Source organism: Dasypus novemcinctus, chromosome 19 (assembly GCF_030445035.2).
Source record: "Dasypus novemcinctus isolate mDasNov1 chromosome 19, mDasNov1.1.hap2, whole genome shotgun sequence".
NCBI lineage: Eukaryota > Metazoa > Chordata > Mammalia > Cingulata > Dasypodidae > Dasypus > Dasypus novemcinctus.
The window spans coordinates 57,243,106-57,315,194 of NC_080691.1; the positions used below are offsets into that span (position 1 = coordinate 57,243,106).

Below are 72,089 nucleotides of genomic sequence, written 5' to 3' on the forward strand. Positions count from 1 at the left end.
TGAGGAATTGGGTGTCTACATGATGGCGGGTGAGTGCTATTTAGTTAGGGGACTCTCTACAAGATGAGTTAATTTGAGATATTTAACTTGACAGAGATGGTAAATACAAGATTTTTTTTTTTTTAGCTTTCAAGCATATTCAGAATACAGAGACAAATTACCAAAATATGCTTGTGTTTATTTAAAAATATAGGTAGCAACAATGAAAATAGAAAGTTGTTCTGTGTTTGAATATTTGATATAGCATAGCACGACTTAGAAAAGATTCAATAGCAGTTCTCTGGAGTTTAATTGCTGGGAACAAAGAAGAGAGAACCCTGATGATTGTTTATATTTTCAATTATTAAATATACAAAATAAAGTTAAAACATAAACATAAAAAAGTTAAAAAAGAAGGAATTCCAGGCAAAACCAGGAAACTCCTGCAGCCCATCCCTGCACCTGCCCCTGGTTTGGGCCCTGCTCGCCCCCTAGTGGTCATGAGAGCTCTTGAATCCCAAACCCATCCAGTACTTTTTTTAAAAATATATTTTATTTTTAAAAAAATTTTTTTATTCAATTTTAAAAAATATTACATTCAAAAAATATGAGGTCCCATTCGACCCCACCGCCCCCACCCCACCACTTCCCCCACAGCAGCACTCTCCCCTCATCTTGACATATCCATTGCATTTGGTAAATATATCTCTGGGCATCGCTGCACCTCATGGTCAATGGTCCACATCATAGCCCATACTCTCCCACGTTCCACCCAGTGGGCCCTGGGAGGATCGACAATGTCCGGTAATTGTCCCTGAAGTACCACCCAGGACAACTCCAAGTCCCGAAAACGCCTCCACATCTCATCTCTTCCTCCCATTCCCTGCACCCAGCAGCCTCCATGGCCACTTTTCCCACACCAATGCCACATTTTCTCTGTGGACATTGGATTGGTTGTGTCCACTGCACATCTATGTCAAGAGGGGGCTTAGATTCCACATGGATACTGGATACAATCCTCCTGCTTTCAGTTGTAGGCACTCTAGGCTCCATGGTGTGGTGGTTGACATTCTTCAACTCCATGTTAGCTGAGTGGCGTAAGTCCAATAAATCAGAGTGTAGGAGTTGAAGTCTGTTGAGGCTCAGGGCCTGGCTATCATATTGTCAGTCCAGAGATTCAAATCCCCAAGATATATCTTAAACCCCATCACCAACTACAATTCCAGTAAAGTAGCATGAAAGTCATCTGAAAAGAGATCCCATCTGTGTCCAGCTCCATCACGCAGAAACACCAGCTCCAAAGAAGGGCCAACTGACATGGCAGTGAACCCCATCTGCCATGACCATAGAACCTGTGGGTCTCTTTAGCCCTGAAAAGAACCAAAACCTGGGGTTGTATCTACTTTATCTGTCTCTGAGACTCTGCTCAGGTGTGCATAAGGGCAATCCTTCTGACATCCTCCAGACTCTTTTTTAGAGACTCATAGCCATATAAACTCATTTCTTCTTTCCATTTCCCCCTTACATTAGGTCAAACAGCATTTTAAACTCCTGTTATTATATGTAGACAGGGATATTCTGCTGGTCCACGTTGAACCTTTAATTCAAGGTCATTTTCTAGTTGCATCACCAGCTGGTACTTGGTAGTGATCCCTCAGTGCCAGGGAGGCTCATCCCTGGGTGTCATGTCCCACACTGAGGGGAAGGCATTGCATTTACATTCTGAGTTTAGCTTCGAGACTGGCCACATTTGAGTAACATGAAGGCTGTCAGGAGGAAACTCCCAGGCACAGTGCTGCTCTAGGCCTTGTTCTTATTGCAGGCGTATAGGCTCACAAGCATAGTCATTAGTATCAGGGCTCACTGTTGGACCCTCATTCATCCCTTGTCCTTACCGTTGCACCTGGGGGACTGCCGCTGCTCCCCTAGGGACCACGACAGAGCACTCCCGGCCAGGAACCCAGTACCCCCCCAGCTGTTGTTTTTAATTGTCTCCACTATGAGTATATCCAAACATTTCCATGCACTCTGGACACATGCCCTGTATAACTCCCTGTCAACCATATATCACCTGTCAATAACATCCTATACCAGTATTCCTCTGCTGCCATTGTTGAACCACTCTGTGATCCAAAACTTCCTGAAAAGTGAAGCCCAATATAATGTCAGGTTCCCTTACTGGTAAAATGGAATATAGCGATGAGTTTAAAGGTTAGATATAGAATACATATTGATTTGGAAAAATTCTACATCCTATCTTTTTCTTTTCTTTTTTCCTAATTATTGAGCTTCTCTTCACAAGAGTCTTAGATCACAGTAATTCATATATACAATATACAGTACTCCCACACATCCACCATAAAACCTTTTCCCTTCCACAGCAATAATCTTTTAACTTATTCATATCATATTTATTGAAACTGATGTACAGACCCCGAGACAATAGCTTTCAAACAAGGTGACATCTGTGCTTACATTGTGGTCCATACTTTAGGATATACTGTTTTGTAAATTTTTAGTTATTCTATGTTTTACATTATGGTTTACATTATTAGTCTGTCATCCCCTATATGTTTATGGTGTAATATTACATGTTTTATATCCATCCTTATGTACTCTCGCGAAGCTCCTCTCTTTCCCCCACATTTACCTTGGTTCCATCCATTTAACATCCATTTTCCCCTCCCCTTGGGGCCCACAGTGACAGCCAACCTCCTGTACTTTTGAGGGTAGATCTGTGTCTGGGTTAAGCCTGACTTCCCTTCACTGTATGTCTTGCACAGCAACACATATCTGTGTCTTCAAAACTTAAGCTCCTCAGGGTTAAAAAATTTTCATTCTTGGAGATGGCCTTAGTGATGTCAAGTCGGGACTGAAGATTTGGTTATATGATTACTAGCTATCTCACCAACACACTCCAGCCCTATTAAATGAGCCTGTTGGGTCTATCTCATACCATTTCTAGTTAAAGAGAATCCAGAGGCAGTGCAGGTGAGGGATAGGGTCTGTAAGGGTTTCACCAGGCCAGGCCACTACACTTTCAGCTAAACCTGTAACAGGGCACCTGAGGAAAAAGAAAACCACAGAGAGTCATGTGCTCAGATGATTAATCTCCATTACTTTCTTATCTGAATCCCTATGAAACTCACATTTGGGAGCTGTCAGCAGAAAGAGAAAAAATGAAAATGGCTTCTTGTTCTTGTGAATGAGGTGCATCATGCCCACGAAATATTTCAGACTGAGAAGGGATGTGAAGTTAAGTAAATTTTTGTTGTGCTTTCATCTATCTCCTCATATGGTGATTGCTTTTGGGAAGTAACTATGTAAAATGAAAAGTGATGAGCTATGGTCATTGGGTTAGACACCCTAGAGGAGGATACTGGCTGAGCCCTTGGTGAATATGATCTTCTCCTAGGGTTCTCCCTCACCAAGTACATTTTCCCCACTTACAGGCAGGCCATGAGATAAATGAGTGGATATTGGTGCCTGATGTGGTGAAGAATAAAGTGTATTTTTGGGAATATGTTCATTGTACTACTACTCTTGTGAATTATATATGGTTATGTGTGTTTGTACATATATGGATTAAATGTATGAAATATACAGTATGTATATATTGAACAGATCTTGTTGTTTTACAAAGTTTCACTGGAGGGAAGAGTGTTCGGCTTTACCTTTTCCACTTTGCTGATTTCATTTCTTAGGAGTAAGTTCCTGTGTTTGTAATTTTAGTAAGTTGTAAGTGTTGTTTGATATTTTCATTGCTATTGTTATTGGTATTTTTCCCATGGTTACCAGAAAGGATCTGATGTGCCCTCACTTCTGACCACCATGATTGCCTGAGAAACAAGTGTCCTGGTGCTGCTCCTGACATGCCACCCCTGTGCAACTGGGACATGTTACACCAATCAGCCTCGGTGGCCTCACCTGAATGATGACTCATTCCCTCATCTGTGAATATCTCTTTCTAATTTATAAAATCATTAACAGAACTTAAATGGAGCATATTGCAATGGAGCAATTCAATAATATTAGTTTAAGATTGAATAATAAATATGGGTTAAGATATTCATGTTTAGCCTGGTTCCAAGGGGGTGAGACAGCAAAGCGAGGTGAAAAGGACTTGGCTTGGACACTAAATTCATCAATGATTATGGTAGAATTTGTGGATAATATCATAAGGTAAGTTCTAAGTTTAAGACCTAATGCATGAAGCATTTAGATCATCCATTGGGGGAGGAGGTCTGGGGCACTTGCAGGCAGGAAAATCAAATCCACAGTTAGAGTAAATTTTGTTAGTGTGAGAAACAGTGTAGAAGATAAAAATGCATTCTTACTTTGTGATATATTTCACAACACCTTGTTTTACAAATTCATTGTGAAGTTGGCATTTGTTTATGTTAATTCAGGTGTCTGAACCTCTATATATATTGTTTCAAAAAATATAAAAAATTAAAAAAACAAATTATAGCTTTTATTTATAAATGATATTGCCTAAATAGCTATGATTTAATGACATTCCAGGAACCCCATCCCAAGCCAAACAGTGGAATCAAGACTAAGCCTACACTGAGCCTTCCTACAGTGATATAAAAAATAACTCATGTAAAGAAAACACAGATGGTGAAAAGAAGCTCCCATATATTTCCTGTGAACCTTCCTTGATCCTGAATTCTTGGATCATTGGTCCTAAGTTCCCGCTGCACCTGTCCCTCATGTGATCCTCAGGCTATGTGGTCCTGAGATCCTTGGGCAGACCCCTTTTGATATCTTTGAACAGAGAAGTCAAGCAATATTTTCATAGAATAAAAATTAGCAATACAGTGGAAATGTTTGATTAAGATGTATTTTCATTAGAGAAATTTGAGTGTTAACAAAGGAATCAATAATTTACTGACTGTCCCTTTTGGTGTTTCTGCTAAAAAATTTAAGATATTATTTTTATTACTTATAATATTTTAGTTATCATTAACAATTTTCTTGCCCATTATGAACTGGATCCTGTCCTAGAAATGAAGAGGTAGAGGAGAGGAGGAAGTGGAGGAGGAGGATACCTATGCTGGTATCAAGCATGGGAATAGACATGGTAAGCTGGCTAGTTAGACTACCTGCATAGGTGTTTTTAAAACATTTATTAGAACCATCACAAGATTGTGGAACTGGGTACATACTAAGAATATTGAATCACTGGGAGTGTCAAGACTTTAACACCTCCCACCTCCTAATAGCAACACTTTTCCTTCAAACAACTGTCACGTTTACCAAGAGTCTCATAAAGTAAAATGGAAAATAACTTATGCTGATATTATTGAAATAAATTTGCCTGTCCATGAAGAAATCTTTGAGCTGTAAAAATGTAGTGAGACAAATGAAGATAAACATCTATGTTTTAGCAAATGAATATTAAAATATATGGAGAATTGGTATTTGAATTACTAAGACTTGTGAAGTTCTTTGTTAAACAACTGTACATCTAATGAAATAATATAATGTCAATTCTCAGTTCCTGGAGTGTATGTATAAGTAAGTAAATAATATTTTGCACTAGAAAGTAGTAAGTAGGAGGAAAAGCACTTGTCTTTACATCTCAGAAACCTTAAAAAATGTGGACTAAAAAAAACACTATTGCTGGTAAATGTTAATATTAAATATATCTATCTGGTTTACTGTTGAACGAGGGGCTCATTGGGGTAAGGAAAACGGAGATAGACTCACTCTGGAGGCGGGTTCATGATGCACGTCTGTTTTATTCAGGAAGTTGCAGTGTTTATATCGCGGTTTGGCATACAGGGCATAGCTGATAGGTGGAGGATTTATGGGAGGAGGGTGAGACGTGTCTGGAGACATTTGGCTCAGTGCTGGTGTGCCATCTTTTGGGTGTGCCCAAAAGCGTGTGGACTAGAAAGTGTGCTCATCTAGTCGCCTGCAACACAGCCAGACTGAATATCTCTGGCGCTCTACCTACAACTCCCCCCTTGTTATTAATTAGAGCCAATTGTATTAATTTTAGTTCTTTAGTTTTTTGGGATAAAGCTTGAAAGCTTTTGTTGATACATTGATAGACAATACATATGACAACAATTAAGATTCTTATTATAAGCCATAGCAGAATGTTGGGAGGTGATCGGAGGGACCGTACACACTCTAGCATTGCAGCTAGTAAAGAGGTGTCTACTTCAGAGGCTCGGGTGTTGTTAATCGATAAGATTTGGAATGTTAATAGCTGAGTGAGGTTGAGGAACTGTTGATTCCAAGGGCCAAGTAGGTGGGTTTTGAGTTGCTGCCGAGCTAGCGAAGTGTTAGTTATGGGAATTGGGGTAACGCATATGGAGGGGAATCGCTGGTCACAATGGGTATGAATAAGTTGCCAAAGCATATATGTTTCTTCTTCTAAGAGATCTATTTGTTGTTGGAGGTTAAGTAAGGCGCCGTGGATATGACTATTAATGAGAGACTGTGTGTCAAATGTGGTGGCTGTTTCTTCAGCCAGCTGGTTTAGTGTGGTTGCAGTGTGATTGGTTTGGATGAAGGCTGCCACGCCTGTGCCTATGCTGACTAGGCTGGTGATGATGGCTATAATTACAGCGATTATAAAGCCAATGGCTCTTTTGGAGTGGATTTGTTTATGAGTTATGATATTAAAGGGACCTTCCCAGTTAGTAGCGTTTATAGGCACCCACAGTAATGTGGGGATGCACTCGGGGATGGCATAGGGGAAAGCTGAGCTGTTCCAACAGTTGGTGATATTGCAGCTGGAGGAGTTATAGCACTGGAAGGACTCATTGGTGCTAACAGTAAACAGAAAAGGTAGGGTGAAGCATATTAGCATAGTATAATGCGAGGGCTTATGGCTAATTATGTTAGGATTTCCCTCTCAAGTCCCATTCAATGTCTTATTTAATGTTCTCCATGTTCTGTTGGTTAAGGTAGAGTTTATAGTGATGAAAGGATGCAAGTCCATGCAGGCATTTTCACCACAAAGTGTCCATCATCCAAAAATTGTTCTTAGTATAAGTCGAGGGTCGTGACTCGTGTAGGGTAGCATGTCTTTTTCTATGTCTGGGCCTGTGGCCCAAAGAGTTGGTGTAATCTTGCCGGTGGCCCAAAGAGTTGGTGTAATCTTGCCATTTGGAGGTTTCGTGGGGATGCAATTGGCCCAGGGGGAAGCTCAGATACTTTGGTGGAAGGAATTATGAGGAACTGGTACGGCCAATGTACCCAAGGCGGGCTGAGTGGCCTTGACGTGTTGGAACGGCGGTCGGTCCAGTTGATATTGGTGACAGGAAAATGACTGGTGAGACCGATAAAAGAGCCATTTTATTATTATAGCTTCTTTTACTATTTTTATTTCCTACGAAATCCCCAAGAATGATGGATAGAAGTTGAACCCAGTCTTTATCTTTTTCGGTGGTTCTGTTCTGCACAGTAAACTTGAGGATATGTTCTAACGAGCTGTTCAGTGATCTGTTCCATTTTTTCGATATCATAGGTTCGTTGAGACATGGCAAGTCGAGGGTACAGTCAGTGGCAAATGCGGCTGGGAACTGTGGAGCATCTGTGTCCATGGGCATAAGAAGAGGCGGATGCCTTACCTCAGTCCAAAGTTGCTGTCTGTGAGCAGAGTTCACTGTGAGGATCGAGCAGATGAGGAGGAAGAGGGTTTCAGGTGTTGCAGGGGCAGCTGCCATACGTTGTGCTTCTGTGCATAATGATTTGATGTCTCCCCATATGATGCAATGCGTGGGACGGGCAGGAGTACAGCATTGACGGCGTCATCTTACAGGGCCTCCTCCTTCTTGCCTTTCTTCCAGGGACAGGTTATGTATTTCACCTGTGAGTTGAGTGATTGTCTAGGGGGTCATCTTCGGCGGCAGAGGATCGGCCATCTCATTTTTTGGTGGGCATGGCAGGCCATAGCAATCTGCTGGGAACCCAGATGGGCTGGTCTGCATTTTCTGGAAAGACACAAGCAAACCCTCACCCCTGTGTTAGTAGGGGATGTGGCCCGTTCCATCATTGTGTTAGAGGGTCTTTCCAGTGCACCAAAGGCACTGGTGTGGGTATAGAGCGGAGTCCTCCCCAGTGCTTGTTGGTAGGAGAGAGACCTTCAGAATTGAAAGAAAAGTAATTTAGTGTAATTAGGGCTTTTGGTATGATGTTTTTGGGTATATCCCTAGGGTTTACCTTTTAAGGGATTGAGGGAAAATATAAGAGGGTATTAAGTGAGCATGGTGGAAGTAAAGGCAGAGGTTTCTTGGACAGATTTTCATGTGGGGTTTGTTACATTATGCACCAGTTATTCCGTTCCCAGTGTGTTTTGGTCATCCTTTTGGAGCTACAAGGACATGGCTCACAGAGAAATTGTCACTGTCTTCCAGAGCTCATAGCCCACTGGTGGTCATCAGGATCTTTCCCTAAATCCATAGTTCATGGAGGTTATGGTGGGACAATTTGATCAGCACAAGAAAGCAATTATATATTATAAGCATTATCTGCTTGGTTATGAATGGCCAATTGCAGTTCAAAATGAGTCCAGACCCAGAGGTGAGAGGGGATGATTCCAGTCAATGGTGAGTGAGGAAGTTCCCTCAACCTTGCACAGGTGCCTGCAGGAGCCTGAGGCTGAGCCATGAACTGACTTCTAGATAAATTGCCTGAGACCTGGGATTTAGACCAGAGAAATCACATTAACTCTTGACAAGGAGACAATGGTGTGAAGAGAGATTAAGAATATAAACTAAGGATTAAGAAAATGGTTTAGTAAAAAAAAGAGACAATCACATTACAGTGAGTTAGATGCATGCACTTTTTGAGTGATAAATGAGACATTAGATGTGAAAACCTTCAGTTTCTATAAGTAACTTATGTCCTTGGCATAGACAATGACTTAGTTCTAATTTGAATCCCAAAGAGTATACAATCTGGGATGTCCCAAAGAGATCTAACTGGAAATGGTAAGAGAACTTACTGAGAACTCTTATGATGATGAACATTGACAAAATCATTTCTGCCTCAAAAAGTGAAATTGTTTTTTTTTTTTTTGGTAGTTGACTGTGAAAAATGTATAATCAGAGGTCCCTGAGGGAATCTGCTATTGGAGAGGAAGTAAAATCCCTAAGAGACATCCAGCTCTTACTCTCAAATTGGTACCTACTCTTGACATTGGGCTAAGTGCCCACCACAGCCCAAAACCCTCCTTCTCCGTTCAAGGGTACTTTTGTGTCATGACTCAAAACTTCATCCCCTCACTAGGTCACTTCCACAGTAACAGAATTCCAAATCTTCAGCTCTTAAGCTGTCCATCTGCAGAAATGTCATGTTCATTGTGTTTCAGATGTAGTGCTGAATCAGATTTTAATTGAGTCTTTGATGTATGTAGCACTGGAATATGAGAGGCATATGCTGCACCTCTGTGCCTGTATGAGTTACCTCTATGCCTTTATGGAGGAAACACAAGAGGCAAACACAGCATCCCAATGTGACTGTGACTGTATCTGTTACCTCTATTACTATATGTCAGGTGCTCTCCTCTCTCTCCCTCTCTCTCTCTCTCTTTCTCTCACTCTCTCTCTCACACACACACACATACACACACATAAAATACATGCAGATGTCAGAGGAGCCTAAGGAAGTTAGTGGAAACTGCTGTCATTCAATGACCTTCATTTTACATAATAGTTCAGGGTTCTTTAGCAGTGGTTTGAAAAATATCCAAATTATTTACCTCCCACATCTGCCCCATTGCCCTTTGCATTATGAATTTGCAGGTTTTCCATCTAAAGGTGGAAACAATGTCTCTTCTCCTTGGACCTGGTCTGTCTTAGGTTGAATCAATGTCTCTTCTCCTTGGACATAGTCTGTCTTAGTATTTGCATTGGCCAACAGAATGCAGTTGAGTTGAGGCTACCGGTTTCAAGACTGGGCTCAAAACTATTTGTGCCTCCATTCCCAGGCATGATATCAGGAGAACCACCTACATGATGCTGAGAAAGAGCAAGTACCTATCCTCCTACTTGTGACATATTAGAGCTGGACATGTGACTGCAATATAAGTCCCACTTATATTCACAGCATCTAGACCATAATTGGTTATTGTCAGTCATTGAGTTTGGGATGGTTTGTTAGTCATTGATTGTTTACTGATGTAGACACCTGGTATTCTAAAGAAAATGGCCTGTATTCCTCAATATTTTTAATTTTTTTGCAACTTCTCTTACCTTTTTGCAAACACATAAACAAAAATGGACCATATTTATTCATATCTTGCCTTTCTGTCTGACTTTCCCTGGTGTCCATTTTTAAACTAAGCCCAATTTTATTTAAGGTTACAACAGAGGTCAAATTATTCCTGAGTATGAAGACAGCAGCTGAAAATACGGGAGACTTTGGCAGGATTACACACATATAAGGAAGCCATCCAGGGAGGTGTTTTCAACATTATTACTAAACAAGTAACAGAGAATGAAGTTATACATCTTAGGATTTTGGACATGTTCTACAGCAACAGAATATTTTCCCCAATTATTTGTGAAGAGATTTGATTTGGAAGTTTTAATTTTACTTTCATAGGTAAAAGTGAACATATATGACATTGGGTTATAAATAATTAAGTCAATAGGGGAGGGCTCATATTATTTATTGACTTAAAACTTAAACCCTAGAGCTCAACTCATCCAAATATTTCTTGCCCAGTTAACTTTGGGGAAATATCTAATTTGTGATCTCATCTCCATTAGGTGACAACGAACTATGACCAAATAGACATACACAAGGTCCTGAAGTAAATGGAACTGGGCCGGAGAAAATTAGGGCTAGCAGAGAGACAGAATATTATGACTATACTTACACCATCCATGTCTCATTTCTCAATCTCAAAGAGGTGAAAAGGAAAGTAAGTATCCATTATATACCGAAGGACCAGCAACTTTCTGTTTCGCCTTAAAGGTGTCTATCCTCTGGAAATTCTTTTGCTGGGACAACTTTTTCATTTTTAAAAATTTATATCATTACCTTTTTAAAAGATATAGACATCACACAAAATGTTACATTAAAATTATAAGAGGTTCCCATATATCCCCACTCCCCACACCCACACTCCTCCCACATCAACAACCTATTTCATCAGAGTGGCACATTCATTGCATTTGATGAATACATTTTGTAGCAATGTATTATAGTTTACATCATACTTTACACTATCACCCAGACCATTCAGTGGGTTATGGCAGTATATATAATGTCCTGCATCTGTCCCTGCAATATCATTGAGAACAACTCCAAGTCCCAAAAATGTCCCCCACATCACATCTCTTCTTCCCTCTCCCTTCCCTCAGCAACTACTATGGCCACTTTCTCCACATCAGTACTACAGTTTCTTCCATTCTTTGTCACAATAGAACAATTACACCAAATTTAATTCACAAATCAGGGACATCAAAGATCTTATCCTCACCATTATTAAATTAATAAAATATACGCGAGGAAGAGTGCTTCTTTGCTTCTTCACCTCTCCCTAGTTTCTGGTAGAGTCTGGCAATAATTGGTGACCCATGGCTTGTACTTGCATAAATCCAGTTTCTGCCTCCATTTCACATGGCCTGCTCCCCTTGTGTCTGTGATTGCTCTTCTCTTTCTATAAGGACAGCAGTCATGTGGGATTAGGGAGTTTGGGGAGGGGATTATATATCTATCTCTCCATCAATGTACACTTCTAACAAAGGAAACATTTCTTGTTTCTGGAGTAGTCTAATTTTATTTCTCTTCTCCAGTAGAGTTTCTGCAAACACTGTTGTGATTTTTTTTTTCTTGTTTCCTTCTTAAAGTCTTAGTCAACAGTGTTGAAATTTCAGATGAATACTTATTGCATTATTGTCTTTAAAGTTTTTTCATTTAATTCTAATATCATTCAATAATTACTCACTTAATAAATATTTAAAACTCTCTTTCAAAAATCCTATCACCTGTCTTACTGGAGTAAATCCTGATAAAATCTTAGTCAAGTTCTTTCTTATATCCCTCCAACACACTCCCCTCACAACTCCCTTTCCATTCCCACCTCCCCCTGACACACACACATGATCTACCCTACAAGGAAACATTTTCTGTTTTAGATGCTGTTACAATTAGAAACATGATTCATTTCTGATTCTTCATCAGAGTTCTTTTCTGGTTAATTCCATGAGTTGGCAACTATGTTGATTTAGACACACATTGTAAGATGAATGATAATACAAAATTATTTTGTTTTATAAGTTTTGGAATACAACATTGTAATAGATAACATCATTCTCCCTTCTAATTGCTGTTCTTTCTCATTTACTAGGTGTCTATTGACAAGTTGGGCAACTGCTTCACGCAGGCATTCACCAATATGATTTTTGGCAACTTTCTCTGTTTCATTAAAAAATATGATGATGTTAAAATAAAGTGACTGATGTTAAGCTAAACAACTGTGCTTGGAGCTTGGACTCCTGGGCTTGAATCCAGCTCTGAGTATTGAGTAGCTGTTCTCAAAAGAGATATACAAATTGCCAATAAGCTCATAAAAAGATGCCCATCTTCATGAGGTAGCAAGAAAATAAGGAGATGCCACTTAAGCCCATGAAGATTGCTTATTTAAAAATATAAAATAAACAGTGAAATCAGCGTGAATGTGAATGAATTGGAATGCCCATACATTGCTGGAAGGAATGTAAAATGGAGCAGCCACTGTGGGAAACATTTTGACAGGCCCTCAAAAATTAAACATAGAATTTCCATTTGATCAGAATTCAAACTATGTTAAAGATTTGAAAATAGGAACCCAAACCAATATTTCTAAATCAATATTCTTAGAAGTGTTGGTCACAATAGCCAAAATTTCAAAACCACCTCAGTGTCCATCAACAGTTGAATGTTTTTTTGTTTTTTGTTTTTTGTTTGTTTTTAATGCGATATATTCAGCCATGGAAACAAATGAAGTTCTAATATATGCTACTGTATGCACAGAACTTAGAACCATTTTGTTGAATGAAATGAACCAAATATAAAAGGACAAATATAAAAGGAGCTGGGGAAAAGGGATATGGGGTTAATAATTAATGGATGCTGAGGCTAATGGAGGAGTTTTTGGAATAATTGTTGATGATAATACAACATTGTAAATGCAGTTAATGCCACTGAATTAACAATACACATAAAATAGTTAAAATGACAAATTTTATATTATGTAACTGTTGTTTCTAACAATTTTAAAAAATTCCTATATGTTGGATTCTTTCAAATAATTTTTTCAGCATCTATTGAGATGATCAAGGGTTTATTTAATTTTTTTAATATGGTATATTTATAGTGTTGATTTTAAGATTTTAAAAAAGTCGTATAAAACAGATGAGAAATTCAAAGTGAGCAGAGATCCTAGGAGGGTGAAATTATCTGGATGATGACAAGGAGATACTGATAATTTAGCTGGACTTCAAATTGGGCAGGAGAACTGATGGGGCTTTGTCACTGAATTGTAATGTCCAATTTAGTCCTGTCTGTAGATGAACTCTTTCACATTAATTAAGATTGTCTTTAGATATAAAGCCAATGAATTATTTCATATTACTTTCCTGTTTGTCTCCATGGTCTTTTCTTTCATGAAGGAAGATTGAGTAGCAGCACAGTCCGTGCTTGCCAACCAACCAGCCGTGTACACTGGAGGCCCTTGTAAAAGTCAAGCAAAGTTCTCTGAGTAATGCGTGAGCTGCACCCCAGTGTATAAATGGTTATTGTATGCCCTCTCAACCCCTAGAAGACCTGGTGGAGGAGCACCCTAGTGACAGGGCAGATGAGGAGACCCCATGTAATGCTGAGATAAGTTCATCAGTTTTTGTCTAAAACAGAAAATCTAATTTCTTAGATTCCTTCTTTTTCAGTTGAGTGCAGATATGAAAATGTGATGTACAATAGAGGTATTTAGCTATTTTTGGGTGGGAGGAAAAGATGGAGGGACTCCTATCAACAGGTTTCTGACACAAGAGAACATTAAATATGGCAGCATCAGGTTATCACATATGTGATAGGGGATTTTTTCCTCTGCAGTCATTTTTCCTATTGATTATGACTTTTGTAACTACCATCAAAATGGAGTACTTTTGTAGTAAAAAGTTTCATTTAAAATGCTCATAATTCAGTATGAGTTTTCAAAGCTTAGTACAGTTAAAGATGATAGTTTTAAGAATTGAAAATAGTATTTTTTTGGAATAGATTTTTTATTGTCTTTTTAAAAAGATACATATTTCACAAAAAAAGTAATACCAAGGAAATGTTCATCTAACAACAAATTTTCATTCATACTGCAGTTAATTGACAAAAGCAAGGTACCTTTTTTTATCTTCTGTAAAGAATTTCATATTCATCCTCCTAAGAGATTCCTGTCTCCACTAGAGAAGACCTTATTCTTTGGAGAAAACCAACATTTTTCAAAACCATTTTTCTGTCCTTAAAGCAAATGTGCTAAAGAGAAGGAGCACTTCATAAAATTCTTATTTTTGTGCTTATATGCACACCACATTCTTATATTAAGTTCCATAGGTGATGTACTGACTAGGGATCAAAGAGTAATGTATTTCAACCCAAAGCATGTTAATTTTGCACCGTTAATTCTCTCATTTTAAGTTCAGTAGGGAAAACAGAGAGAGAGAATAGGGGTGGGCAGCATGTATGATATCTTAATAATCTTCTTGCATCACCAGTGGCCAGATGATCTTCAGAATGTAAATTCTAAATGCCACTGCCAGTCACTATGCAAGGGGCAAAAGTCCATAAAAGTCCATAGTGGGTGCACACTAAGAGGCCAGATTTGATAAGTGATAAATTTCCCCAAAATGTATTCTAAACACCTGTGCAACATTTGGAGAAAAATAATGGGTCAGTCTAAATCCACATTACACTGGTGCTTTTCTTATTGGAATGTATTTGAATTATTAAATAATAAGTGCTTGGATGACAATTCAAAGAGAAAATATCACCTTTATGAAACCCAGTTAAGTCTTAAATGTCATGGTCTACAAAGTAAAGTGGAGCTAAACTGAAATACAAACTTAAGTTTAATTTTCCAGAAATTAACACTTTTCTATTTTTTTGTATATGGTGTCAGTGCTACAAATAAAACCCATTTTTCACTTGATATTAATCATTTGACTAAGAAAAATGCTCATAGTGGAAATGAGTCTTATGCTACAGAATGGAATGGACTTAATGGCTGTGGAGTTTAACTAGTTATTCAGAACAAGATGAAAATGGGCTCCACCTAAAATTATGAAAGGAGTACAAAATGTTGAGTAGCCAGAGCCATTTAAAGGGATTTGGGACAGAGTGGAGAGAGGCAAGATGGCGGCTGAGTGAACTTACCGGTTACTAGCTCCTGGAGGTAATCGGCTGGGAGGCGTCGGAGACTCTTTGGGACCGGGCTGTTTCGGGATTTTCCTGGTCCCAAGGTGTTTGGACATCAATTTGGAGGGAAGGTAACAGAGAGGATCCCTCTGTGAAATATACACGGAGATCCCAGCTACCTGTGGAGGATTCCCTCCTTGGGTAGGCAGAGCCGAGGTAGCTAGCACCGTGCGGAGCCCCGGCAGGCGGTGGCCAGGGTAGCCTAGCTGGGCCGCGGTGCGCAGTGGGCGGGGAATCCGAGCCACGCCGCGGTGGGCGGCGGGCGGGAGAGCCGAGCCGTGCTGGCCGCGGCGGGCGGCGGGCGGGAAAGCCGAGCCCAGCCTAGCCCAGCCAAGCCCAGCCGAGCCGCGGGCGGGGAAGCCGAGCCCAGCTGAGCCCAGCTGAGCCGCGGAGGGCGAGGGGGCCAAGCCCAGCCGAGCTCGGACGAGCCTAGCCGCGCCGCGGAGGGCGGCGAATGGGAGAGCCGAGCCGCGCTGCGCCGCGGCGGGCGGCGGGCGGGAAAGCCGAGCCCAGCCGAGCCCAGCCGAGCCGCGACGGGCGGGGGGACCCGAGCCCAGCTGAGCCCAGCCGAGCCGCGACGGGCGGGGGACCCGAGCCCAGCTGAGCCTAGCCAAGCCCAGCCGAGCCGCAGAGGGCGGGGGACCAGAGCCCAGCCGAGCCAGCCGAACCCAGCCGAGACTGGTGGCAGGGATTCTGTTCTTTGTTTTTTTTTGTTTCTTTGTTTTTTTATTTTATTTTATTTTTGTTGTTGTTGTTGTTGTTTTTAATCCTCTCTTTCCTGTCCCCAATATTCTTCTTATACAATTTTATCTTAACAATACAATAAGGTCCTACAGGAAATACCTCACATTTGCTGGGTTTCCTCACCCTCCACTGCCTCATTTCTCTGTGAATAGATTTAGCCTATCTACACTATCCCCTTTCCCCTACAACGTGATATCCTCCACCATCTGCTATCTCTCCTATATTCCATCTCCCTCTCTTTGATCCACAAAGTGTCTAATTCTTAATTTCGAATACCTTTGTTTAGTTTAACATCTGGTATTCATCCCTGAAACTATTACCTTTCTCTTCTCTTTCCCTCTCTCACGAAAACAATAGCCCCATAGTACGTACCACATTCCTCCCATATTCAGTCATCTACCTCATTATAGGTACTTTCCTACCTCTATAACTCTACACAATTTACATGATCTAACCTCCATCCTCCCAGAACTCATATTGTTGCTTTGTTAACATATATCACCAATACTACTTCACACTTTTTCCTCCCTTACACAATTGCCTTTCCCCAGCACTAATACTTTCCTTTAAAGTGAGCTTAACTAGCAATAAGAAATTGGAATAAGAAGAACAAAGTGACAAAGAGAAGATATAACACTTACGCAAAAACAACAGCTAATTAATCTCCAAGACTAGACAAAGAACCTAAGGAACTGATTAAACCCGTCAAGAAAAAATGTTGACAAGACAGCAACAAAAATCTACAAACCAAACCAGTAATCAGGAAAACATGGCTGAATCCAATCAGAAAGGGGGGCAGGACTTCGCACAAGCAATGAAAGATCTCAGAACATTTATCACCGACAAATTTGATGAAGTAATGAAAGAGGTTAACAGCATGAAGACAACACTTGGAGGGGAAATTGCAGACATGTGCAAAAAATAACAGATATGATGGAAATGAACAGCACAATTCAAGAAATCAAAAATACACTTGCAGCAAATATCAGCAGACTAGAAGAGGCAGAGCAGAGAATTAGTGATGTGGAAGACAGTGCATTGGAAATCAAACAGATAGTAGAAGTGGTCAATAAAAAGGTAGAAAAAAATCCAGATAGGACTTAGGGACCTGAATGATAACGCAAAACATTCAAACATACGTATTATAGGCATTCCAGAAGGAGAAAAGAAGGGAAAGGGGTCAGAAGGAGTGTTGCAGGAAATAATGAATGAAAACTTCCCAAATCTACTGAAAGAGACAGATGTACATATCCAAGAAGCACAGCGCACTCCACTGGTCATAAACCCCAACAGGCCCACCCCAAGACATATACTTGTCAAATTATCCAATGCTCAAGACAAAGAAAAAATTCTAAAAGCAGCAAGAGAAGAGAAAGCCATCACATACTAGGGAAACTCCATAAGATTAAGTGCTGATTTCTCATCTGAAACGATGGAGGCAAGAAGGCGTTGGTATGATATACTCAAGGTACTAAAGGAAAAAAAATTTCCAACCAAGAATACTCTATCCAGCTAAACTAGCATTCAAAAATGATGGAGAGTTCAAAATATTCACAGATAAACAGAAACTGAAAGAGTATATCAACAAGAAACCTCCCCTTCAAGAAATTCTTAAGGGAGTTCTGCAGGAAGAAAGGAAAAAACAGGACAGTCAGAGATGGAGGAGAGTGTAAAAGCAACAAGAAAGACAAAAATAGAAGGGGAAGATAAATTAATACAAACAATATATAACAAACACAAATCCAACCAAAATATGGCTACCATAAATAACTCTCTAAACGTAATAACACTGAATGTCAACGGATTAAACTCACCTATCAAAAGATTCAGACTGGGACACTGGATAAGGAAATACGACCCATCTATATGCTGCCTACAAGAGACACATCTTAGAACCAGAGACTCATGGAGGTTGAAAGTGAATGGCTGGAAAAAAATCATACAAGCAAACAACAACCAAAAAAAGGCAGGAGTAGCTATATTAATATCAGACAAAATAGACTTTAAATGCGAAACAATTGTGAGAGACAAAGAAGGATACTATATTTTAGTGAAAGGGACAATCTGTCAAGAAGATTGAACAATCATAAATATTTATGCTCCTAACAAGGGTGCCTCTAAATATGTGAGGCAAACGCTGGAAAAAGTAAGTGAAAGAATAGATGCATCTACAATTATAGGGGGGATTTTAATACACCACTATCAACTCTGGACAGAACATCTCAAAAGGGAATCACTAAAGAAACAAAACATTTGAATAGTATATTAGAAGAGCTGGATCTAATAGACATATATAGATCATTACACCCAAACACAGCAGGATATACATTTTTCTCAAGCCCACATGGAACATTCTCCAAGATTGACCATATGCTAGGCCACAAAGAAAGGCTTAATGAATTCAGAAAGATCGAAATCATACAAAACAATATCTCTGACCACAGTGGAGTGAAGCTGGAAATTTGCAAGGGACAGAGACCCAGACCCCACACGACAATTTGGAAATTAAACAGCACACTCTTAGAAAAACAGTGGGTCAAAGAGGAAATCTCAAAAGAAATCAATGACTACCTTGAAACAAATGATAATGATAACACAACATACCAAAATTTATGGGATGCAGCAAAAGCGGTACTGAGAGGGAAATTTATAGCCATAAATTCATATATCAAAAAAGAAGAAAGAGCAAAAATTGGAGAACTAACTGCACTTTTGACAGAATTAGAAAAACAACAACAAAGTAACCCAACAGGAAGAAGAAGGAAGGAAATAACAAAGATAAGAGCAGAACTAAATGAAATAGAAAATAAGAAAGCACTTGAAAAAATAAAAAAGACCAAGAGCTGGTTTTTTGAGAAGATCAACAAAATTGACAAACCTTTAGCGAGACTAACAAAGATAAAAAGAGAAAAGATGCAAATACACAAAATAAGAAATGAGAAAGGTGATATCACCACTGACCCCACAGAAATAAAGACTATCATAAGAGGATACTTTGAAAAACTATATTCCAACAAAAATGACAATTTAGAGGAAATGGACAAATTCCTAGAAACTCATAAGCAGCCCATACTGATGAAAGAAGAAATTGATGATCTTAACAAACCAATCACAAGCAAAGAGATAGAATCAGTCATTAAAAATCTCCCAACTAAGAAGAGCCCAGAGCCAGACGGCTTCACAGGTGAATTCTACAAAACATTCCGGAAAGAACTAACACCAATCCTGTTGAAAGTATTCCAAAAAATCAAAACAGAAGGAACACTGCCTAATTCCTTCTATGATGCCAACATTACCCTAGTACCAAAGCCAAACAAAGACACCACAAGAAAAGAAAATTACAGACCAATTTCTCTAATGAACCTAGATGCAAAAATACCTAACAAAATACTTGCTAATCGTATTCAACAACACATTAAAAAAATATACACCATGACCAAGTGGGATTTATTCCAGGTATGCAAGGATGGTTCAACATAAGAAAATCAATCAATGTAATACACCATATAAACAGACTGAGAGAAAAAAAACACATGATTATATCTATAGATGCAGAAAAGGCATTTGACAAAATACAGCACCCCTTCCTGATAAAAACACTCCAAAAGATCGGAATACAAGGAAACTTTTTGAACATGATAAAGAGTATATATGAAAAACCGAAAGCCAACATTGTTTACAATGGCGAAGTCCTGAAAGCCTTCCCTCTAAACTCAGGAACAAGACAAGGATGCCCATTGTCTCCGCTCCTATTTAACATTGCCTTGGAAGTACTTGCTCAAGCACTGAGACAAGAACCAGATATAAAAGGCATTCAAATTGGAAGGGAAGAAGTCAAAATTTCATTATTTGCAGATGACATGATCCAATATATAGAAAACCCTGAGAGATCTACAACAAAGCTCCTAGAACTCATAAATGAGTTTAGCAAAGTCGCAGGTTATAAGATCGATGCACAAAAATCAGTAGCATTTCTGTACACCAATAATGAGCAAGATCAGGAGGAAATCAAGAAACAAATACCATTCACAATAGTAAATAAAAAAATCAAATACTTAGGAATAAATTTAAATAAAGAGGTAAAAAACTTATACATCGAGAACTATACAAGATTGTTCAAGGAAATCAAAGAAGACCTAAATAAATGGAAGAATATTCCCTGTTCATGGATAGGAAGACTGAATATTATTAAGATGTCTATCCTACCAAAACTAATCTACACATTCAATGCAATCCCAATAAAAATCAACACAACCTTCTTTAAGGAACTAGAAAAACTAACTATGAAATTTATTTGGAATAGAAAGAGGCCCCGAATAGCCAAAGACATATTGAAAAAGAAAAACGAAATAGGAGGAATCACACTTCCTGACTTCAAAACATACTACAAAGCTACAGTAGTGAAAACAGCATGGTACTGGCATAAGGAGAGACACACAGACCAATGGAATCGAATTGAAAGTTCAGATATAGAACCTCATGTATATAGCCATATAATATTCGATAAAGCCACCAAACCCTCTCAACTGGGAAAGAATGGCCTATTCAACAAATGGTGCCTGGAGAACTGGATAGCCATATGTAGAAGAATGAAAGAGGATTACCATCTCACACCTTATACAAAGATCAACTCAAGATGGATCAAAGACCTAAATATAAGAGCCAAGACCATAAAGACCTTAGAAAGCAGTGTAGGGAAACATCTACAGGACCTTGTAATAGGAAATGGCTTCATGAATATCACACCAAAAGCACGAGCAGCAAAGGGACAAATAGATAAATGGGACTACCTCAAAATGAAAGCCTACTGCACCTCAAAGGAGTTTGTCAAGAAAGTAAAAAGGGAACCCACACAATGGGAGAAAATATTTGGCAACCATATATCTAATAAGAGACTTATAACTTGCATATATAAAGAACTCATATATCTTGAAAACAAAAAGATAAACAACCCATTTAAAAAATGGGAAAAAGACTTAAACAGACACTTCTCTAAAGAAGAAATACAAATGGCTAAAAAGCACATGAAAAAATGCTCAAATTTCTAGCTATCAGGGAAATGCAAATCAAAACTACAATGAGGTACCATCTTACTGCCATAAGATTGGCAGCCTTGAAAAAAACAGTAGAATACAAATGCTGGAGAGGATGTGAAGAAAGGGGAACACTCATCCATTGCTGGTGGGAATGCAGAAGGATCCAACCATTCTGGAGGACAGTTTGGCGGTTTCTCAAAAAACTAGCCATAGATTTGCCATATGACCCAGCAATACCACTGCTGGGTATATACCCATCAGATCTGAAAACAAGGACACAAACCGATATATGTACAGCAAAGTTCATAGCAGCATTGTTCACTATCGCCAAAAGTTGGAATCAATCCAAATGTCCATCAACAGATGAGTGGATCAATAAAATGTGGTATATACACACAATGGAATACTACTCAGCTGTAAGAACCAATACACTACAATCGCACGTGATAACGTGGATGAACCTTGAGAATCTTAGGTTGAGTGAAGCAACCCAGGCATTGAAAGACAAATACTATATGACCTCAATAATATGAAATAAGTTAACTGCCTCAGAGACCTAGAGTCTGGAAAAGTGGCTTACAGGAAATCGGGGGGTGGAGGAAGGATGTGAGTTAATGTCTGCAGGGGTGGAATCTGTGATGAGATGGCGGTAAGTATGAGCACAAAGAAGGGACAAAATGGGGGCAAGGGGTTACCTTCAGGTGGGGTTTTCTGGGTTTGAGGGGGGCTGGGGATGGGAAAAGGGGTAATAAGGTCCAAGAAATAGGTGGGAGGGAGGGGCAACATACGAATATGGGAGAGTGTCAGACGTTCGTTGAGAACTAAATGTTGAGTAAAACGTATCAAAGTATAAGTAGGAGGGTTACCTGGTTAGGACGCTCAGGGAGTATGGTCTGATGCGTGATGGACTCCGGAGGGAATAGCTGAAGGCTCATTTTGCCAAGGTGGGTTCTACCATTGGGTGGGGTGGACCCATATCCTGGGGAAGACTAATGCCGTCGAATAGAGAGAACTGTATCTCTCGTGAGAAAGGACGGCTCCCAGGGTATTAGATTGGCAGGCATTGTGGGCCCTAAGGGGAGGGGAAAATGGATGTGGAATGGATGGAACAAAGGTAAATAAGGGGGCAAAAGAGGAGTTATGTGGGAGTACACGAGGATGAATATAAAACAGCTAATATTACACCAAAATCATATAGGGGATGACAGACTAATAATGAAAACCATAAGACAAAACATAGGATAACTAAAAAATTTAGAAAACTGTACAGCCTAAAATATGGACCACATAGTAAGCACAAATGTCACCTTGTTTGAAAACTATAGTTTTGGAATCTGTACATCAGTTTCAGGAAATATGATATGAATAAGTTAAAAGATTATTGCTGTGCAAGGGAAAAGGTTTTATGGTGGATCTGGGGAAATATATTGTATATATGAATTTCGGTGATCTAAGACTCTTCTGAAGCTGACATTATGTTGGGATTCACTTTACGGGAAGTTTTGGATCACAGAGTGGTTCAACAATGGCAGCGGAGGAATACTGATATGGGATGTTATTGACAGGATATATATGGTTGACAGGGAGTTATACAGGGCATATGCCCAGGGTATATGGTAATGTCTATATATACTCATAGTGGAAACAAAAACAACAGCTGGGGGGGTACTGGGCTCCTGGCCGGGGGGTCACTGTTGTGGGCCCTGGGAGAGCAGCGGCAATCCTCCAGGTGCAACGGCAAGAACCAGGAAGGAAGGAGGGCCCAACAGTGGGCTCGTGATACTAATGGTTACACTTTTGAGCCTATACACCTGCAATAAGAACAAGGCCTAGAGTAGCATTGTGCCTGGGGGTTTCCTCCTGACAGCCTGCATGTTACTCAAATGTGGTCACGCTCACAGCCAAACTCAGCGTGTAGATGCGATGCATTCCCCCCAGCGTGGGACACAACACCCGGGGATGAGCCTCCCTGGCACCGAGGGATCACTACCACATACCAGCTGAAGAAGCAACTAGAAAATGTCCTTGAATTAAAGATTCAATGCGGAACAGCAGAATATACCTGTCTACATATAATAACATGACTTCGGGAAGCTGTTTGACCTAATGTAAGGGGGAAATGGAAAGGAGAAATGAGATTATAAGGCTGTGAGTCTCTAAAAAAGAGTCTGGAGGTTGTCAGAAGGAATACCCCTATGTACAACTGAACAGAGTCTAAGAGACAGATAAGGTAGATACGACCCCAGGTATTGGTTCTTTTGAGGGATAAAGAGACCCACGGGTTCTATGGTCATGGCAGAAGGGGTTCACTGCCATGACAGATAGCCCTTCTTTGGAGCTGGTGTTTCTGCGTGATGGAATTGGACTCAGAGGGGATCTCTTTTCACAAGACTTGCATGCTACTTTATTGGCATTGTAGTTGGTGCTGGGTTTATGATATATGTAGGGGATTTGAATCTCTGGACTGATAATATGACACCCAGGCCCAGAGCCTCAACAGACTTCAGCTCCTACACTTTGATTTATTGGACTTACTCCACTCAGCTAACATGGAGTTGAAGAAGGTCAACCACCTACAACATGGAGCCTAGAGTGTCTACAACTGGAAGCGGGAGGAGTGCATCCAGTACCCATGTGGAATCTAAGCCCTCACTCGACATAGATGTGCAATGGACACAACCAATCCAATGTCCACAGAGAAAATGTGGAATGGGTGTGGAAACGGTAGCCATGGTGGCTGCTGGGTGTGGGGAACGGGAGGAAGAGATGAGATGTGGAGGCGTTTTCGGGACGTGGAGTTGTCCTGGATAGTGCTTCACGGACAATTACGGGACATTATAGATCCCCCCAGGGCCCACTGGATGGAACTTGAGAGAGTCTGGGCTATGATGTGGACCATTGACTATGGGGTGCAGTGATGCTCAGAGATGAACTTACCAGGTGCAATGGATGTGTCATGATGATGGGAGAGAGTGTTGCTGTGGGGGGAGTAGGGGGCGGGGGTGGTGGTGTTGAATGGGACCATATTTTTCATAATGTAATTTAAAAAAAAATAATAAATAATTTTAAAAAATGTAAAAAAAAAACCCAAATACACCAACAAACCAAAAAAAAAAAAATAAAGGGATTTGGTGTCAATATTTTAAGAAATTAAGATGCTTTAAAACAAACCCTTTATAAGAATACCACAAATTTAGGGAGTTATCCTCATTTTGTTGTTGTTGTTTGATTTCTTCTTCTCTGACGTCTCACTTTCAATTTTTTTTTTCTTAGTATAGCTGCTTTTATTTTTTTTTTAATATTTATTTATTATTATTATTTTTTAATTACATTAAAAAAATATATGAGGTCCCATTCAACCCCACCGCCCCCGCCCCCCACTCCCCCCACAGCAACACTCTCTCCCATCATCGTGATACATCCATTGCACCTGGTAAGTTCATCTCTGAGCATCACTGCACCCCATAGTCAATGGTCCACATCATAGCCCAGACTCTCTCACGTTCCATCCAGTGGGCCCTGGGGGGATCTACAGTGTCCCGTAATTGTCCGTGAAGCACTATCCAGGACAACTCCACGCCCCGAAAACGCCTCCACATCTCATCTCTTCCTCCCGTTCCCCACACCCAGCAGCCTCCATGGCTACCGTTCCCACACCCATTTCACATTTTCTCTGTGGACATTGGATTGGTTGTGTCCATTGCACACCTATGACAAGTGAGGGCTTAGATTCCACATGGGTACTGGATGCACTCTTCCTGCTTCTAGTTGTAGACACTCTAGGCTCCATGTTGTGGTGGTTGACCTTCTTCAACTCCATGTTAGCTGAGTGGAGTAAGTCCAATAAGTCAAAGTGTAGGAGTTGAAGTCTGTTGACGCTCTGGGCCTGGGTGTCATATTATCAGTCCAGAAATTCAAATCCCCTACATATATCTTAAACTCAGCACCAACTACAATTCCAATAAAGTAGCATGCAAGTCTTGTGAAAAGAGATCCCCTCTGAGTCCATTTCCATCACGCAGAAACACCAGCTCCAAAGAAGGGCCATCTGTCATGGCAGTGAACCCAATCTGCCATGACCATAGAACCCGTGGGTCTCTTTATCCCTCAAAAGAACCAATACCTGGGGTTGTATCTACCTTATCTGTCTCTTAGACTCTGTTCAGTTGTACATAGGGGTATTCCTTCTGACAACCTCCAGACTCTTTTTTAGAGACTCACAGCCTTATAATCTCATTTCTCCTTTCCATTTCCCCCTTACATTAGGTCAAACCGCTTCCTGAAGTCATGTTATTATATGTAGACAGGTATATTCTGCTGTTCCGCATTGAATCTTTAATTCAAGGACATTTTCTAGTTGCTTCTTCAGCTGGTATGTGGTAGTGATCCCTCGGTGCCAGGGAGGCTCATCCCCGGGTGTCGTGTCCCACGCTGGGGGGAATGCATCACATCTACACGCTGAGTTTGGCTGTGAGAGTGGCCACATTTGAGTAACATGAAGGCTGTCAGGAGGAAACCCCCAGGCACAATGCTACTCTAGGCCTTGTTCTTATTGCAGGTGCATAGGCTCAAAAGTGTAGCCATTAGTATCAAGAGCCCACTGTTGGGCCCTCCTTCCTTCCTGGTTCTTGCCGTTGCACCTGGAGGATTGCCGCTGCTCTCCCAGGGCCCACAACAGTGACCCCCCGGCCAGGAGCCCAGTACCCCCCCAGCTGTTGTTTTTAATTGTTTCCACTATGAGTATATATAGACATTACCATATACCCTGGGCATATGCCCTGTATAACTCCCTGTCAACCATATATATCCTGTCAATAACTTCCCATATCAGTATTCCTCCGCTGCCATTGTTGAACCACTCTGTGATCCAAAACTTCCCGTAAAGTGAATCCCAACATAATGTCAGCTTCAGAAGAGTCTTAGATCACCAAAATTCATATATACAATATACAGTATTTCCCCAGATCCACCATAAAACCTTTTCCCTTCCACAGCAATAATCTTTTAACTTATTCATATCATATTTCCTGAAACTGATGTACAGATTCTGAAACTATAGTTTTCAAACAAGGTAACATTTGTGCTTACTATGTGGTCCATACTTTAGGCTGTACAGTTTTCTAAATTTTTTAGTTATCCTATGTTTTGTCTTATGGTTTTCATTATTAGTCTGTCGTACCCTGTATGTTTTTGGTGTAATATTAGCTGTTTTATATTCATCCTCGTGTACTCTCACATAACTCCTCTTTTGCCCCCTTATTTACCTTTGTTCTATCCATTGCACGTCCATTTTCCCCTCCCCTTAGGGCCCACAACGCCTGCCAATCTAATGCCCTGGGAGCCGTCCTTTCTCACGAGAGATACAGTTCTCTCTATTCGACGGCATTAGTCTTCCCCAGGATATGGGTCCACCCCACCCAATGGTAGAACCCACCTTGGCAAAATGAGCCTTCAGCTATTCCCTCCGGAGTCCATCACGCATCAGACCATACCCCCTGAGCGTCCTAACCAGGTGACCCTCCCACTTATACTTTGATACGTTTTACTCAGCATTTAGTTCTCAATGAACTTCTGGCACTCTCCCATGTTTGTATGTTGCCCCTCCCTCCCACCTATTTCTTGGACCATATTACCCCTCTTCCCATCCCCAGCCCCCCTCAAACCCAGAAAACCCCACCCGAAGGTAACCCCTTGCCCCCATTTTGTCCCTTCTTTGTGCTCATACTTACCCCCAGCTCATCACAGATTCCACCCCTACAGACATTAACTCACATCCTTCCTCCACCCCCCGATTTCCAGTAAGCCACTTTTCCAGACTCTAGCTCTCTGAGGCAGTTAACTTATCTCATATCATTGAGGTCATATAGTATTTGTCCTTCAATGCCTGGGTTGCTTCACTTAACATAAGATTCTCAAGGTTCATCCATGTTATCATGTGAGATTGTAGTGTATTGGTTCTTACAGCTGAGTAGTATTCCATTGTGTGTATATACCACATTTTATTGATCCACTCATCTGTTGATGGACTTTTGGATTGATTCCAACTTTTGGCGATGGTGAACAATGCTGCTATGAACATTGGTGTACATATATCGGCTTGTGTCCTTGTTTTCAGATCTGATGGGTATATACCCAGCAGTGGTATTGCTGGGTCATATGGCAAATCTATGGATAATTTTTTGAGAAACTGCCAAACTGTCCTCCAGAATGGTTGGATCCTTCTGCATTCCCACCAGCAATGGATGAGTGTTCCCCTTTCTTCACATCCTCTCCAGCATTTGTATTCTACTGTTTTTTTCATGGCTGCCAATCTTATGGGAGTAAGATGGTATCTCATTGTAGTTTTGATTTGCATTTCCCTGATAGCTAGGGATTTGGAGCATTTTTTCATGTGCTTTTTAGCCATTTGTATTTCTTCTTTGGAGAAGTGTCTGTTTAAATCTTTTTCCCATTTTTTAAATGGGTTGTTTATCTTTTTGTTTTCAAGATATATGAGTTCTTTATATATGCAAGTTATAAGTCTCTTATCAGATATATGGTTGCCGAATATTTTCTCCCATTGTGTGGGTTCCCTTTTTACTTTCTTGACAAACTCCTTTGAGGTGCAGAAGGCTTTAATTTTGAGGTAGTCGCATTTATCTATTTGTTCTTTTGCTGCTCGTGCTTTTGGTGTGATATTCATGAAGCCATTTCCTATTACAAGGTCCTGTAGGTGTTTCCCTACACTGCTTTCTTAGGTCTTTATGGTCTTGGCTCTTATATTTAGGTCTTTGATCCATCTTGAGTTGATCTTTGTATAAGGTGTGAGATGGTAATCCTCTTTCATTCTTCTACATATGGCTATCCAGTTCTCCAGGCACCATTTGTTGAATAGGCCATTCTCTCCCAGTTGAGAGGGTTTGGTGGCTTTATCGAATATTATATGGCTATATACATGAGGTTCTATATCTGAACTTTCAATTCGATTCCATTGGTCTGTGTGTCTCTCCTTATGCCAGTACCATGCTGTTTTCACTACTGTAGCTTTGTAGTATGTTTTGAAGTCAGGAAGTGTGATTCCTCCTATTTCGTTTTTCTTTTTCAATATGTCTTTGGCTATTCGGGGCCTCTTTTTATTCCAAATAAATTTCATAGTTAGTTTTTCTAGTTCCTTAAAGAAGGCTGTGTTGATTTTTATTGGGATTGCATTGAATGTGTAGATCAGTTTTGGTAGGATAGACATCTTAATAATATTCAGTCTTCCTATCCATGAACAGGGAATATTCTTCCATTTATTTAGGTCTTCTTTGATTTCCTTGAACAATCTTGTATAGTTCTCGATGTATAAGTTTTTTACATCTTTAGTTAAATTTATTCCTAAGTATTTGATTTTTTTATTTACTATTGTGAATGGTATTTGTTTCTTGATTTCCTCCTGATCTTGCTCATTATTGGTGTATAGAAATGCTACTGATTTTTGCGCATTGATCTTATAACCTGCGACTTTGCTAAACTCATTTATGAGTTCTAGGAGCTTTGTTGAAGATCTCTCAGGGTTTTCTATATATAGGATCATGTCATCTGCAAATAATGAAATTTTGACTTCTTCCCTTCCAATTTGAATGCCTTTTATATCTGGTTCTTGTCTCAGTGCTCGAGCCAGTACTTCCAAGACAATGTTAAATAGGAGCGGAGACAATGGGCATCCTTGTCTTGTTCCTGATTTTAGAGGGAAGGATTTCAGGATTTCGCCATTGTAAACAATGTTGGCTTTAGGTTTTTCATATATACTCTTTATCATGTTCAAAAAGTTTCCTTGTATTCCGATCTTTTGGAGTGTTTTTATCAGGAAGGGGTGCTGTATTTTGTCAAATGCCTTTTCTGCATCTATAGATATAATCATGTGGTTTTTTTCTCTCAATCTGTTTATATGGTGTATTACATTGATTGATTTTCTTATGTTGAACCATCCTTGCATACCTGGGATAAATCCCACTTGGTCATGGTGTATAATTCGTTTAATGTGTTGTTGAATACGATTAGCAAGTATTTTGTTAAGTATTTTTGCGTCTAGGTTCATTAGAGAAATTGGTCTGTAATTTTCCTTTCTTGTGGTGTCTTTGTTTGGCTTTGGTACTAGGGTAATGTTGGCGTCATAGAAGGAATTAGGCAGTGTTCCTTCTGTTTCGATTTTTTGGAATAGTTTCAACAGGATTGGTGTTAGTTTTTTCTGGAATGTTTTGTAGAATTCACCTGTGAAGCCGTCTGGCCCTGGGCTCTTCTTAGTTGGGAGATTTTTAATGACTGATTCTATCTCTTTGCTTGTGATTGGTTTGTTAAGATCATCAATTTCTTCTTTCGTCAGTATGGGCTGCTTATGTATTTCTAGGAATTTGTCCATTTCCTCTAAATTGTCATTTTTGTTGGAATATAGTTTTTCAAAGTATCCTCTTATGATAGTCTTTATTTCTGTGGGGTCAGTGGTGATATCACCTTTCTCATTTCTTATTTTGTGTATTTGCATCTTTTCTCTTTTTTTCTTTGTTAGTCTCGCTAAAGGTTTGTCAATTTTGTTGATCTTCTCAAAAAACCAGCTCTTGGTCTTGTTTATTTTTTCAAGTGCTTTCTTATTTTCTATTTCATTTAGTTCTGCTCTTATCTTTGTTATTTCCTTCCTTCTTCTGCCTGTTGGGTTACTTTGTTGTTGTTTTTCTAATTCCTTCAAATGTGCAGTTAATTCTTCGATTTCTGCTCTTTCTTCTTTTTTGATATATGAATTTATGGCTATAAATTTCCCTCTCATTACCGCTTTTGCTGCATCCCATAAATTTTGGTATGTTGTGTTATCATTATCATTTGTTTCAAGGTAGTCATTGATTTCTTTTGAGATTTCCTCTTTGACCCACTGTTATTCTAAGAGTGTGCTGTTTAATTTCCAAATTGTCGTGTGAAGTCTGGGTCTCTGTCCCTTGCAAATTTCCAGCTTGTCTCCACTGTGGTCAGAGATATTGTTTTGTATGATTTCGATCTTTCTGAATTCATTAAGCCTTTCTTTGTGGCCTAGCATATGGTCAATCTTGGAGAATGTTCCATGTGCGCTTGAGAAAAATGTATATCCTGCTGTGTTTGGGTGTAATGATCTATATATGTCTATTAGATCCAGCTCTTCTAATATACTGTTCAAATGTTTTGTTTCTTTAGTGATTCTCTTTTGAGATGTTCTGTCCAGAGTTGATAGTGTTGTATTAAAATCCTCCACTATAATTGTAGATGCATCTATTCTTTCATTTAGTTTTTCCAACGTTTGCCTCACATATTTAGAGGCGCCCTTGTTAGGAGCATAAATATTTATGATTGTTCGATCTTCTTGACAAATTGTCCCTTTCACTAAAATATAGTATCCTTCTTTGTCTCTCAGAATTGTTTCGCATTTAAAGTCTATTTTGTCTGATATTAATATAGCTACTCCTGCCTTTTTTTGGTTGTTGTTTGCTTGTATGATTGTTTTCCAGCCATTCACTTTCAACCTCCATGAGTCTCTGGGTCTAAGACGTGTCTCTTGTAGGCAGCATATAGATGGGTCGTATTTCCTTATCCAGTGTCCCAGTCTGAATCTTTTGATAGGTGAGTTTAATCCATTGACATTCAGTGTTATTACATTTAGAGAGTTATTTATGGTAGCCATATTTTGGTTGGATTTGTGTTTGTTATATTTTGTTTGTATTATTTTATTTTCCCCTTCTATTTTTGTCTTTCTTGTTGCTTTTACACTCTCCTCCATCTCTGACTGTCCTGTTTTTTCCTTTCTTCCTGCAGAATTCCCTTAAGAATTTCTTGAAGGGGAGGTTTCTTGTTGATATACTCTTTCAGTTTCTGTTTATCTGTGAATATTTTGAACTCTCCATCATTTTTGAATGCTAGTTTAGCTGGATAGAGTATTCTTGGTTGGAGATTTTTTTCCTTTAGTACCTTGACTATATCATACCACTGCCTTCTCGCCTCCATCGTTTCAGATGAGAAATCAGCACTTAATCTTATGGAGTTTCCCTTGTATGTGATGGTTTTCTTTTCTCTTGCTGCTTTTAGAATTTTTTCTTTGTCTTGAGCATTGGATAATTTGACAAGTATATGTCTTGGGGTGGGCCTGTTGGGGTTTATGACCAGTGGAGTGCGCTGTGCTTCTTGGATATGTACATCTGTCTCTTTCAGTAGATTTGGGAAGTTTTCATTCATTATTTCCTGCAACACTCCTTCTGACCCCTTTCCCTTCTCTTCTCCTTCTGGAATGCCTATGATACGTATGTTTGAGCGTTTTGCGTTATCATTCAGGTCCCTAAGTCCTATCTGGATTTTTTCTACCTTTTTATTGACCACTTCTACTATCTGTTTGATTTCCAATGCACTGTCTTCCACATCACTAATTCTCTGCTCTGCCTCTTCTAGTCTGCTGATATTTGCTGCAAGTGTATTTTTGATTTCTTGAATTGTGGTGTTCATTTCCATCATATCTGTTATTTTTTTGCGCATGTCTGCAATTTCCCCTCCAAGTGTTGTCTTCACGCTGTTAACCTCTTTCATTACTTCATCAAATTTGTCGGTGATAAATGTTCTGAGATCTTTCATTGCTTGTGCGAAGTCCTGCCCCCCTCCCTGATTTTCAGTTTGTTGATTGGATTCAGCCATGTTTTCCTGATTACTTGTTTGGTTTGTAGATTTTTGTTGCTGTCTTGTCAACATTTTTTCTTGACGGGTTTAATCAGTTCCTTAGCTTCTTTGTCTAGTCTTGGAGATTAATTAGCTGTTGTTTTTGCGTAAGTGTTATATCTTCTCTTTGTCACTTTGTTCTTCTTATTCCAATTTCTTATTGCTAGTTAAGCTCACTTTAAAGGAAAGTATTAGTGCTGGGGAAAGTCAATTGTGTAAGGAAGGAAAAAGTGTGAAGTAGTATTGGTGATATATGTTTACAAAGCAACAATATGGGTTCTGGGAGGATGGATGTTAGATCATGTAAATTGTGTAGAGTTATAGTAGTAGGAAAGTACCTATAATGAGGTAGACGACTGAATATGGGAGGAATGTGGTACGTACTAAGAGGCTATTGTTTTCGTGAGAGAGGGAAAGAGAAAAGAAAGGTAATAGTTTCAGGGACGAATACCAGATGGAAAACTAAACAAAGGTATTAGAAATTAAGAGTTAGACACTTTGTGGATCAAAGAAAGGGAGATGGAATATAGGGGAGATAGCAGATGGTGGAGGATATCAAGTTGTAGGGGAAAGGGGATAGTGTAGATAGGCTAAATCTATTCACAGAGAAATGAGGCAGTGGAGGGTGAGGAAACCCAGCAAATGTGAGGTATTTCCTGTAGGACCTATTGTATTGTTAAGGTAAAATAGTATAAGAAGAATATTGGGGACAAGAAAGAGAGGATTGAAAAAAAAAAAAAGAACAACAACAACAACAACAAAAAACAAAAACAACAAGAAAAAAAAAACCAAAGAACAGAAACCCCGCCGCCAGGCTCGGCTGGGCTCGGCTGGGCTCGGGTCTCCCGCCTGCCGCCCGCCGCGGCTCGGCTGGGCTCGGCTTTCCCACCCGCCGCCTGGCGCAGCGCAGCGCGGCTCGGCTCTCCCGCTCGCCGCCCGGCGCGGCGCGGCTGGGCTCGGCTGAGCTCAGCTGGGCTCGGCCCCCCCGCCCGGCGCGGCTCAGCCGGGCTTGGCCGGACTCGGCTTCCCCGCCCACCGCCCGCCGCCGCGGCACAGCGCGGCTCGGCTCTCCCGCCCGCCGCCCGCTGCGGTGCTAGCTGCCTCGGCTCCGCCTACCCAAGGAGGGAGTCCTCCACACGTAGCTGGGATCTCCGTGTATATTTCACAGATAGATCCTCTCTGTTACCTTCCCTCCAAATCGATGTCCAGACACCTCCGGACCAGGAAAAATCCCGAAACAGCCGGTCCCAAAGAGTCTCCGATGCCTTCCAGCCGATTCCCCCCAGGAGCTAGTAATCGGGAAGTTCACTCAGCCGCCATCTTGCCTCCCCCTCCTGAAAAGTCCCCAATTATATCTTATAGACCAGTCCTTTCCGTTACCTCCCACCAAATCGATGTCCAGACACTTCCTGCCCTGAAAAAATCCTGAAAAAGCCTGGTCCCGGAGAACCTCCAGCGGTGCCCAGCTGCCTCTTCCCAGGAGAGACGGCAAGGCAAGCTCACTCAGCCACCATCTTGCCGGAAGTCCCCTCTCACTTTCAATTTTGACCTTTCCTATCTTGACATGAGATTTATCTTTTTCTGTCAGCAGGACAAGTGAGTATCAGTGGAGGCGCACTAAAAAAACTTAAATAAAGCCTCTGAGCTATTCTTTTTCTTTTTTTTGGACGAGAGTTCTTCAGAATCTGAAATGGGGGCCCTTTTATTAGGCGCTTACTTATCTTGCTGTCCACTGGTGATGGTGAGTAAGTTACTGTCTCGTGTTGGCTCTTTTGACATGGGTTTAGGTTCCTTGAAGGCCATCTTAGGTTTATTTTCTTTGGGTTTCTTAGAGGATTCTTTGGAAGATTTGTTGTGATCTCTGTAAGGTTCTTTGAAGGCACTTTTATGTTCTCTGGAGTCTTTAGAAAGTTTTTCCTTGTGCTCCTTCATTAATTTGTGAGGCTTTGAAAAACTGGTACTGCTGCTGCTGGTGTGAATACTCCTATTAAAGTCCCCTCCTGCCTGCAGCAACTTTTTTCTAAACTCTTCTGTGGGGTTATTGAAAGTTAGTTTTTCACAGCGGAGTTGATTCACTAATGCATGGCCTTCAAGATGCAGGAAAAAGTCATAATCAAAGCGGACTTTCTTAGGTTCTTCCTTGTTTTGAAAATAAACCTCAATTGGCAAAATGAAACCAGCATACCCAGATTCTTCTACTTTGTAAGATGGATCTTTGCACACTCTTTTAGGCCTAGGAAAGCTTTTGTGCAAGTGGAAGACGACTTTTTCCACAAAGTGCTGTATGTTACTGTGCTCAGGGACGCACACAAACACCATCCAGTCGTGGGTGAAGCCCCCCACGGTGGGTTTCTTCCTCACCTGGGCGCGGTGCCCCAGCTCCAGCTTCACCTGCACACGAGCTAGCCATGCTGGGGGCCGGAGGTTTGCTGGGGTGTTGTGTGGTACCCCCTCCTCCACCGCCTCCACCCCCTCCACCCCCTCAGCTGTAATTCATGAAGAGGCTGCTATGAATGAGAGCGCGCCCAGGAGAGGAGAGCAGATGGCGGGCATTCTCTGCCTTTTCGCCCCTTGCGCTTGCTGGCGCTCTCGCTCGCTTATTAAACTCAGCCCCAAAAGAAAAATCGGCAGCAGCAGCAGCAGCTCCAGGGCTAGAGGATGAGATTCCGGGGCATCGAGTTATCCTCATTAATAACTTCAGATATCTGTGTCTCCAACTCTCTGCCCTACTACATAGGTAGGTGGTCAAGATTCATCAAAATAGTCACCATTTGGATATTCTCCAATAGAAACCGTACATATGCAGGTGGTTTCCTAAACTGACGTCCATTTTTGTTTGATGTTGATGGTTGTTTTATTTTTTCTTTCTCTCATTTGCGAATGTTAAGAGAGAATATACAAGGAGCTCTTTTTGTTTATTTAAGCTCTTGGTGAGTAGCATCCAATGCACTTGGTGACCATAGGTTATCTGAAGAATATTGAAACTTAGTGGTTTTCTCCACATTCACAGAGTGAGCACGTTGCCTCCGAGCAGCCAGGTTCCTCTTCTCTACCTTTCTACTGCTTTTGGCTCTAATGCCAGTTCAGGAAACTCAGAGCAAAGGCAGAGGTACATTGTGGGTTCTCTGTAGCTGTCTGCTTTTCTCCCCAGCCATAGAGAACAAATGGATGCTAGTTTTAATTTTAATTGATGATCTTTGAGGACTTTTCACTGCTTTCTTTTTTCCACTGTAAATAAGGCACTTGATATTCTTGAGGTTCAGCACTGCTGGGTACTTTATCAGCTTTTGTTTCATTTTGTTTTTCAGGTTTTTATTCTACCATTTTCACTGACACTGGGGAGGCCACATCACCCACATCATAGTCATCCAAGGCCTCCAACCGCTGCACTGTGCCCCTGCCTCTTCTGGCTGCCCCCATGGTGGGCTTGGGCGGGGAGATCTGCAGGGCAAGTCAAGGGGACAGGGAGCATGAGGCATAGGGAGCCTTCTGAGCCCCAATCTGAACAGACCCAGGGCATGTGTGCTACTCCAGCAACCCGGGTCCCAGGCTATACAGCAGCAGCTCAGGGTGGCAGGGCATGGACATGTCCCTGCATGGCCCCCAGTGGCGCTTCCCATTCTCACTCTTCACCTTGCTCCCCGGGTGATGGCCCACCCAGGCCACAGCTGCCTAAGTGACCAAGATAAGAAACAGACGCCCCACCATGCCCCCTATTCTCTTCCATCTTGAGTCAATATATGTAGTTAATCTCTAAGAATTTGTTCATTTCATGAAGGGTATCTAATTCAATTTTGTGCAATTATTCTGAGTAATTTCTTATAATCTTTTTATTTCAGTGGGGCTAGTAGTAATGCCCCCATTTTCATTTCTTATACTGGTTATTTGTATCATCTCTTTTCTTTATCATTTTTGCTAAATATTTGTGAATATCATTGAATTTTTCAAAGATCCAATTTTGGTTTTATTGATTCTAATTTTTGTTCTTTATTTTATTTATATCTATTTCAGTCTTTCTTTTTTTCCTTACTTCTGCTCATTTTAGGTACAGTTTGTTCATTTATACTTCTTCAATTGTTAGATAAGGTCTTTCTTTTTATGTGTTTCTCCTTTTATAATGTAAGTATTTAGTGCTACAAATTGCTCTCGGCACTGCCTTCACTGCATTTGATAATCTCTGGTATGTTGTATTTTCATTTTCATTCACTTCAAGTGTTTCCCTTATTTCCTTTAGGATTTCCTCCTTAACCCATTGGTCATTTAAGAGGACATTAATTTTGATATTTTTGTTTATTTTCCATTTCTACCACTCTTACTGATATATAACTCTACTCATTTGTCATTCATGAATATGCATCATGTGATTTTATTATTTTGAATTTATTTAGAATTTTTTGTGACCTAACATATGATCTCTCCTGCAGAATGCTCCAAATGCACTAGAGAAGAATATGAACTATATTTTTGGTTTGGGAGGGAGGAAAGAAGGAAAAAGGGAAGGAAAGATTAGATAGAGAACTTCAGCAGAAAAAGGGAAATAAAAGAAAGACTCAAATGAAATAGAAATAAAATAGCAAAATAGTAAAATAATTACCCAATATATTCATCAGGCTCCTCGGAAGCTATGTATCAGTTGTCAAAAGAAAGGGCAAACTTGAAAACAAGAATATTAAATTACCTAAATTGATTATAAAAATCATAACATATTATACAATTCTGTGGACAATATCGAATCATGTAATAAAGGTGTAACTGGAATCTCAAAATGAGAATTGAGAGAGAAGGAAGGATACATATCTGAAGAAATAATGGCCAAGTATTTCCAAACTTATTGAGAGAGAGCAGATCACACAGAAAGAAGCTGAGGGCATGTCAAGCAGGACAAATGGAAATACATGCACATATACAACAAAACAAAACACCCACTTTTATATATTCACACGCATTCACATACACATACATAGATTTGGACATATCAGAGGGGGATATGTGAACAGCCTTGTAAATCTCCTACTTGCCAAAGCTAGAGCAATTTGAAAATCAAAATAAATAATTAATTTGTTTTAACCCAAAGTATAAAATAAAAATCCAAAAATACAGTCCATTATTTCAAATGATATATGCAGATTCCCACAATCAACTGGATGAAGGAGATGAAGCTTAACTCCCATCCTCTTGAGTATGCACTAGACACATAGACTTAACTCCCTATTGTTGTATAGAAAGGGTATGGAAAGGGGTAAATTGTAACTTTACAGTTCAGGTGTAAGTCCCCACCCTAACCAATAGAGGGAATTCAGCATCACCCGTCCTGAGACACGTTTAGTTCATGTGTCCCTACGATGACAAAAGGGGGAAAGCTCTCAACCTCTGAGGCACTATTACCCAAACTCTTACCCATTACACTCATGGGAAAACCTTGTGCAACAAAACAAGGAACATCTTGAAAAATATACAAAGTCTATAATTTATTAGTAGTTTTACTAATGGTAACCTAGTTTTGTTACTGACAAATACTTAGCAAGAGATTAATAGTAGGAAAAAATAGCTGCTGGATCTAAAAAAGTCTCTATATATTGGCTCAAGTTTTTATGTAAATATAAATCTTTAAATATGTAAAATCTATTTACAAAGAAAAAATACATGTTTCATTATTCATCTCTTCCTAGCTTTAGTTTAATATTTAGAAAGAAAAGAATGATATTTTTTGATATGGAATAATGTGGGTTGTGGGTCACTCTTGAGTTACTAGTTAAGATGAGCTATGTAAGGTCACACTGGGATCTAAGACAAAGACCTAATAAGGGGAGGGAGAGCCTGGGACAGTGACCTCACTTCCCTGTTGATGTGAAATAAATGCAGGCTCTGAATCTCCCTGGCATTGCACTGGGGACATAAATGAAGAAGAACCCGGGCAAGTGGAAGGCAAGTCCTCAGGGAAATAGGCTCAGGGAAGAGGAAGCCCCAGAGCTGACAGAAAACTGCTCCCTCTTTGCACCTGCTCCTCGGACTGAGCCTTGTCCTTGTTGGTCTTGAGCACCCCCTGAAGCCCATCCCCTTCCTGCATTGGAGGTTTGTGTCTGGGTTCCCACTGCCTTCCCCTCACTGTGTCCTGCACAGTCTCCAGAGCCAGGGCCACCTCCACGAACACCAGCCCAAACTGAAGTGCCTCTTCCTCCTCCACGCTGGCTGGCTCTGCTCCCGCCCCCACGCCACCCGCCCCATTCCCCAGCCAAGCTCTAGAGAGCCTCCCACACCCAGGGAGAACCAGGGGCTCTGGGAGGCCATAGGAGAGCGAGCTTGGCAGCGGCCTGGGCCATGTCCTCATCCCTTATGGCGCTCGACTGCAGATAGTACTCATTCTTGGATATGTAAGCAGTGATGGAGACGCAGCCTTGGAAAACTGGGTTGTAGCTTTTACTGCCTGTCTTGTATGAGTCCCCATTCACTCCAGCCCCTTTCCAGGACTCTGGTGGATCCAATACCAGTAGTAACTGCTGGTGAGTGAGCCCTGGAGACAGAGCAGGTGAGGGAGAGTGCCTCTGAGAGCTTCACCAACCCAGGACCTGACTCCTTCAGCATGAGTTCAGACAGGACACCTGGGGGAGGGGGAGGGAGGAGGAGAGTCATTGTGAGTCTGTCCTACCCCAGAATCAAACCCCTGTGAGCTCCTGGATCCCCAAGATCCTCACCCATGGGAACTGCCAGCAGGCAGAGGAGGAGCCCCAGCATCTGTATGGCCATCTAAAACTCTTATTGCATTTCTTCTGTGAGGCCCCAGGGTGATTTGCATGTAGGGTCCCTGGGGGTACAAGAGGCTGAGCTGGCGATAGTCATTGGGTTTCCTGGTGACCTGTTGTTGGGTGGAGGAGAAGTGGTGAGCCTGGCCTTACTTTTCCTGTGCTCCAGCCCTGCCATCCTCTGGACATGTGACTTTGGGGGAGGGTTCTGTACTCTGAGCACACAGAGCTTCCCTTGACCCACTGCACAGTGTGAAGGCTGCAAGATACAGAGTCCGCAGAGCACAATGACTGTGCCTGGATCAGTCAGGTCCCTAATTTCCCTTTCCCCATGGTCTCCAACAGTAGGACATGATAATGTTAGAAGCCATATCCCAACCTTGATATAAGAAAATGATTTCATCTGTATCAAACCCTTAGAAAGATGCCTGACATGAAATAACCAGTTGTAACTGGGAAGAGCCTGATTCAAAGATTATGATGGGAGAGAAGTGTAGAGAGCAGGTCAAAGTGACTCTCAGATACTAGGAGCCAAGAACTGCAGCACCTTCAAGGGAGTCAAGTCCAGCTCTAACAGCAAGTGGGCATAGAGCAAGGGTGTGTGGGATGGAGAAAGACCTAAGCAGGGGGCATTCCCATTAGAGACCTCACCCTGCCCTGCTCTGCTCTCACAGAACAAGGGCCTCTCACCATTCCCTGCATCCTTGATCCAAAGGCTGAATAAATGGAGGAGGTCTGTCCATTTGAGCAGGAGGACTGGCCTCTGCTTCTCCTTAGACCCTTCCTGCCCTCTCTTCCCAAGGAGAAATTGTGACAGGTATCTCCAGACCAGAACCCTGCTTTAAATTGAACCCCCAAACCTGAGTTGATGACACCATTAACTGGATTCTCAGACCCAGAACCTGCCCACTGTCCTTACATAAATGGACTGACTCTGCAGGGGAAAGTACTTGTGTAAATACTCAGATGCCCTGAGGAAGGATGATGTACAAGTCTTTGATCTCCATCTTGAAGAACTGGATTTATGAAAACATTTTTTATTTGCATATAAATCACCCAATATTCTTCTCTACCCTGGGAAAATTTTAGAGGCCTCTTTCTTTACTCTATGAGTGTAATGTAAATTTCCTTTATACTTGGGTTAGGGGAAATTGCTTTTGTGTTCAGGGACATGGAATATTTTTCGCCCTATAGAGGGTACAGTTTGGTGACAGCAGTCTCATCATTGCCCTGACAGGAGTGATAAAATGTATTTCTGTTAAAATCGATCAATATGAAACATACAAAATAATAAAATAGTGGTTAAATCTGTTTTTTTCCAGATCTTTTGATAAGCCACAAAATCTTGAGAACATGCAAAGATTCCCTGATTGATTTCAATGTGACTTTTTCCTAATTATGAAATACTGCCTATCTTACAAGTTTGAGGACATAAGCAAAACAAAATACAGATACCACAACAAGGATAAACAAACAAATGCTTAAATAGGAAATCAAGTAGGAGTAGAGATACACATAGAATAAAAACTCTTATAACAAATTATTATAAAAATTAAATTAATTAATGAAAAGGGATAATAAAGAAGAATCAAAGCAAAGACCTCATTACTGCACATAGAACAGAATTCTATAAAAAGAAATTGACAATAGGAAAGAACATGCACTTGTGTATTTTAAATAACATTTAAAATTTGAATAAAAACTTTAAAAGATGAAATAATTTCAGAGAATATAGAGCAAAAGGAGACATTTTCTTAAAAAGGAAGGAAAAATAGAATAATATTCCATCATATGACTGTTCAACATTTTTAATACATTCATGTGTTCAGTCTACATATAATACCAGGGGTTAAAAATGGTTTTTGACCTGAAGAAAAGGGGGAAATGGAAAGGACAAATGAGTTTATATGGCTATGAGTCTCCAAAAAGAGCCGAGTGTTGTCAGATTGGTTGCCCTTATGCACACCTGAGCAAAGTCCCAGAGACAGATAAAGTAGATACAACCCCAGGTATTGGTACTCCTGAGGACTACAGAGACCCACAGGTTCTATGGTCATGACAGATGGAGTTCAGTGCCAGCTCAGTTGGCCCTGCTTTGGAGTTTGTGTTTCTGTGCGATGGAGCTGGACTTAGATGTGATCTTTGTCCACAAGACTCTCCTACTTTTACTGGAACTGTAGTTGGTGCTGGGGTTTAATGTATACCCAGGGGGCCTGAATCTCTGGACTGACCATGTGATAACCAGGCCCTGAGCCTCAACAGACTTGCAACTCCTACACTCTGGTTTATTGGACTTACCCCACTCATCTAACATGGAGGTGAAGAAGGTCAACCAACACACCAGGGAACCAAGACTGCCTGCAACTGAAAGCAGGAGAATTGCATCCAGCATCCATGTGGCATCTAAGCCCCCTCTTGATGTAGATGTGGGGTGGACACAATAATTCTAAGGTCCACAGGATGGAGGAATAGAGTATGGATTAGAGTGGACTTACCAATATGATATTCATGAACTATCGTGATTAGTAATCGAAGAAAATGAGGCATTGGTGTGGAGAAAGTGGCCATGGTGGCTGCTGGGGTTAGGTAGTGGGAGGAAGAGATGAGATGTGGGGGCTTTTTTGGGACTTGGAGTTGTCCTGAATGTTGCTGCAGGGACAGTTACAGGACATTGTATGTCCTGCCATGGCCCACTGGGTGGAATGTGGGAGTGTGAGCTGTGATGTGAACCACTGACCATGAGGAACAGCAGTGCTCAGAGATGTATTCACCAAATGCAATGAATATCTCATGATGATGAAGGAGATTGTTGTTGTGGGGGGAGGAGTGGGGTAAGGGGGGTGGGGGGCATATGGGGACCTCATGTTTTTTTAATGTAATATTAAAAAAATTAATAAAGACCAAAAAAACCCCGAAATTAAGAACCTCAAAAAATATGAATTAAGCATTAGCAGACATTCATGTGCAGGATTTTTGTGGACATTGATTTTCAAATTGGTTGGATAAATGCATAAGAGCACTTACGCTGTTTTGTATGGTAATACTCGGTATAGCTTTGTAAGAAATTGTCAAACTGAGTTCTACAGTGGCCTTACCACTGTCGGGTTCCCCCCAGCAGTAAAGTTGGTTCTGTGGTGCTGTAGCCTCACAGCAAATGATATTGCCACTTTATTTTGACTTTTAGTCATTTACACGCATGTGCAGTGGTATCTGGTCTTAATTTGGAATTCCCTGAGGTCAAATGATATTGAGTATCTTTCCATATTCTCTTTCTGCCAATTGCGTATTTTCTTTGATAAGGTATATTTTTAGCCTTTTGTCCAATTTTAACTGGCTTGTTCATTTGTTATATTTGAGTTTTAAGATTTGATTTCTATTATGTAAATGTTCTTTACCAGATATGGATTTTTCAGTTATTTTCTCTGTGCTTGGCTTGACCTTTATTTCCTTTACAGGCTTTTAGTAAAGCAGGAGCATTTAATTTTAGTATAGTCAAGGATTCTTTTTTCCCCCACAAATTGTGCTAAAATGTTTTTACCAACACTCAGGAATCCTAGACTTTCTCCTATGTTTACTTGTTTAAGTTTTATATTTTGTGTTTTACATTTAGGTCTATGAATAATTTTAAATTAATTTCTGCAGAAAGTAGGCATCTAGATTAATTTTTGTTTTTGCATTTAATTATAGCACCATTAGGTAAAAGGACTGTCTTACATATATTAAATTGCCTTTCTTGCTTTCTCAAAGATCAGTTGACAGTATTTGTATTGGTCAATTCCTGGACTTTGTATTCTGGTACTTTGATCCCTGTGCCTATTTTATCACAAATATCAAGTTGCCTTCATTCCCTTAGCTCTGTATTAAGTATTGAAGTTGGAGGATAAGCCATGCAACTTTGCTGTACTTCTTAAACACTGTGTTGTTATTCTACATCTACTGTCTTTCTGTTTATATTTTAAAGTATTTTTGTTGATATTGACAAAATAGCTTGCTTGGATTTTGATAGCTATTACAATTAATTTATAGATCACACTGGGAAGATCTGGCATTTTAGCAACCTGAGTCTTCTAATCCAAAAACACAGGAAATTTCTAATTTATTCAGATCATCATATACTTTCATCAAAATTTTACAGTTTCCTGCACACAGAATCTGCATATATGTTGTTAGATTTATATCTAAGTATTTCATTTTTGTATTTTATTTTTATTTTTAATAAATAAATTTTATCGATATGCCTTAATAAAGCATGATATCCAAGTTTAACAGTGTATTCATCACTTCAATCATTTTAGAGTATTTTCATTATATCAATACTAGGAAACAAACACGAAAACCTCATCACCTCTCTTCTTTCTATGCTTCTCCTATCATTCATAGCTGCTATTTTGTTTTCTTCTCTCTAGTAAAATTGTATTTATATTTTTGAAACTGTTTCATATATGCAATATCATCTATGTTTGTGATTTGTATGAGGTTTCACTATGCTATATGATATACAGTCCCATGTTGACATTATTTAGCTTACATTCAGTAATATACATGACCTTAGACTAACCCTTTCAACTATGAAAGCTATACAATTGCTCCAATAATTGCATAGATTATTATGTGCCTTTACAATTTCTATTCATTTGCAAAGATTTACAACCTTTTTACCAATTCTGCACAGATTAACACTCAGCTTTCCATTCTATACCCTTATTCTATATTCTGATGACCTATATTTTAATTATTAATTCCATGAATTTACACGATTTATTTATTTCAGTTCATAAAAGAACAATCATACAGTATTTGTCCTTTGTGTCTGGCTTGCTCCACTCAACATAATGTCCTCCAGGTTCATCCATGTTTTCATATGCTTCATGACTTCATTTCTTCTCACCACTACATAATATTCTATAACGTGTGTACACAACAATTTTGTTTACCTATTCATCAGTTGATAGACACCGGGGTTGCTTCCAACTTTTGGTAACTGTGAATAACATCAGTATGAAAATTGATGTGCAGATTTATATATTTATATATGTTTATATGTGTCCCTGATCTTATTTCTTTTTGTGTATTCTTAGTACTGTAATGGTATTGCTGGGTCCCATGACAAGTCTATATTCAGCTTCCTTAAGAATTGTGAAACAGTCCTCTATAGTGGTTGTACCATTTTACATTCCTCACAACAGTAATAAGTATTCTTAGTTCTACAAATCATGTACAACATTTGTAGATTTCTGACTTTTTAATAGCGGCCAGTCTAATACGTGTGAAGTGATACCTCATTGTAGTTTTGATTTGCATTTCTCTAGTCACTAGTGACATTGAATATTTTCTCATGTGCTTCTTCACCATTTGATTTTAATTCATCACTTTCTATATTGTCATGGCTGCACATTGGGTTTGGTTGAAATAGAGACAGAAGGGAGAATTAGTCGATAGTTCTGTTTAAAAATGTGCAGTTTCTTGTGCTTTTATTTATTTTTTGTTGTACCTCTTTTACTATGAATGAGCAAATGTACAAATAATGATATAGCTTAGTGATTCTGTATAATGTGTTAAATTTGTATCCCCCACAGGTATAAGAAATTGAACTTAGCTGTGACCTCCAGGAGAACATTATCTACTATTTTACCATCACAGCTCCTCCTTCCCTTAAGCAGCAGCCACTTGCCTCCTGCTTAGAGTCAAAACTCTACAAATTGCTTTATGGTTCATCCCCCAACTGTGCATCTGTGGACACTAAAATTCTGTATTTTTAATTTTCCCTGTCTTTCATTAAAGGAGGTACTGGCAATTGAAAATGGGACCTTGTATATGAGAAGCAGGAACTCCAGCCACTGAGCTACACCCAGTGCCACTTTCATGGATTTAACATCCATGTGCCTGTTTTATTCAATAACTAGTTGTCTGATGCAGATATATGTTACAACCCAGCTCCTGAAGGGCACAGGTAAGACAGCAGCAAGACTAAAGGATGCCCTCAGCAAGATATCAGATATGGGATTTTATATTGGGACTTATGGGCAGGAGAGGTTCTCTGAAGGTGGTTCTGAAGGTGGTGGTTCAGAGAATGAAGTTAGTGCTCTGCAGAGGAGGGAAAATGAGGGGCAATATATTGGGTCTTAGAAAAAAGACATTTCTTTTTTTAATATATATATTTTAATTAAAAAAATTTTTAATGTCACATTAAAAAATATGAGGTTCCCATATAGACCCCCACCCCCTCACCCCACTCCTCCCACATTAACAACCTTTTTCATCATCATGGCTCATTCATTGCATTTGGTGAATACATTTTGGAGCACTGCTGCACCTCATGGATAGTGGTTTATGTTGTAGTTTACACTCTCACCCAGTCCACCCAGTGGACCATGGCAGAATACACAATGTCCAGCAACTGTCCCTGCAGTACCATACAGGACAACTCGAAGTCCTGAAAGTGCCCGCATATTATATCTCTTCTTCCATCTCCCTACCCTCAGCAGCTACCATGGCCACTTTCTCCACATCAATTTTACATTTTCTTCCATTACTAATCACAATAGTTTCATAGTAGAATATCAGTAATTCCACTCTAACCCATACTCTATTCCTCCAGCCTGTGGACCCTGGGATGGTTATATCCATTCCACCTCTATTTTAAGAGGGGCTTTAGATTCCACATGGATGATGGATGCAATTCTCCTGCTTGCAGTTGTAGGCACTCTTGGCTCCCTGCTATGGTGGTTGACCATCTTCACCTACCTATTAACTGGCTGGGGTAAGTCCAATAAACCAGAGGATAGGAATTGGAGGTCTGTTGAGATTCAGGGCCTGGTTATCACATGGACAGTTCAGAGATTCAGGTCCCCTGATCATACACCAAACCACAGTGCTAACCACAGTTCCAGTAAAAGTAACAGGAGAGGCTTGTGAACAAAGATCACATCTGAGTCCAACTACATCACACTCAGGAACACAAACTCCAAAGTAGGGCCAACTGACATGTCATTGAACTCCATCTGCCATGACCTTAGAACCTGTGGGTCTCTGTATTCCTCAGAAGATTCAACACCTGGGCTTGTATCTACTTTGGCTGTCTCTGGGACCCTGCTGTGTTGTGTGTAAGAGTGACCCCTCTGATGACCTCACAACTTTTTTTTGGAGACTCATAGCCATTTAAGCTCATTTATCCTTTACATTTCCCCCTTTTATTCAAGGTCAAAAAACATTTTTAATACCTGATATTACATGTAGATTGAGATATTCTGCTGGTCTGAGTTGACCCGTTTATTCAAGGTCATTTCCAGTAACATCATCAGCTGGTACTTGGTAGTAAGGCCTCAGCACCTGGGAGGCTTATCCTCAGAAGTCATGTCCCACACTGGGGGGAAGGTAATGCATTTACATGCTGGGTTTGGCTTCAAGACTAGCCATATTTGAGCAATATGGAAGCTCTCAGGAGGTAACTTGTAAGTACCCTGCAGCTCTAGGCCTAGTTCTAATTTCGGGTGCATAGGCTCATGAGCATAGACATTAGTATCAAAGGCTCATTGTTGGATCATCCTTCTTTATTGGTCTTAGCCATTGCACTTGGGGGATTGTTGTGTTCCATTGGGAATGTGGTAGATCTCCCCTGGCTAGGAACTCAGCACTCCTTCAGTTGTTGTTTTTAAATGTAACCATGATGAAAATATCCAAACCTTTCTATGCACCCTGTGTACATGCCCTGGAGAACTCCCAACCATCTGTCCGCAACATTCCATACCAGTATTCCTCCCCTGCCATAGTTGAACCACTCTGTGATCCAAAACTCCTTCAAAAATGAAACCAAAAATATTGCCAGGTTCCATCAGTTGTAAAATGGAATATAGTGATGGGCTTAAAGGTTAGGTAGAGAATACACACTAATTTTTAAAAATTAAAGTAAAAATAAATTGGGGTATCAAAACATTAAAAAATTAAAAAGCTTGTTTTTCATGTTTTGTCTTTTATCATTGCTATAAGTGTTGCCCTGTATGTTCAGTGGCAAGGCTATTTCTGCCATTTCTTCAGAACAAAGACATTTCATAACAGAGTTTCTGCTAGGGCCACAAGAAGCCCATAATTGGAGTATGGGTGATGTTACTGTAAGAAGGAATTATACAGAGTGGAGAAAATTATAATTCTATAATACCATCCATACCATGTTCTCCTGTGAAGAAGTTTGTTACAATTAAACTTGTGTCCTGGGGCATGCAGGTGGCTGTGTACTGTGAGCTGAGTTTCATTTAGCCACGGCTGGGAACCCACTAACCCCCACAATACAATAATAATATTAGAGGTTATATAAAACTTACTCTCCATCAGAAACTTTGGTAAGCATGAAATATTCATTAAGTAAGGCTTAAACTCAGACTTATCTTCAATTCCTAGGTATTTTGTTTCCACATTTCACAGTTCTGATGAAGCACAGTTTTTGACTTCAAGGTTTTTGAGATTCTCTTCTCAATTAACTTTTTAAAAATTCTTTATTTTCTTTTAAATGTTACATTAAAAAAATATGATGTCCCCATATAACCCTCACCCCACCCATCCCACCCCTCCCACATCAACAACCTCTTCCATCATTGTGGAACATTCACTGCAACTGGCGAATACATTCTGGAGCACTGCTGCACCACATGGACAGTGGTCCACATTGTAGTCCATACTCTCCACCAGTACACCTAGGTCAACCCCAAATCCTGAAAATACCCCCACACCATATCTCTTTTTCTGTCTCCCTATCATCATCAGCCAACATGGACACCCTCTCCACATTACTACTAGAATTTCTTCCCTTATTAATCACAATAGTTCCCTAGCAGAACATCTGTAAGTCCACTCTAATCCATACTCTATTCCTCCATCCTATGGGCCCTGGGATGGTTATGTCCAGTCACCCTCTACATCAAGAGGGAGCTTAGATTCCACATGGATGATGGTTGCAATTCTCCTGCTTGCAGCTGTAGGCACTCTTGACTCCCTGGTGTGGTGGCTGAACCTTCTTCACCTTCCTGTCAGCTGGCCAGGATAAGTCCAAGAAACCAGAGGGTAGGAGCTGTAAGTCTGCTGAGGCCCAGAATTTGGCCATCACATGGACAGTTCAGAGATTCAGGTCTCTTGAGTATACACCAACCCAAACACCAACCACAGGTCCAGTAAAAGTAACAGAAGAGGCATGTGCAGAAGGGTCATATCTGAGTCCAACTCCATCACACTCAGGAACACAAATTCCAAAGTAGGGCCAAATGACATGGACCTGAACTGCAAAGCCATCTGCTATGACCATAGAACTTGTGGATCTCTGCAGCCCTCAGGAGAACCCACACCTGGGTTTCCATCTAACTTGGTTGTCTCAGGTACCCTGCTGAGGCATGCATAAACATCACCCCTCTGATGACTTCCCAACTCTTTTTTGGAGACTATTACCCATATAGACTCACTTGTCCTTTCCATTTATCCCTTTTATCCAAAGTCAAAAAGCAGCTTTTAACATCTGGTATTACATGTAGGCTGAGATATTTTACCAGTCTGAGTTGACCCCTTAATTAAAGGTCTTTTTCTAGTTACATCATCAGCTGGTGCTTGGGGGCAATCCCTCCGTGCCAGGAAGGTTTATCCCCAGGAGTTATGTCCCATGCTGGGGGTAAAGCAATGCCTCTACATGCTGAGTTTGGCTTAGAGAGTGGACACATTTGAGCAACAAGAAGACTGTCAGGAGGTAACTCTTAGGCACCCTGCAGCTCTAGACCTACTTCATATTTCAAGCACACAGTCTCATAATCAGAGCCATCAATATCAAGGACTCATCTTTGGAAACATCCATCTTTGTTGGTCTTTGCCATCTCACTTGGGGGATTGTTGCTGTTCCATTGGGGAGTGTGATAGAGCTCCCCTGGTCAGGAACTCAGCACTCTCTCATTTGTCATTTCCAACTGAAACAACTATGAAAATATCCAAACCTTTCTATGTACCCTGTATACATGCCCTGGGGAACTCCCTCCCAACCATGTGCCCCCACAAATTATATCCCACACAAGTGCTCCTCCCCTGCCTTAGTTGAACCTCTCTGTAGTCCACAACTTCTTCAAAAAGGAAGCCCAATATATGACCAAGTTCCATTAATAGTAAAATGGAATATAGTGATGGGTTTAAAGGTTAGATATAGAATACATACTAATTTAGAAAAATTAAATACAAGAAAATTAGATTGGGGTATCAAAAAATGAAAAAAATGAAAAAGCTTTGTTTTTGGCATTTTGCCTTTCATCACTGCTCTAGGTGTTGCTCTGTATGTACAGTGGCAAGGCAATTACTTCCATTTCTTCCTCAGTGTCTACCTTTCTCTTTTCTTGTTTTCTAATCATTAAGTTTGTCTTCACATAAGTTTTAGATCACAGTAATTCACATATACAATATATGGCACTCCCACATATCCAACATCAAACACTTTGTCCCTTCTGCAACAATGATCTTTTTACATGTTCATATATATTTGCTACAGCTAATGTACAGATATTGAAACAATAGCTTTCAAACATGGTTCCATTTGGGTTTACATTATGGTTTATATTTTAGACTATACAATTTTCTAAATTTTTAGTTATCTTATGTTTACATTATGGATTACATTTTAGCCTATAGATTTTTTTAAAAAGATTTATTTATTTAATTTTTTCTCTCCTCTTCCCACCCTGCCCCAGTTGTATTTTCTCTGTATCTATTTGCTGTGTGTTCTTCTTTGTCCACTTCTGTTGTTGTCAGTGGCATGGGAATCCATATTTCTTTTTGCTGCATCATCTTGTTGTGTCAGCTCTCTGTGTGTGCAGTGCCATTCCTGGGCAGGCTGCAATTTCTTTCGTGCTGGGCAGCTCTCCTTATGGGGTGCACTCCTTGCATGTGGAGCTCCCCTATGCAGGGACACCCCTTTGTGGTATAGCACTCCTTGTGTGCATCAGCACTGCACATGGGTCAGCTCCACACAGGTCAGGGAGGCCTGGGGTTTGAAGCATAGACTTCCCATGTGGTAGATGGACGCCTTAACCACTGGACAAAGTCCGCTTCCCAGCCTATAGACTTTTATACATTTTTGGTGTAATTTAATATGTTCTATATACATCATTGCATGATCTTTTGGAGCACTTCCATTGTTCCACAGTTACACTGATTCCATGTATTCAACACCTCTTTCCCCCTCCCCAGCCCCACCATAACCATCAATCATCATTACTTGAAGGACCATTTTCAGAGATACTTGCAAAAATGTTGAGGGCTTGACATACTTAACTGCCCTATCCCATTTGGAGCCTCCAATTCTCTCAAGAGATACAATTTCCTCTTTTTGAGAACATCAGTTCTCCCCAGGATGTGGGTATACCTTCATTCTCATTGTATGGGTCTCCATCCAATGATATAACCCACTATGTCAAAACGAGCACTCACACATGCACTAGAAGCTTGCCAGTGTCAAATGCCCCTCCTTAAGCATCATAAACAGGTAACCTTCCTTATTATATTCCCTAAAGAGTTTTCTCTGCATTATAATTTCAACCACATACCTGATAATCTCCTATATTCGAGTGTTCCCACCCTCCTATTGCCAATTTCTTGGGCTATCTGACCCATCCTACCCTCCCTAGACCCCCTCAGTTCCATTCAGCCCCTCCCAAAGTTATCGTTATGCCCCCATTTAATCCCTTCCCTGTACAAATACTTACCTCTTTCTTATCATGGATTTCACCCATGTATGTGTCAGCTCGAAACCTTCCTCAACACCCTACTTCCTTTAAGTATATCATCCAGGCTCTAGCTGAGACAGCTTGCTTTACTTGTTTCATAACATAGAGGTCATGTAGTATTTGTCTTTCAAAGCCTGGGTTTCTTCACTTAACGTGAGGTTCTCAAGATTTATCCATGCTATCACATGTGCTTTTACTGTATTTGTTCGTATAGCTGAGTAGTATTCCATTGTATGTATATACCATGTTTTATTTATCCATTCTTCTGTTAATGGGGATTTGGGTTGATTTCAAATTTGGGCAATAGTGAATAGTGCTGCTATGAACATTGGTGTGCATATATAAGGTGTGTCATTGTTTTCAGATCTTCTGGGTATATACCCAGCAGTGAAATTGCTGGGTCATATGGCAAATCTATGGCTAGTTTTTGGAGAAAAAGCCAAATTGTCCTCCAGAATGGGTGGATCCATTTGCTTACCCACCAGCAATGGATGTGTGTTTCCATTCCTCCACATCCTCTCCAACAATTGTAGTCTTCTGATTTTTTTATAGCTTCCAGTCTTATGGGAGTAAGATGGTATCTCATTGTTGTTTTGATTTGCATTTCCCTAATAGCTAGGGATTTTGAGCATTTTTTTCATGTGTTTTTTAGCCATTTGTGTATCTTCTTTTGAGACATTTCTGTTCAAATCTTTTCCCCATTTTTAAAATGGCTGTTTGTCTTTTTATTTTCAAGATATAGGAGTTCTTTATATATGCAAGATATAAATCTCTTATAAAATATATGGTTTCCAAATATTTTCTCCCACTGTGTAGGCTCCCTTTTTACTTTTTTGACAAACTCCTTTGAGGTGCAGAAGGCTTTAATTTTGAGGAAGTCCCATTTATCTATTTTTTCTTTTGCTGCTTGTGCATTTGGTGTGAAGTTCATGAAGCCATTTCCTATTACAAGGTCCTTTAGATGCTTCTCCACATTGTTTTCCAAGGTATTTATGGTCTTGGTTCTTTTATTTAGGTCTTTAATCCATTTTGAGTTGATTTTTGTATAAGGTATGAGTTGGTAATCCTCTTTCATTCTTTTACATATGGATATCCAGTTCTCCAGGCACCATTTGTTGAAGAGGCCATTCTCTCACAGTTGAGAAGTTTTGGTGGCCTTGTCAAATACCATATGGCTGTATATGTGAGGATCTGTATCAGGACTCAGTTCGGTTGCTTTGGTCAGTGTGTCTTTCTTTGTGCCAATACCATGATGTTTTCACTATTGTAGATTTGTAATATGTTTTGACATCAGGTAGTGTGATTCCTCCAATTTTAATTCTCTTTTTCAATATGTCTTTGGCTATTCAGGACCTCTTTCCTTTCCGAATAAATTTCATAGTTTCTCTAGTTCATTAAAGAATGCTGTGTTGATTTTTATTGGGATTGCATTGAATGTGTAGATCAGTTTTGGTAGGATAGACATCTTAATAATATTTAGTCTTCCTATCCATGAACAGGGAATATTTTTCCATTTATTTAGGTCTTCTTTGATTTCCTTGAACAGTTTTGTGTAGTTTTCTGTGTATAAGTCTTTTACATCTTTATTTAAATTTATTCCTAGGTATTTGATATTTTAATTTACTATTGTGAATGGTATTTGATTCCTGATTTCTTCCTCAGATTGCTCATTATTGGTGTACAGAAATTCTACTGATTTTTGTGCATTGATCTTGTAACCTATGACTTTACTGAACTCATAAGTTCTAGATGTTTTTTTTTTTGTAGACTTCTCAAAGTTTTCTATGTATAGGATCATATGTTCTGCAAATAGTGAAGTTTTGACTTCTTCCTTTTCTCTTTGAATCCCTTTTATATTTCATTCTTTCCTCACTGCTTGAGCAAGTACTTCTAACGCAATGTTAAATAGAAGGGGTGATAGTGGGCATCCTTGTCTTTTTCCTGACCTTTAAAGGAAAGATTTTGGTACGTCACCATTTTAAAACATGTTAGCTTTGAGTTTTTCATATATACCCTTTATCATGTTCAGAAAGGTTCCCACTCTTCCTATCTTTTGTAGAGTCTTTATCAAGAAAGGGTGCTGTATTTTGTCAAATCCTTTTTCTGCATCTATATATATGTACATGTGATTTTTTCCCCCTTCAATCTGTTTATGTGTTGTACTACGTTAATTACTTTCCTTATGTTGAATCCTCCTAGCATACCAGGAATGAAAGCCACTTGGTCATGGTGTATAATTTATTTAATGTGTTGCTAAATATGTTTAGCAAGTATTTTGTTTAGAATTTTGCATCTACATTCATTAGAGAGATCCGTCTGTAATATTCTTTTCTTGTAATGTCTTTGTCTTTGGTATTAGGGTGATGTTGGCATCACAAAACGAATTAGGAAATGTTCCTTCTATTTTGATTTTTTGGAAGAATTTAAGCAAGACTGGTGTTATTTCTTTCCTGAATGTTTGGTGGAACTCTCCTGTGAAGCCATCTGGCCCAGGGCTCTTCTTAGTTGGGATTATATCTCAACTGTATGATTGATTATATCTCTTTAATTGTGATTGGCTTGTTGAGATCATCAGTTTCTGCTTTTGTCAATGTAGGCTGCCTATGTGTTTCTAAGAATTTGTCCATTTCCTCTAAATTGTCCTTCTTTTTGAAATATAGTTTTCCAAAGTATCCTTTTATGATAGCCTTTATTTCAGTGGGGTCAGTGATGGTATCCCTTTCCTCACTTCTCATTTTGTATATTTGCATCTTCTCTCTTTTTTTTTTAGTCTAGCTAAGGATTTGTCAATTTTATTGATCTTCCCAAAGAACCTGCTCTGTTTTATTTATTTTTGTGTGTGTTTTCTTATTTTCTATTTCATTTATTTCTGCTATTATGTTTAATATTACTTTCATTCCTCTTCCTTTGGGGTTAGTTTGTTGTTTTTTTTTCTCCTAATTCTTCCAAGTATACCATTAGTTCTTCAATTTTAGTTATTTCCTCTTTTTTGGTGTAAGAAATTATGGCTATGATTTTCCCTCTCAGTACCGCTTTTGCTGCATCCCATAAGGTTTGATATGTTGTGTTATCATTTTCATTAGTTTCAAAGTAGTTATTGATTTCTCTTGAGATTTCCTCCTTGACCCACTGTTTTTCTAAGAGTGTGTTGCTTAACTTCCATATCTTGGTGCCATATCTGGGTCTCCTGCCCTTGCAGATTTCCAGCTTCAATCCACACTGGTCACAGAAATTATTTTGTATTATTTCAATCTTTCTGAATTAATTGAGGTTTTCTTTGTGCGCTAGCATGTGGTCTATCTTGGAGTATGAACCTTGTGCACTTGAAGAATATATATCCTGCTGTATTTGGGTGTAATATTCTGTATATGTCTATGGGATCCAGATCCTCTAATATATTGTTCAAAGTCTTTGTTCCTTCATTGATTCTCTTTTGAAATGTACTGTCCAATGGTTATAGTGGTGTATTAAAGTCTCCCACTGTAATTGTAGAGGAATCTATTGCTTCCCTTCGTTTTTCCTCTGTTTGCCTCATATATCTGGAGGAACCCTTTTTAGAGGCGTAAATGTTTATGACTGTTATTTCTTCATGAAAGATTATCCATTTTACTAATTTTAGTGTCCATTTATGTCTCTCACAATAGTTTTGAACTTAAAGTCTGTTTTTTCAATATTAATATGGTTACTCCTGCCTTTTTAAGCTATTGTTTGCCTGTAAGATTGTTTTCCAGCTGTTTTCTTTCAAACTCCTTGAATCCCTGGGTCGAAGATATATTCCATGTAGACAGCACATAGATGGGTTATATTTCCTTATCCAATCTTCCAATCTGTGTCTCTTAACAGGTGAGTTTAATCCACTCACATTCACTATTATTACTTTGAAGGAATTACTTATACTAGCCATATTTTCTTTAGATTTTTGTTCGTCATATTTTGTTTCAGTTTTTTACTCTTTTTTGTCACTTTAGTGGTTCTTATACTTTCCTCCAACTCTGTCTTTCCTGTTTTTTCCTTTCCTCCTGTATAACTCCCTTTAGTATTTCTTGAATGGCAGGTTTCTTGTTGTCATACTTTCTTTGTCTCTGTTTATCTGTGAATATTTTGAATTCTCCATCATTTTTGAATGCTAATTTTGCTGTATAGTGTCTTCTTGGTGGAAATTTTTTTTTTCTTTTAGTACCTTGACTATGATTTACCAGTGCTTTCTTGCCTCCATGGTTTGGGATGAGAAATCAGCACTTAATCTTATGGATCTTCCCTTGTATGTGATGGTTCTTTATTCTCTTGCTCTTTTTTTTTTTTGTATTTTCTCTCTGTCTTGTGGATTGGATAGTTTGACAGGTGTGTCTTGGGGTAGGCCTGTTGGGACTATGCTCTTTGGCATGCATTGTGCTTCCTGGACATGCCCTTGCATCTTACTCAATAGGTTTGGAAAGTTTTCAGGCATTATTTCCTCCATCACCCCTTCTGTCCCCTTTCCTTTCTCTTCTCCTTTTGGGATGCCTATAATTCATATGTTCACTCATTTTACATTGTTGTTCATGTCTCTAAGTCCCTGCTGGAATTTTTCTACCTTTTATCGATCAATTCTACTATCTGTATGATTTCAGAGGTGCTGTCTTCCATATCACTAATTCCTTCATCTGCCTCTTCAAATCTGCTGTTATTTGCTGGGTGTGTATTTTTGATTTCCTGTATTGTGCTGTTCATCCACATTATATTCATTATCTTTTTTTGGTATGATTACAATTTATTCTGTATGCTCTTCTAGTGTTTTCTTAATATCATTAAACTCTTCCTTTACTTCATTAAATTGGTTCATGCCATATGTTTTAAGAGTTTTGATTGGTTATTTGAAATTCTGTTCCTCTTCCTGATTTTTAGTTTTGTCATTGGAGTTGGCCATGTTTTCTTGTATATATGTATGGTTTGTAGTTTTTTGTTGCTGTCTGGTCATCATTTTATCTGGATGGGTTTATTCAGGTGATTAGCTTCTTCATCTTGTCATGGAGTTTAATTAGTTGTTCTTTTTGTGTGCATGTTAAGCCTTATCTTTGTCACTTTGTTCTTCTTGTTTTATTTCCTTGTTTTTGGCTAAGTTCCCTTGAAGTTAAATATTAGGGCCAGAGAAAGCAAAATGTGTTAAAAAAAGAAAAAGTACAATAGTAGTATTGATAATAAATATTAGCAGAAGAACCATGTCAGATCTAGGAGAATGGATATTGATCTCATGTAAGCTTTGTACTATTATAATAGTAAAAAGGTCAAGTACCTACAATGAGATAGTAAACTGAATATGGGGAAGAATATAGTATAAATTAAAAGGCCAGTGTGGTCAGTGAAGATAGAAAGAGAAAAGAAATTACTGTAATATTAATAGTAAATCATAGATAGAGAACAGAATAGAGGTATTAGAAATAAAAAGTCAGATAAATTGGAGTCTAAACAAAGTGAGGTAGAATGCCAGAGGAACAATAAATGATGGACGATAAAAAGATGTAAAGGAATGGGAATAGTATTCGTAGTCAAATTCAGTACACTCAGGAAGGAGATAATTCTGGATGAGGAAGTACCACAAATAAGAAATGCTCCCAGCAGCCCCTAATATAAAAAAAGAGAAAAGAAGAGAAAAAAGTAGGAAAAAGTGGAAGGTAAGAAAAGAAAAAAAAGGCCATTGAGTGATAAACAGGAAGGAAAAACAAGAAAACAAACCAACAAAAACGACTAGACAAGGTCTCAAGCAAGGAATACTCTTTGCTATTGAATAAACTGCTTAGGAGTCAGACCTTCCCTTTTCTCCCTTCCTTACTTCCCTCTCTCCCAGGGCAATAGGAAGGCTTTGTGAAGTTTCCTGAAAGAGATTCAAATGGGTCTCTGGTGAACCATGTCACCACAGAAAATAATGACTCCTAATTTCTTGAGACAGAGCACCCACACCTTGTCAGGAACACTAAATATGCTATTGGAAGCGTGCAAAGCACATCTTACTGTTCCTCTCCCTTTGGCGTGCTACAGGGGAGCTAGTTAATTTTCAGTCTCCACCTTCTCCCAGACCAAGTTTCCTATCCCAGGGCATTTAGGTAAATTGGGCTCTTTCAGCAGTTCACTTCTCCTCTCTTCCTAGGCTCTCCCCAAATCACCTGGTATGCTTCTCAGAACTCAGTTAAGGGGGGGGGGGCAGAAAATTGAACCTGAACTAATCAGGCCACTCTGACCTCCCACCAAAACCCTCCCACTCCTGGAGTTAGTCTGAGACTGGAGGGTGATGATAATTTTGGATTTCGGGGAGTGCTGGGTTTGGGAAATAGAGGCCCAGGAGAATGTGGACTCAGGGTATTTGGATCTGTGGAATGTGGGTTGTGGGGGTTCAGGGATCATTGGCTTGGGTTCCATGCATTTGGGGAGCATGTGGCTCAGGAACACTGCCACGTGACTGGCAGTTTTCAGGGAATGCTGTGGCCCTTAGTCCTAGGAGGAAAAATTTACCTTCCAACAACTTCCAAATTCAGTGTTAGAAACCCACAGTTTTATCTTGAGCAAGCACTAATTTTGTCAGTGTCTCCAGATCGAAATCCAGACACCTCCTGCTTTGTAGGTTTCTGAAACAGCCTGCTCCAGCAGGATTCTCTCCCCACTCAGCTGGTCCTTTTCAGAAGAAATGACGGTGGTGTACTCACTTGGACACTACCTTCCCCAGCCTCTCCAGATATATTTTAGAAAGTGGAGTATTCCATGTGCCAGAAATTTGAAGATATGCAAACAGAGTAAAGCTTAAATAAATGGAGGTGTAATTTAATATTTTCTCATTTTAATAGTTTTATAAGGTAACCATTTAATGTAATAATAATGATTATCAGGCATTGTATGTTTATAACATATACAAAAGACATTGGATGAAAACAAGTATGCAGGGAAGAAAGTGGGAATTTGTAAATATGCTGTCATAGTGTCCTTATGTACACATGAGATGATTGAACATATTAAAGGGCAAAATGAGATAATTTAAAATACAGGACTCCTCTAGTAGTCAGATTTGTTCCAAAGAATTCCTATTGGCCTTGCTAGTGTTTGTTGGACTGCCTAGGAGTTTATGAATGTTCCATCTTCCAACCCTCTTTCCTCTTATGATCAGATTTTCATTGTGGTTTCACAGTATCTTCTGTTAAAGGTTTGTTCCATCTTTCAACCCGCTCTCCTCTTATGATCAGATTTTCATTATGGTTTCACAGTATCTTCAGTCTCCTTTGAACCCCCTGCATTTTCTCTTAGACAGTTTTTCTTCAAAAGAAATCCACAAATTCAAAGCCATCTTATTGTCTGCTTATATCTAAGCATACAAATTATCACAGCTTTTTTATTTTTTAAGATTTATTTTTATTTATTTCTCTCCCCATCCCATCCACCATTGCCTGCTCTCTGTGACACCATCCTTTGTGTTCACTTGTATTCTTGTCAGGTGTCACTGGGAATCTGTGTCTCTTTTTTGTTGCATCATCGTGCTGTGTCAGCTCTCTGTGTGTGCAGTGCCATTCTTGGGTGGGCTGTGCTTATTTTGCATGGGGTTGCTCTCATTTCAGGGTGCACTCCTTGCACATGGGACACCCCTACATGGGGGCAACCCCTGAGTGGCAGGGCATTCCTTGAATGTGGCAGCACTGTGTGTGAGCCAGCTCACCACATGGGCCAGGAGGCCCTGGGTACCGAAACCTGGATGTTCTATATGGTAGATGGATGCTCTATTGGTTGAGCCACATCTACTTATTATTTATTTAATAGTTACACAAAATATGAGGCCATCAATGTGATCAAATATAAACAATGAAGATGCATTATTTAGATGGACTTGCTGAAATATGGAGATAGAAATTGTATTTAGAGAAGAAAAAAGAAACCAGAGCAGTGCTAATTCTGTCATAAGGTGGAGAATTATATGTGGTACCAATGTATATTTATAGCTTATGACTCTGGCATAGCTGCCTTCCTGTCTCTAAACCAAATCCCAAACTGTTCCCTCATAAGAAAAGACTACTGAGGTCTGAAGTCTCTGAGCAGAGCCTGATTGGAAAACACTCACCAGGCTACCCTGAGCAGCCTCCGATCTCTGACCCTGGCAACCACTGGCAGAGTCATTTCTACTTCCATAAAGAGCACTCTGCTATGTGTTCATGTGAGAAGGTTGCTTCTCTGCATGAGAAAGAAAGTTTTTCTCATGCAGAGACTTCAGTGGAAATCATAGAGTTATAAAATGGGAGTGGTCCCTTTGGAAAATTTCAACACATTGAAGAAGCCTCAGAATCTGAAAGGAAACCAACCTGTAACCTCCCTCTTCACCTGCCCTGGATTGGACCTTATGCTCTGTGTGTTCTGTGCACCCCTTGTGGTGATGCAATAGGAGGTGTTTGTGTCTCAGGTTTCCCTGCATCCATTACACTGTGTTTCATGACTGTGTCCTTGGCTCTCAGCCTCCTAATTTTCAGATATAGCATGTTCTTGCAATTGTCTTTGGAGGTGGCGAATTGTCCTTTTAGTGATATTTTAGTGATAATTCTGAGTTCCTCCATTATGGTGAATTTTTCCAATCCACTCCAGCCCCTGCTCTGGAGGTTGATGTATTCATTGCATCTAGTGTTTACTAAAGGGTTAATCCAGAGGTTACACAGGAGAGTCTCAGAGACCTGCTTGGCTTGGCTAAATATCCCCCATATTACAAAAGTTGAATTTTGCACTGAACACCTACAGACACAAAAATATTCTGATCATTAAACCTGTCACTGATATGAAACATTTCTCTCACTCATATCCACTCACCTACTCAATATCTTATGTTCTCCATAAAATATCTTTTTTTATTATGATTTACTTTTTTATTTTTATTTTATTTTTTTATTGACTTTGTAATAATATTACATTAAAAATATATATATATAAGAGGTCCCATTCAACCCCACCACCCTCACCCCACCTCTCCCCCTCCCCCCCCCCAGCAACACTCATTCCCATCATCATGACACATCCATTGCATTTGGTAAATACATCTTTGGGCACCTCTGCACCTCATGGTCAATGGTCCACATCATGGCCCATACTCTCCCCCATTCCATCCAGTGGGCCCTGTGAGGATTTACAATGTCCGGCGATTGCCCCTGAAGCACCATCCAGGGCAGCTCCATGTCCCAAAGACGCCTCCACCTCTCATCTCTTCCTGCCTTTCCCCATACCCATCAACCACCATGTCCACTTTTCCCAATACAATGCCACCTTTTCTATGTGGACATTGGATTGGTTGTGTCCATTGCACCTCTATGTCAAGAGGAGGCTCAGATTCCACATGGATGCTGGATGCAATCCTCCCACTTTCAGTTGTAATCACTCTAGGCTCCATGGTGTGGTGGTTGTCCTTCTTCAACTCCATCTTAGCTGAGTGTGGTGAGTCCAATGAATCAGATTGTAGGTGCTGGAGTCTGTTGAGGCTCAGGACCTGGCTAACACATTGTCAGTCCAGAGATTCAAATACCCTAAATATATCTTAAACCCCAACACTAACTGCACCTCCAGCACATTAGCATGAAAGTCTTATGAAGAGAGATCCCATCTGAGTCCAGATTCATCACACATAAACACCATTTCCAAAGAGGGGCCATCTGACCTGGTAGTTAACCCCATCGGCCATGACCATAACTCCCATGGGTCTCTTTAGCCCTCAAAGGAACCAATACCTGGGGGTTGTATCTGCTTTATCTGTCTCTCAGACTCTGCTCAGTTGTGCATAAGGGCAATCCTTCTGACAGCCTCCAGACTCTTTTTTAGAGACTCGTAGCCATATAAACTCATTTCTCCTTTCCATTTCCCCCTTACATTAGGTCAAACAGCATTTTAAAGTCATGTTATTTTATGTAGACAGGGATATTCTGCTGATCCACATTGAACCTTCCGTATAAGGTCATTTTCCAGTTGCATCATCAGTTGGTAGTTGATAGTGGTCCCTCGGTGCCAGGGAGGCTCATCCCCGGGTGTCATGTCCCATGCTGGGGGGAAGGCATTGCATTTACATGCTGAGTTTGGCTTTGAGACTGGCCACATTTGAGTAACATGAAGGCTGACAGGGGGAAATTCCCAGGCACAATGCTGCTCTAGGCCTTGTTCTTATTTTAGGCTTATCAGCTCACAAGCATAGTCATTAGCGTCAGGGGCTCACTGTTGAACCCTCACTCCCTCCCGGTCCCCGCCGCTGCACCTGGGAGACTGTCACTGCTCCCCTAGGGACCACAACAGAGCACCACTGGCCAGGAACCCAGTACTCCCCCTGCTGTGGTTTTTAATTTTTGCCACTATGAGTATATCCAAACATTACCATGCACCCTGGACATATGTTCTGTACAGCTCCCTGTCAGCCATATATCACCTGTCAATTGTATCCTATACCAGTATCTCTCCATTGCCATTGTTGAACCACTTGGTGATCCAGAACTCCCTGAAATTTGAAGCCCAATATAATGTCAGGGTCCCTTACTAGGAAATGGCTTATAGCGATGGGTTTAAAGGTTAGATAAAGAATATGTGTTGACTGGGAAAAAATTCTACATCCTATCTTTTTCTTTTTTTTTTTCCCCCTAATTATTGAGCGTCTCTTCACAGGAGCCCTAGACCACAGCAATGCATATATATAATATATAGCACTCCCATACATCCACCACAAAACCTTTTCCCTTCCACAGCGATACTCTTACACCCTATTCACATCATATTTACTTAACGTGATGTACAGAGTCTGCGACAATAGCTTTCTAACAAGGTGACATCTGTGCTTACATTATGGTGCATACTTTAGGATACACAGTTTTTTACATTCTTAGTTATCCTATGTTTTACATTATGGTTTACATTATCAGTCTGTCATCTCCTATATGTTATGGTGTAATATTACATGTTTTATATCCATCCTTGTCTACTCTCACGAAACTCCTCTCTTACCCCCCCATTTACCTTGGTTCCACACATTTAACGTCCATTTTACCTTCCACCTTGGTTCCCACAGTGACAGCCAACCTCCGTTTCCCGAGGAGCCACTTCCAGAGATAGATGGAATAGTGTTCAGGGCCTAACTTGCTCAACTGCCCCAATGCCCTGGGAGCCACCCTTTCTCTCGAGGGATACAGTTCCCTCTATTTGATGGCATTAGTCCTCCCCAGGATGTGGGTCCACCCCCACTCTCACTACTTGGGTTTCTACCCCATGGTGTCACCCACTGTGGCAGAATGAGCATTTAGACATTCCCCAGGAGCCTGTCCTGCATCAGACCCACCCCTCCGAGCATTCTAAACAGGTAACCCTCTTTATTATATTTTGATATGATTTTCTCAGCACATAAAATATCTTTTTAAAATAACCTGGATCTATGGTGTGGACCATTGACCATGATGTGCAGCGGTGCTCAGAGATGTATTCATCAAATGCAATGAATCTCTCATCATGATGGAGGAGGTTGTTATGGGCGGAGGAGTGGGGTGAGGGGGGTGGGGGGTATATCGGGATCTCATATTTTGAATGTAGCTTTAAAAAAAATAAATAAAGACAAAAAAAAACGAATAACCTGGAAAACTGTGGTCAGCCTAAGCTCCATGGTGAATTTCTTTGTTCACTCCCTATCCTGGGATTGGGGATTTTCTGGAAGAGCTGCAGAGTGGGGGCTGGGCTGGTTTTCAGAAACAGATGATAGAGTACTATTTGCATATCCTCCTCCTAAAGAGCAGATCCTGGGATTGGAGACCTGCAGAAAGGCTGTACCCAGAGCAGATATGGCTGTCCTTGGGAAGATGGGTGGCATTTGGGAAACTATGAATTCTCATTTTGAGATTGTCTCACGCTAAATACTTAACATCTAGTATTTTACTTCATTTTTAAATATCCACAGAGACCATGTGATAAAAGTGTTGATATGGATTTTATAAATCTAAATCACACACAGAAGCATAGAGGGGTGTTGGATATGGATTAGACATCTCCCTGTCCCTCCCATGTATGCCTCCTAAAAAAAAACATGAGCAAACAGCAAGTGCAAACAATGAGAGGGGAATAAATAAATAAAAGTAAATCTTTAAAAATAAATATGATGAATAGCATAAATTCCAAGATGACACACTCCTAAAGGATTCCTACTCTCCTTCAGACAATGGTTTAGGGAAATAGCAGATCTTCCCCTCCCATCCTGTGTTGCTTTCTGAGTGAGTAAATTGACCACTGATGAAGTGACCCAATCCCACTACCTTATCACCCTAGGAATCAGGGTGAAAGACATTAAAACCCCATCTTTGCACAATACAACATAGTGTCTGCAATGATACACAAATGTAATGGCAGCCAAGTCCTGAAAGCAGATTTCTCAGAATATGCCTTTGGAGACCAAAAGCAAATATTAACTTAGGAAAAATTCTTACTTTGGAATTTCATTTTATTGAAACCACCTTTATAACAAGCACCTCTTGGTAATACAAAGAAACAATAGTACTTATTCCATTCTGCTCCTGGCTGAAGACTTGCCACACCAGCCTGCCAAATACAGGTCGATGTAATTTTGCAGCCCATGAGAAATATTCAAAAAGCAAACTTGAAATCTAGCACAGATTTCTTCCTTAAACAAAGAAAGACAAACCCTCACCATATAATTAGGTGTAAAAACCTGCATGGAATGACACCTGCCAGTGTATTTACTTGACCAGAAATCAAGACTGGGAATATAATAAAGCCTTATTGCAAGAAAATGGACAAGTTTAGCTTTCACATGAAGGTAAGGTGGGATCAGTGAAATAGAAACAGCTGTGTTGTTTCTAATGCTCTGGTACCAAGTTTGAAAGCAGCGCCAAGTTTGAACGTGGTGCAAAGTTTGAAGGTGGTAACAAATTTGAAGGCAAGGCCAACTTTGAAATTGGCACCAACTCCTTATATAAGTAAAAATATGAGGTGTAGAAGCTCTAACATAAGCCTGAATATTAGTGACATGTTTGAAATTGGATCCTACTCCAAGTCGTCAAAATGTAGGGAATGGGAGTGGTAACTAAGAGTGAGAACCCACATAAGTTAGTTAAACCTCTCAGATAGGCTGTAAACTCTGAATTACCCAGTCAGTGGGGAACAAGGGAGGGACCTGCATATTAAGCTTAGGGTATAAAAGGGTGTCTTGTTCCTCAGCACAGCAACCATTTTATTCAGGTTGCATGCCCATTCTTTCAGGATCTTAAGTAAATTATTTTCTTCTCCACAATCAGGAGAGCATTCTTTCTCATTTAGGTACAACTTTATTTCTAACACTATGATAATATTCATCTGGTGTACTACCATCAGTGCGTAGATACTAAATTTTGGCAAAGTTTCTGGAGCATCAGCTTATATAAACATGGGAGGTCTTGTTTATCTGCATTAAATGGAATGTTCTCTTCTGAAACGTGCCCACAATTGTTTCACTTACAAAGTGCAAACTCAAATTATTCCTACAGTAAAATATGTTTGGCATCTCCTGGACTTTGTTCTGTTGGACAATATGGACATTTTAAGTTGCTACCACTAAACATTTTTATCCTGGGCATCTCTTGATATAATAGGACCACAGACCAATTTTGTGGATGAATTGTTATCTGTTGTTTGCTGATGAAGAATGGGACAGGTAAATTTAGAGTGACACCAGCATTTTTAACCAAGGTCCACTTCAATGGATAATTTATCTATCTGGTTCTAAACTCCAGTGCATTGGCTCTGTTCAATCATGCCTTTGATATTAACTAAAACTGGTAGTGTTACATGACCTGCAGAGAAACTGACACTGAGAGGGAACACCTTGGAGGCCCCAGGTGGACACAGGCATCCTGTATGAAGATGTCACAGATGACCACCCACAGGTTTGCATCAAGCAGGTGAACATAAGGTGAGTTCTCAGTCCCTTCTCTCAGAAATAAGGCTTCCCATCAAAACCTGAATGTCTTTAATGGCTTAGGGCCAATGGCTAAAGATTTTTTAGCACATGGCAATGCTTCTGCTGATTTGTAATTTCTCTCATTAACAGGCTAATAATTCAACAACCAATCCAATGTCCACAGAGAAAATGTGGAATGGGTGTGGGAACGGTAGCCATGGGGGCTGCTGGGTGTGGGGAACGGGAGGAAGAGATGAGATGTGGAGGCGTTTTCGGGACGTGGAGTTGTCCTGGATAGTGCTTCACGGACAATTACGGGACACTGTAGTTCCCCCCAGGGCCCACTGGATGGAACGTGAGAGAGTCTGGGCTATGATGTGGACCATTGACTATGGGGTGCAATGATGCTCAGAGATGAACTTACCAGGTGCAATGGATGTGTCATGATGATGGGAGAGAGTGTTGCTGTGGGGGGAGTGGGGGGCAGGGGCGGTGGGGTTGAATGGGACCTCATATTTTTTTTAATGTAATAATGTAATAAATAATTTAAAAAAAACAGGCTAATAAAATGCAGTCTGTGGAGCTTAATTTCCAAAGAGCTATTCTGGACTATGAGCACTTCACAATTTGATACTGCCCACTCCAGAGCAGTTCTCAGGAATCTGACTTTGAACGCTTTAAATATTTGGTTTAGCTCTACAATTATTTTTTTTCTGACTTGGTTATACAGAAAGGTCAGCTTCCTGGCAGAGAGCCTCAGCTACACCCAGCATTTCCCGTGAGAGAATAACTCTTCCATCACCTCACTGGGAAGCCTCTGGCTGTCTGCCCATCAGCAGCCATCTCTGCCAACACTGCTGAAGCCTGAAACAAAATTCTTACCAATGGCTTTTCCAACTCAAGAGACAATTCTGTGAATGTCTTTGTGGTTCCAGGCCAACCTTTCAACAGTGTCTTTTATTTTTCTGCAGCACTGTTTCAAGACAAGTGAAAGTGGCCCTAATAATTCAGCATCTTGGCCATGGTTCTGCAGGATCGCCTGCTGCAAACCACAGGTGAAGGTAATGGCTGCCCCCAGCCTGTGAAATTGTGCTGCACCTTCTCCAATGTGCTCCAACTTCAGGGATTCTATATTTTTTGTCTTTCGTGTGATCAATGCAGATGCTATTTCTGTTATTTAAGTGTGAATAGACTGATATTTCTAATACATAAATGACGGGGTATTGGTACCTCTTGTTTTGAATTTGTTTAAGTGCCACTTCATATTCATAAGGTATGTGATTATTCTCTGTGTTTGAGCATTTACTTGTAAATAAGAAAGTTATGAATTAAATCTTTTTGATTTTCCTGTAGCAGCTAATGTTTACAGACACTAAACCTCACATTGAATTACATAAGAAAAGAAACTCCTTTTTGTTTTTTGATTTTTGCTTTTTCCTTCTCCATGTAGTCTCACAGGCTATGTAGTTTCAGTTCAGCCTTCTTTATACTGCAGGTTATTCCCACCTCAGGAGTTTTGGGACTGTGGATATTGCAGAAACCAAGAACTCTGGATTACTTGTACAAGGTGGCCTGCTGGTGGCAATATTATTTATTTGGTTTTATAGCTCAAACTCTGATTTAGTGGATTGACAGACAAACTGACCAGTTCAGTTAACAGACTTAGGTTGATTTCAGGGAAAGTATGGAGGCATGGCTGGGATAATTTGGTGTGTGCTGTATCAGTGGGTGGATACCCACATAATGAATGGGAAGGAGTTGGACTCCTATCCTGGGGAGGCCAGATATATTCTCAGACAGAGAGGGGTATCCTTTTAGAGTATGAGCAGTTCCTAAAAGGGGAGGACAGACCAGGGTGTTGAGCCCTCAGTGTTATTGCAAGTAACAATGAATCTTGACCTTCAAGGAGTAAAGCTGTGGACCCTGAGGGGAGGGGGAGGGAGGAATAGAGTAGATAGAAGAGGGGGTTTTTAGGGTCAATGGAAGTGTTCTATATAATCTTGCAGTGATGAATACAGGCCATGGTGAATTTCATTAAAAAATTTATGAAAGTATATGGTCTAGAGTGTAGACCATAATGTAAACCATTGACCATGGTCAGTGGCTATATTTCCATATTTGTACATCAGTTGTAAGAAATGTATCATCTATATATAAAAAGGATTATTATTATGGAAGAGGGAAAGGGAAGATGTTGGGTTTATGGGAATTCCCTTTATTCTGTATGTAACTTTAATTTGACCTAAAACTTCTTTAAAGACAAAAAGAATAAAAGTAAGAATTGGCGATGAAATGGAAGGAAATGTCACTGTCCATACAGGACAAGAGATATTACAGGGATAAAAAGCAAAATACTTTTAAAAAATTATTTTTCATTATTTAATATCCCAATTTTCTAAATTTTATTTTAGCTTTAGTTCTTCTACATATTATCATCCTCCCTCCCTGGTGCCTAGAGTTTATTACCAAAAATTAGCTGGTGATGCAACTAGAAAAAGACAAATGAGTTTATATGGCTAGGACTCTTCAAAAATGCGTCAGGAGGTCATCAGAGTGATTGCACTTATGCATGTCTCAGCAGGATCCCAGAGACAACCAAAGTAGATACAAACTCAGGTACTGGAGCTCCTGAGGGCTATGGAGTCACACAGGTTCTATGGTCATGGCAGATGGCTCTGGAGTTCAGTGCCTTGTCTGGGCCCTATTTGGGAATTTGTGTTCCTGAGTGTGATGGATTTGGATTCAGATGTGACTTTTCTACACATGCCCCCTCTGTCACTTTTACTGAACATGTGGTTGATGATGCCGATGGTGTACACTCATGAGACTTCAATCTCTGGACTGGCCATTTCCCAGCTGGGCCCTGAACCTCAGCAGATTTGCAACTCCTAGTCTCCAGTTCATTGGACCTACAAAGGTCAGCTAACAGGGAGGTGCAACTGGTCAACCACCACACCAGAGACCCAAGAGTGCCTACAACTGTAAGTGGGGGAATCACATCCATCAACCATGTGAGATCTAAGCGCCCTCTCAATTTAGAGGTGGAGCAGACATCACCATCCCAGGTCCCACAAGATGGAGGAATAAAATATGGATTAGAAAGAACTTATTGGTTTTCTACTATAGAACTATTGTGACTAGCAATGGAAGCAATTGGAGCAATAATTGGGAGAAAATGGCCATGGTAGTTGCTGAGGACAGGTAGAAGGAAGAAGAGATATAATGTGGGGGCATTTTTGGGACTTGGATTTGTCCTAAATGAGATTGCAGGGAAAGGTGCTGGACATTACATATCCTGCCAAAATCCACTGAATGAACAGGGGAAGAGTATAAACTACAATGTAAAGTATAATCCATGTTGTGCAGCAGTGCTCTAAAATGTATTCAACAAATTTAGTGAATGTGACACAATGATGAAAAAGGTTATTGACGTGGGAGGAGTGGGGTGGGGTGGGGTGTAAATGAGAACCTCTTATATTTTTCAATGTACCATTCTTTTGTGATCTATGTATCTTTTTAAAAAGGCAATTAAATAAAAAAATTAAAAATAAATAAGCAAATGTACAAAGAAAAAATTAAATTATGTACTTTATTTCTTATGTTTAAACCTATCATTATTATTTCATCTTCCTATTAATTGTATTTGGTGGTATGCGTGGCTTAACTTTTTAAGAAGTTTTGTACCACCGTAGGGTTACAACTGTGGCAGTGAAGGAACATTAGTGTGTGGTGCCAGTGATGGAGGTCTATTGGAAGAAGTTCACCTGGGCATACATATAACGTATATAAATATGTTCAAATGTTCATGAGGTATTGTGACAGGGGTGGAGATTCACACAATGACTGAAAGAATATTGAATTCCAATCTTGGAGAGCTCTGCCACATTCTCTAATGTAAGAGCAACAATCACCCAGGTTCAGGATAATGACTATTAAAGAGGAGGGTCCATTGATGGGCCCTTGATATTGAAAATTATGCTTACGAGTCTTTGCTCTTGCAATTGCAACTTAGTCTAGTGCTGTTGGATGCCAAAGAGTTACCTTCTGAGAGCTCCCATGCTGCTCAAATGTGACCTCTCTATATGCCAAACTCAGCATCTAAATGAATTACCTTCCCCAATGCATAAGGCATGACTCCTGGGGATGAGCCACCTTAGCACCAAGGGATAACTACTATAACAAATGAGAAATGCAACTGGAAAATGACCTCGAATCATAGGAGGAAAAGGTAAAGACTAAAGAGGTCATATGGCTAAGAGGCTTCACAGTGTGTTGGGAGTTCATCCCAGAGGTACTGCTTACATCACAACTGGATCTCAGAGACTGCCAAAGTAGATACCACCCCAAATAATGGGGCCCCTGAAGGCTCTGGAGACATCCAGGTCCTACAGTTATTGTGGATAATTCTGGAATTTGGTGCCTCACCAGTGGGTGAGTTTTGGAGTTTGTGTTCCTGAATGTGACAGAGTTGGACTCAGATGTAAGTTCTCTCCATGTCTCTTTTGTCCCTTCTATTTGAACCAAAGTTGGTGCTGGAGTTGATGGGTGTACACCCAAGAGACTTGAATCTTGGTGCTGTCTGTATTCCGGCTGGGTCCTGAGCCTCATTATAATTTCAACACCTACTCTCTAGTTCATTGGGCTCATCCAGGAAAACTAACAAGTATGTGAGGATGGACAAACACTATACAAAGGAATTGAGAGAGTCTACAACTGCGAGCAAGAGAGTCCCATCCTTCAGCCATTTGGGATCAAAGCTCATTTTCAATTAGAAGTGGAGTCAGCATCACCATTCCAGAATCCTCAAGATTGGGGAGGAAATTATGGATTAGAGTGGAATTACTGGTATTCTCCTATAGACTTATTGATATTCTAATAATGGAAGAAATTATATAATTGATGTGGAGACAGTGACCAGTGGAGATGCTGAAGGGCAGGGAGAGGGTAAAAGAGGTGTAATATGGGAGAATTTTGGGGACATGGATATGTCTTGAACAACGTTACAATGACAGATACAGGACATTATATATCCTGCCATAATTTACGGAGTTGGGTGGGAGAGAGTGTAAACTACAATGTACACTATAATCCATGATTAGTGGCAATGCCCCAAATGTGTTCATCAATTGCAATGAATGCACCACACTAATGAAAGAAGTTGTTAATGTGGGGAAAGGAGGAATGTGTGGGGAGTGGGGCATTTATGAGTCTCTTTATTTTTGTGTGTAACATTTGGTGTAATCTGAGTATCTTTTAAAAGAAGAAAAAACATATTAAAAATAAAAAATCAGAAAATTTATTTTATTTTTAAGAGTTGTTAAGATTTAAGTTTTAATATTACTGTAAATACCCATGGTTTTGCAGTTAAACATATAAAACAAAAAATAAAGAAGTCTATTAAAAAAAAAGAAGTTATGGAAGAGGCATGTGTAGAAAGGTCACTGCTGAGTTCAAATACATCACACTCAGGAACACAAATGCCAATGTAAGATCCACTAACAAGTCACTGAACTCCAGAGCTATCTGCCAGTACTGTAGACCTGTGGGTCTCTGTAGCCCTCAGGAAAACCAGTAGGTAGAGTTCTATCTATTTTGGCTGTCTCTGCGGTCCTGCTGAGACGTGTGTAAGCCTGACCCCTCTGATGACCTCCCAACTATTTTGAAATATCTTAGCCATGTAAACTCATATGTCTTTACCATTCCCACCTTTTATTCAAGGTCATTTTCTAGTTGCATCACCAGCGGTAACTGATAGAAATCCCTTTGTCCTGGGAATCTTTATCCCTAGGAGTCATGTACCACACTGGTGGGAAGGTAAGTCATTTACACGCTGAGTTTGGCATCAAGAATGGCCACATTTGAGCAACATGGAGGTTCTTAGGAGGTAACTCTTAGCTACCTTGTAGCTCCAGGCCTAGTTGAAATTTCATGCACACGGGCTCATAAGCATAGTCATTAGTATCAAGGGCTCACCATCGGACAATGCTTCTTCACTGGTCTTTGCCCTTGCACTTTGAGGATCTTTGATGTATCATTGGGGAATGTGACAGAGTTCCCCTGGCTAGGAATTCAGCACTCCCTAAGTTGTTATTTGTAACTCTAACTACTATGAAAATATCCAATGAATATCTGAACATTTATATATACCCTATATACATGCCCTATAGAAATCCTTCCCGATCATTTGCCCCCATCAATAACTCCCCATACCAGTGTTCCTCCCCTGCCATAGTTGTACCTCTTTGTTGTCCAAAACTTCTTAAAAATGAAGCCTAATATATTGCCAAATTCAATTATTTGGAAAATGAAATTATAATGATAAGTTTAAAGATTAGAAATAGAATATATACTAATTTAGAAAAACTTAAAGTAAAAAAAATTAATTGGGGTATTAAGAAATGAAAAATATATAACTTTGTTTTTGACATTTTGTCTTTCATCCCTGTAATAGGTGATGCCCTGCATGTACAGTGGCAAGTCAATTTCTTTCATTCCTTCCTCAGTGTCTGTATCATTTTTTTTCATTTTAAATTTTGTCTTCAAAAAAATTTAGATCACAGCAAAGTAACATATACACACATATACAATGTAGGGAACTCCCATATATCCAACATCAAACTTTTCCCCCTTCCCCAGCAATGATCTTTTACATGTTCATGTTATATTTGCTGCAGCTGATGTACAGATATTGAAACATAGCTACAAAACATGTGCTATTTGGGTTTACATTATGGTTTATATTTTAGACCATACATGTTTCTGAATTTTTAGTCACATTATGGTTTATATTATGGTTTACATTTAAGACTTTACAATTTTATAAATTTTTGGTGAAATTTAGCATGCCTTATATCCATCCATGCACGATCTTGTGGAGCACAGGATCATTGCCCGCCCCCCATTACCCCAGCTTCTATTTATTCTATTCCTCTCTCCCCCTCCCCTCATGATCCAAAATGACAACCAAGCTTCACTGCTTGCAGGGACAGATTCACAGATACTTGCAACAATTCTGAGAGCTTGACACACCTAGACTGTCCTCCCCTATTAAGAACCACCAATTCTCTTGAGAGATAGCCTTCCCTATGTTTGAGAACATCAGGCCTCCATAGGATGGGGACACACTCATTTTATGGGTCTCCACCCAATGATATACCATACCACACTATGAAATGATCAGCACTCACACACTCCGTAGAAGCCTGCCCATATGCCAGATGGCCCCCATTAAGCACCTTAAACAAGTAACCCTTCCTTATTATATATTCTAAAAAGTTTTCTCAACATTATACTTTTATCCACATACCCAACAATCTCCTATGTTCATCTGTTCCCCCAACCCTCCCCCCAATACCTTGGGCCATCTGACCCATTTGTCCAAACCTAGCCCCCCTCAAGCCTTCAAAGCCCCACCCAATAGTACCCTATGCCCCCATCTTAATCCTTCCCTGTACAAATACTTACCTATACTTTATCTTAGATTTCGCCTATGTGGTTGTCAGCTCACAACCTTCCTCTTCCCTGCCCAATTTCCTGTAACCCTGTCATCCATTCTCTAGCTCTCTGAGACAGCTTGGTTTGCTTATATCATGTCAGAGAGGTCATGTAGTATTTAGCCTTCCATGTGGGGTTTGCCTCACTCAACATAAACTTCTCAAGATTGATTCATGTTATCCGATGTGTTTGTACTTATTCCTTCTTAAACCTGAGTAGTATTCCATTGTATGTATAACCACATTTTGTTTTTCCATTCATCTTTTGATGGGCATTTGGGTTGATTCCAACTTTTGACCATAGTGAATAATGCTGCTATGAATGTTGGTGTGCATATATGGCTTCATGTCCT

At 40.0% G+C, this 72,089-nt stretch overlaps 1 protein-coding gene and 1 pseudogene across 1 annotated transcript; both read right to left on the reverse strand.

The window, feature by feature from the left end:
* Nucleotides 1-7,169: 7,169 nt before the first annotated feature.
* Nucleotides 7,170-38,187, reverse strand: LOC111762743 (protein AF-9-like). The gene is given in 6 exon segments (XM_058281036.1): nt 7,170-7,270; nt 33,396-33,439; nt 33,441-33,485; nt 33,487-34,345; nt 35,213-35,300; nt 37,858-38,187. Coding segments are annotated over 6 exon segments (1,467 nt in total).
* A 25,637-nt stretch (nt 38,188-63,824) lies between these two features.
* LOC101447162 (E3 ubiquitin-protein ligase RMND5A pseudogene) overlaps nt 63,825-72,089 on the reverse strand; it is an 11,123-nt pseudogene continuing 2,858 nt past the window's right edge.